Source organism: Chinchilla lanigera, unplaced genomic scaffold, assembly GCF_000276665.1.
Source record: "Chinchilla lanigera isolate Chin_1 unplaced genomic scaffold, ChiLan1.0 scaffold00109, whole genome shotgun sequence".
Taxonomy (NCBI): Eukaryota; Metazoa; Chordata; class Mammalia; order Rodentia; family Chinchillidae; genus Chinchilla; species Chinchilla lanigera.
This window is the reverse complement of record NW_004955510.1, coordinates 288,039-355,440: the sequence shown is the minus strand read 5'-3', so window position 1 is coordinate 355,440 and position 67,402 is coordinate 288,039. Positions and strand designations below refer to the sequence as shown.

At 43.5% G+C, this 67,402-nt stretch overlaps 3 protein-coding genes across 3 annotated transcripts in view; 2 read left to right on the top strand and 1 right to left on the bottom strand.

The window, feature by feature from the left end:
- Positions 1 to 6,800: 6,800 nt before the first annotated feature.
- Positions 6,801 to 18,155, bottom strand: Dydc2 (DPY30 domain containing 2). The gene is made up of 5 exons (XM_013506330.1): positions 18,076 to 18,155; positions 13,840 to 13,939; positions 11,556 to 11,711; positions 11,088 to 11,210; positions 6,801 to 7,381 (listed from the first exon to the last, which is right to left on the bottom strand). The coding sequence occupies exons 3-5, from the start codon at positions 11,700 to 11,702 to the stop codon at positions 7,262 to 7,264; spliced, it is 390 nt and encodes a 129-aa protein (XP_013361784.1). The 5' UTR covers positions 11,703 to 11,711; positions 13,840 to 13,939; positions 18,076 to 18,155; the 3' UTR covers positions 6,801 to 7,261.
- Positions 18,156 to 18,172: 17 nt separating this feature from the next.
- Dydc1 (DPY30 domain containing 1) lies at positions 18,173 to 35,906 on the top strand. Its single transcript, XM_005407870.2, has 8 exons — positions 18,173 to 18,284; positions 24,831 to 24,998; positions 25,544 to 25,645; positions 29,285 to 29,377; positions 31,810 to 31,866; positions 32,413 to 32,517; positions 33,484 to 33,537; positions 35,826 to 35,906. Exons 2-7 carry the CDS (start codon positions 24,852 to 24,854, stop codon positions 33,526 to 33,528), a joined length of 549 nt encoding a protein of 182 aa, XP_005407927.1. The 5' UTR covers positions 18,173 to 18,284; positions 24,831 to 24,851; the 3' UTR covers positions 33,529 to 33,537; positions 35,826 to 35,906.
- Positions 35,907 to 54,449: 18,543 nt separating this feature from the next.
- Mat1a (methionine adenosyltransferase I, alpha) overlaps positions 54,450 to 67,402 on the top strand; it is a 17,132-nt gene continuing 4,179 nt past the window's right edge. The window contains exons 1-7 of the mRNA XM_005407869.2: positions 54,450 to 54,536; positions 54,620 to 54,944; positions 58,216 to 58,293; positions 59,623 to 59,745; positions 62,092 to 62,204; positions 62,745 to 62,888; positions 67,174 to 67,392. Of these exons, the coding sequence (XP_005407926.1) occupies positions 54,851 to 54,944; positions 58,216 to 58,293; positions 59,623 to 59,745; positions 62,092 to 62,204; positions 62,745 to 62,888; positions 67,174 to 67,392 (771 nt within the window). The 5' untranslated portion in view covers positions 54,450 to 54,536; positions 54,620 to 54,850. The remainder of the gene's footprint in view (positions 54,537 to 54,619; positions 54,945 to 58,215; positions 58,294 to 59,622; positions 59,746 to 62,091; positions 62,205 to 62,744; positions 62,889 to 67,173; positions 67,393 to 67,402) is intronic.

The following is a 67,402-nucleotide window of genomic DNA, read 5'->3' as shown; positions in this document are numbered from 1 at the left end:
GTTCCTTGCCTTTGTTCTTCTATTTACTTGTATGTTTCTTCTTCAGACTTTTTGAGCAGTTCCTTCATTATTATTGTTATTTCATTTTTTGCCTGAGAGATTATTTCTGATCTCATCTCTTCTATGGCCTTACTGGGTTGTTTCTTCACTTCCATTGCAATTATTTCAGCTAATTCAGGCATGTGTTTACCAAGTTCCCCTTTGTCAATGTCTCCTGGACTTGTTCTGAGTGGGGTGGAGTTCTGGGATTGTGTTTTATTCCTTTGTTTTGTCATGTTTGCTACGGGATTCAAAAAGCTCAGTTTCCCTCTTCAGTAGCTCCACAGCAAAGGTCAGTAATGTCCCTAGTTTTCCTCTTGGTCAGGTTTACCCTTGAGTGACCTCTGAGAAATGCTACTTAGTCTCGGGTTTTCTGGCAGTTGTTGATTTGTGTCTAGTTATCCCCAGTCTCAGACAGGGGCACTGGTGTCAGCTGATGGCCGACCATCTGATCCAGAGTCCCCTTGCAGTTCAGGGCACGTGCATGGCCCATACTCAGGTTGCACTGGTGTGACAATCCTGGTCCAGTGGACTTATATCAACAGGCAATTCAGCATACAGACAAAATCCAGACACAAACTGCAGGATCTACAGTTTGTGAACCACCTGTCTCCAGTCAGTTCAGGTCACATACAGGAACCAGATGCAGGCCGGATGGGTAGCAATCACAGACTTTCCATGCCTTCGACCCCCTAGGGCATCGCGATGACAGTAAAGCCCGGACTTGAACCATGAGACCAGCAGCTGTTGGATCACTTGCTCACTCGGTGAGGGGCGCACACTGGGAGGGGTAAACGTGCCACCCCCCTAGCCAGAGAAGTCCCTGGGGCTTCTGAGTGAGGACCTCCTGTCTGCCGCAGGTGCCCGGAGGGCAGAGACTCAGTCTGTAATGGCGGTGGTGTCCTGGGTCGCCTGCTCTGCCCTCAGGAAGTAGATGGGAAATACCTGTCTCTCTCTGTGAGTTTCAGCTGGGAACCATGGTGGTGTGAGTAAAGCACGGACTCGAACAGTGAGACCAGCTGCTCTTGGAGCACTTGCTCACTCAGTGCTGGGTGCACGCAGCTAGTCTCCTGTCTTTCAGTGGCTGCCTCTTGCAACTGTGAGTGGCCTCCTCTCTGCCACTGGCCTCCTCTCTGTCACTGGCCTCCTACCTGTGACCGAACTCCTCTCTCCCACTGGTCTCTCTGTGACTGCCCATTTATCTATCACAGGCCTCCTCTCTGTGACTGGCCTCCTCTGCACCTAGCCTCCTCTCTGTCATTGGCCTCCCTTCTGTCACTGGCCTCTTCTCTGTGACTGACCTCCTCTCTGTCACTGGTCTCCTTTCTATGACTGACCTTCTTTTTGTCTCTGGCCTCCTCTCTGTTACTGGCCTCCTCTCTGTGACTGGCCTCCTCTCTGTGACTAACGTCCTCTCTGTTTTTAGCCTCCTTTCTGCTACAGGTCTCCTCTCTATCACTGGCCTCCTACCTGTGACTGAAGTCCTCTCTGTACCTGTACTCCTCTGTATGACTGTTCTTCTCTCTGTCAGTGGCCTCCTTTTGGGCCTGACCTCTCTCTGTGAATGCTTTCCTATCTGTTACTGGTACTGCACTGTGACTGCCCTCCTCTTTGTTACTGTACATCCTGTCTGTCACTGTCCTCCTCTCTGTGACTGACCTCCTGACACTGGCTTTCTCTCTGTGCCTGACCTCTCTCTTTGAATGGTCTCCTGGGTGAGTGGTCTCTTTTTGACTGGCTTCCTCTCTGTGTCTGGCCTCCTCTCTGTCACTGGCCTCTTCTCTGTGACTGACCTCCTTTCTGTTATTGGACTCCTCTCTGTCACTGGCCAACTCTCTGTTACTGACCTCCTCTCTCTCACTGGCATCCTTTCTCTGACTGATCTCTCGCTGTGAATGCTCCCCTATCAGTGACTGGTCTTCTCTCTGTGACTGGCCCCCTCCCTGTGATAGGCCTTCTCTGTTACTGCCCATCCTGTCTGTCACTAGCTTCGTCTCTCTGACTGGCCTCCTCTCTTTCACTGGTCTCCTCTCTGTGACTGGTGTCCTCTCTGTGACTGGTCTCCTTTTTCTGACTGGCCCCTTTCTGTTATTAGTCTCCTTTCTTTGTCTTGTCTTAAGCCATTCTCTGGCCAGCTTGGGATGGCATTTTGCTTTTCCCCAAAGCCTACTGTATGAGTAATCAGCTACATACCTTTCTTGTGTGTGGATGTAACACCCTCTCTAGTAAAGTCCAAGTCTGAAGCCATTCAGATGTATTCCTTTAATGTATCTCTGACCTAAGGTTTAATCTTTTCTCCTAATAGCCCACTAGGTCTAATTTTTTAAAAGAAAATATTCTTGAAACTCAGGCAGAAAATAAAGCAATTATTGTTTCCATTACCATAGTAATCCCCTGAAGAATCATTTGTGCAAATTATAGCATTTCATTATCTTGCTCAACAAATATTTTCCTCCCAACAGTGCATTTTTCACAAAAGCAAAATGATCACTTATAAAATAAGCTATAAAGTAACCCACGTTAGAAAGTGGGTAACATAATGTCTAGCACACTAGCCTTCAAAGGGAAGCAATTTTGTCCCCAAGTAAAATGACCAACTGTCCTGGCTTTCCCAGGACTTTTCTGGATTTTAACTCTGAATGTTTTTCCTCGAAACCTGAGTGCCAGGTAAACTGGAATATTGGTCACCCTACCACAGGGTACTTTTCATTTAGTAATGTCAGGAGATATTTCTGGTTGTTTCTACTCAGGTGTATGTTTGTGTGTGTGTGTTGTCAGCATTTAAGGAGCAGAGTCTCTGGATGCTACTAAACATCTTACGATAGATGAGAAAGCCCATTACAATAAAGAAGTTCCAAAATGTTGGTAGTACCAAGGCTGAGAAATACTGCTCTAGTTCTTTGCTACTTAAGCAAGGTCTGTGGATGCTGTAGCTGTGTGGGCACCAAGAACAGTGGTACAAATGCAGAGTTTCAGGCCCCAAACCAGATCCAGTGAATGAGAATTGGCCATGTAGCTGCCCAACTCCCCAGGAGAGTGGAGCACACAGAACAGCTTGAGAACCACTGTTCCAGGACCTTTGCTGTTCACACTCTCTGAGGGGCAGCACACACTCAGGGGATTCCACAGGCTCAAAGGACACCAGTTAATAGCTAACACAGGTTTCTCACTGAGACAGTGTCAGCATTCAACCACCAGTAACCTCTCTTTCAGGCTAATCATTCTATCCCAGGTCTTCAAACAACCTTGATCTCTGACAAGGATCACACAATGCCTCAGGGTCATCTTTTGCTCTCCTGGACTCTGGAGGGAATTTTCTTCTCCTAAGGGGTCCTGGTTCATCTAGGGGAGAACAAGATTGTGAGACTTACAGTAGGCAGTGGGGCTGTAAAGCTGAGCACTCAGGAAGGAGCAACAGGACACTAGAGGTCAAGAAAATGTTTCTCTCCTACACACACACACACACACACACACACACACGTAACTATAACCATAGGTTCTCCAGCAGAATCCTACACAATCAGGAATTAAAGACAGTGAAAGAAATAATTGAGCAAAAATACAAATTCTTGCATTTTAGCTTAGTACTCTTTTATGGGGGGAGGTTGAATTAGGGTTTTGATACTCAGTTCAGGGTAGCCTTGAACTCACCATGTAGCCCAGGTCTTGAACTCATGGCACGTCTCCTGCTTCAGCCTCTTGAGTGCTGGGATTATAGGTATGTGCCACAACACCCAGGTATTAGGCTGATACTATTCTTTTTCTTTCTTTCTTTCTTTTTGGGGTCATACTGATGATTCACGCTAAGGCCTTCACTGAGTTATACTGCTTCATCCCCACCCCTTCTTATATTTTTATTTTATTTTAAAAAGAACAAAAACAAAATAACAAAGACATAAGCAAAACAACAGAAAAACAATAAAAATGATACAGAATTTCTAAACAAGGTGATAGGAAATTAACAATGGTTGTTGTATTACATATTGTTATCTTTAAAGTGATTACTCAGATACCCAGATATAGGCATGCAAGATTAATCAAACAATTAGCTGTTCTTTTCAATAAACCAATAGAAATTAGTAGTACAATTATCTTAGCTATCTTGTATATACATATTTTCCCCTTCCTTGTTTCTTTCTTTCTTTTTTTTTTTTGGTTTTTCTCCGGTACCGGGAACCAAACTCACGACCTTGCGCTTGCCAGGCAGGCGCTTTTGCCGCTGAGCTAAATCCCCAGCGCCCCTTCCTTGTTTCTTTTCTCTGATCCCAGTTGTTATTCCACTTGAGCAGTTTCTTTCCCTTTCACATTATCTATTGTACCTTTCAGGTTTTATTTACTCCTTCAGGTTCTTAAACTATGGAGATAATACGATGTTTATATTTTATTTTGAGACAGGGTCTCATTAAATTGCTAAATTGCCCTGGGAGGGAACAAACCTGTGGTCCTCTTGCCTCAGCCTCCCAGAGTGCTGGGATTAGAGGCATGCGTCACCACACACAGCTATTATCCCTCTCTGTTTCTCTCTCCTCCCCTCGCCTCCCCTTTCTCCCTCTCTCTCTCTTCCCTTTCCCTTCTCCCCTCTACTCTCTTCCTTTGCCCTCTCTCTCCTTTTCTCTCTTCTCCTCCCCTTCTTCCTTTCCCCGCCCGCTTCTGTCTTGCTATGCAGCCCAGGCTGCCCTTGAACTCCAGGGCTCAAGTGACCACCTGCCTTAGTGTCCTCAGTAGCTGAGATTACAGGTGTGTGCCACTATGTGTGGCTTAACACTCTTATTTAATTCTTCATGTTTATGAACATTAATGTTAGTTATTCTCAGTTCAGTTTTTAACTCGTTTTTTAAGTTCATGGACAACTACATGACAATTCAACAATATATAATCCAGAATTACAAAGTCAATGAAATACGTAAGTAGAAACAGCCTCATTTATTTAAGAATCATACAGGCAGAGAGTTGCTTGGATCGACGGTGTTTATTTCAATAGCATCCAAGAGAGCAGAGGGCAGATGCTGCAGCAGGCCTGACCCTTGGGGTGACTGAGCTGCCAGAGCAGCCCCTATACCCACCCTCCCTTGCTGTAAGTCTCCGCTTCAGCCTCTCCCTCTGTCATGGTAGGGAAGGGAGCCACCATGGGCCAGCTGAGATCCTGGCATGCAGAGTCCTGACAGTGCCTTTCAGCTGATGCCTATTTAAGTGGTGCATCAGCATATAGAAAGGGAATGAGATGTGGAAAGAGGAAGTGTGTGGGGCAAAGGCGTGATAAATCTGGGCATTCGAAGGTTACTCTGTGTGGCTGACATGCAGGGTCAGGGCAGGAGGTGAGTAAACACACTAGAAAGGTTGGCAGGACTCCCGTCAAGAAGGGCTTTGTGTGCTGTTCCAAGAAGTTCAGCCTTAGTCATGAGTGAGCAGTGACATGCAGAGGGAGGATCCCACATACCAACCAAGGGATCTTGTCTTTCTTCGATGTTACACATGAGGACACTGGCCACTGTCTGGAGACTTTTGCTGATCTGTGAATTCAGAGGTGTTCTTAATTTGGGCATTCAGTTAAAAAGAAGTGGCATGAGCTTGAGAAGTTTGTCTTTGTTCTGAAAGCTCACAAGGTGGGGATGTTTTGCAGTGAAACTGTTCCTGTGCTTATGGGGAAATTTTTCTTTCCCATCCTCTGTCTTTGCAGTCTGTAGCTCTATGTTTCACTTCCTGCCAGTGGCCTGGTGTGGCAAACTCTGTTTCTCCTAGTGTATGTATCACTTTGCACTGTTCCATAGGTGGTTCCCTCCTGGAGTCTCCCATCCTTGCCCAGAGGGACATTCCTCCACCGCATGGTTCTCATCCACTCTGGCCACTGAATGCCTCCCAGTTCCTTGAGTGCTCTTTTGTATTATTTCTCTGATGCAGCTTATCACTTTCTGAAGAGTTGTATATACAGTAGGAAGATGGCCCTTGAAGCTCTCACCTTCTCTTAAACATCTTGTTTATAATGGCTTCCTGCTGGGTATGTGTAGAACTGTTCTATTCATAGGTGCCACATACTCAGCATGTCCACACATGCTCTTCTTCGTCTTTTACTGCAAGAAAAATCACCCTGCCCCATGGTACTCAAGCTAGAAAGCTGGCCACTATCTTGGATTTCCCACACTTGTAGTATCCTCACCTCATGGGTGACCAACTTCCTTTCAGTTCCCTTTTCCACACATTCCACACATCACACAAGGGCACACAGTGTGGTGGTCAAATGCAGATTCCGGCATTCTATGTGGTCCATACATAGCACGGAATATGATTCAGCCTTAAAAAAAAAAAAGAAATCCTGGCACATGATACAATGTGGATGAACCTTGAGGACATTATACTAAATGAAGTAAGTCACAAAAAGATAAATACTGTATGATTCCACTTATATGAGGTACTCAGAACAGTCAGTATCATAGAAACAGAAAAGCAGAATGGTAGTTTCTAGGGTATAGGCAGAGGGTGAAATGGGAGTTATTACTTAATGGGTCTGAAATTTTAACTTTGCAATATGAAAAGTTTTGGCAGTGATTGGTGATGATTGACAACTACATAATTGCACTTAATATACTGAACTGTAAATTCAAAAATGGTAGAAAGTACATTTTATGTTATGTATGTTTTATCACAGTAAAACATAAAAATAGTGGTAACATGCAATGAAAAAAAATACCTATTATTAGTGACACAGGAAGTCTCCAGGACATGTGCAAATATCCCAAGAGACCTGATTACAAAAAGCAGCTAAGTTAAGACATGAGCTCAGGGAAGCATTTTACTGTATAATCTAAAAAAACAAAATAATTAAACAAGAGGAAAAAACAAGTCTTATCAGTTTTGTCACTTGATTTGATCCTTATTGTGAGATGACTTTATCCTCTAACTTGTGCAAATTTTCTCATGATTTAGGGGTTTCCTGGCTAGCAGACCAGTCCTTGGGTTGGAGAGAACCTTCAGACACCTCTTTCATCATCCCTCAAGTCTTGATTTAAGCGAGAGCTCCTCTTGCTGGTCATTTTCTTGGCTTGCAGGGTTAAGAGAATGGTCCTTTGCATTCTCTCCATTCTGATCCTCTAAGGAGGGGATTTGGAGTGAGGAGGTGTTTCATGAACAGTTTCAAGAGGAAACAAACATCTTCTCAAAGTTTATTTCTTGTGGAGTGTCAACACTCTGCTGAAGTTTGGCCAGCTGACTCTGTAGTAGGGCTCCACTAAGGTACTTCTGTAATCATATCAGAAGTACCTGGCAAGGATTCTTGCTCCAGGGCCTCCTTCTCAGAAAGGTCTGTGTCCTCCTGCATGAACATGGCCTTCTCTGTATAAATCTGTTCCTAAACAGAAAAGAAAAGCAAAGAAGTTGGTAGTAGTTATTCAGGAATGAATAGAACACAATACTGCTAGTTTTATGCCAAAGACTAAGAACAAAACTAAAACAGACATGCTGATAAACCATGAAACCAAACATGCTAGGACCAAAGTGATTCACCAACAATTTAACTTCCTGACAGAACAAACTCAACATCTTCTAAGGTAGAATAGCATAATCCAGACCCCTAACAAATTATCATCTACAGTGTTCAGTATACAAGCAAAAATTATAAGACATGTGAAAAAGTAGGAAAATTTGAGTCATAAGCTAGAGAAAAGTTACTCAACAGAAAGAGACCTGGAAATAACACAGGCAGGGTTGGTGGATAAGGACTTGAAACATCCATAAAATATTTTCAAAAATTTAAGAGGGAAAAATGGGAAAGCCCTGCAGGGCACTGCCTACATTATCTGAAACACCTTGCTAGTTTCCCAGTGCTGAGTAGAAGCAGCAAACACTTGACTGATGTATGCATCTGTTGGGTGCTTGCTATACTCCAGGGAAGGAGCAGTGGTGAGAATGAGGAAAAATAGAAAAGAGACAAAAAGCTGGGGTCAGGCGGAGGTCCTCTCTCTCCTGAGTGGAGAAGGGGACCTGCCTAAGAACAGTGGAGCATTTATTTATACCCTTGAGAGGTTTGTTAATTTCTGCTTCCCTGCCCAGCAATCAGTTAACAAGCTACAACAGCTTGTTTATTTATGTGCTTCGAGGAATTCCCATGTTCTTGGGCTGGCTTTATTCTGCATGTGCAATTACCTTCCAGCTTCAGCTGCTCCCAACAGACTAATGCTCTGAAAATATATTGTAAAACATTTGTGTGATTCAGATCTCCATAAACAGTAAGGAATTGCTCTTTGCCTTAGAAATAAAATTATGATTTACTTACTCAAAGCTTCCCTAATTAATGAACAGAAATCATTACAAGACAGTCTTTGCCAGCTCTCTTATAGGCTGGACTCAAATGCTACCTCCTCTGTAAAGCCCTTAATGATTTCTATAGTTGAACACGATTCCAACCACACCTAGCATGCTGTTTCTTTTTCCTTTCCCTCCCCTTCCCTCTCCTTCCCTTCCCTTTTTCTTCTTTTCTTACTTTCTTTTTTTTCTCTCTCTCTTTCCCTCCCTCCCTCCCTCTCTCTTTCCCATTTTGAGACAGGGTCTCACTCTGCAGATCAGGCTAGCCTTGGACTGACGCTGTAGCCCAGGCTGGCCTCGAACTCACAGTGATCCTCCTGCCTCAGCCTCCAGAGTTCTGGGATTACATCTGTGTGCTACCACACCTGGCTTGTTCCTGTCCATTAGACATGACCACTAGACTAGTAATATTCAATGTGGGGCACTTATAAACTTGCTAAGGTGAAAGCAAAGAAAAACTTTGCAAAGCATGGGGTATGTGCAAAGAAACTGATGCCACACATCTGAAACCAGGCCTGGGCCTGTTTGAAGCCAGGTATATGAGTACTAGAGACAAAATGTAAAACTGATCAATAACAAGGAATTGTTTGTAATTCATCTTGCATAAACCAAAAACTAGAACCTAGAATCTTGTATGATTTTGATAGCTCTACCTCTTTGCCATTTACCTAGCTCTTTCAAATTTACTTGGAAAATAACTCACACGTTAACGATGTGGCTCTGTCTTTCAACGATGTGGCAGTCTATTCGGTTTTAACTCTTGAGTTCTCTTTGTTTATTTCCTCCTAACACATGGAATCAATTTCCACAACCACAGCTTGCACGTGATTATTGTGTAATATTAAGAACTCGAGCATATTTTAGGTAAAATACTGGCTTTAATTTTGTTGTCCTTTACACTGGCCTTTGCCTCACACTGGCAAAAGAATGACATACCTAGCCAGGCATGATGGGACCCACTGCCTATAATCCTAGGACTTTGGAAGGCTGGGGCAGAAGGATCATGGGATGTAGTGAGGGCCCTAGTTTTAATCCCCAGCACATAAGAAAGAAAGAGAGAAAGAAAGAAAGAAAGAAAGAAAGAAAGAAAGAAAGAAAGAAAGAAAGAGAAGGTATACCTTTTACTTATCTAACATTTCTTTTCTTTCTTTGTTTTTTGTTTGTTTTGCTTCATTTTGTTTGAATTCCTGGGGACTGAATGTAGGACCTGCACACTGACCTACATCCTCAGGGCTTTTTGTTGAGACAGCATCTTGCGAAGTAACTAAGGTGCCATAGCTGGGTTCAAACTTGCAATCCCACCTCTACAGCCTCCCAGACTGTCTCTCCGAAGCCCATATTTCCCTCCAGCTGTTGGAGTTACAGGAGCACATGCACTAGCACTCCCAGTTCATCTGTCTTACTATGGAATTTGCTACAGGGTGCAGTAGCTTCTCAGTGCAACACAAAAGAATAATATAAAATACTTGAGCAAAGTTTGCTTTAATAAAGCAAATTAAGACGAGGTTGGGAGTTTTTGAGTCTTTCCATACTTGCACACTTTTATTAACAACGACAGAGATGATTAGAGAGGGCAGCAAGGTGGTATAAGGTTTGTTTAATGACCTTCACTTTAGCCTTCCCCAAACAACTGCTCAAAGAGTGGATCCCAAGGAAGAGTTCCCTATGACCACTGCCAAAAAATAGTCTAAACCATCTTTCTCTTGATTTCACATTTTTGTAACATATTCAGCCTTAAAAAATATATCTATAGCTTATGAGGATATTGAGTATAATAGTATAAGTGTAACTGAGCTTAATATTTCTGTTTTCAAAATTGGCTTTGGAAACTAGCAAAACTTAGTGAATTGATAGAACTGCATTCAAGATTTTAACACACGGAATACAGTGACAGTGAAGAAGAAATCAGATACCAAGCCCAACACTCTAATTAAGTGATTTTTCTAATTAGGGATCATGTACTTTGTAGAAAGCATAAAATGGAAAAAGACTTTTTTTTAGGAGATTGTAGAAAAGATCATGGGAGATAAACGATGTGCTTGTCAGATGGCTGAATGCTGAGTTTTTTCCAACTATTCTGAGTTAATATTAAACCCCTGAGTTTATATTCATTGTTACAACAGCATACAGGAGGCATCTGAGGCTTGATATATAAGTAAACAGGATATAATAATTAATAGATATTAAATAAAGATGTATATTTGAAGTTAAACTAATAACAACTATACTTAGTTTCCGAAAAATACTGAATAGTTGTTGAAAAGGGCTCAAAGAACCTTATATTAAAAAACATTTACCCTAGGTGAACAAATTTAAAAAAAATCTGGCCCAAGGGTGGTGGTGTACCCCTTAATCTTAGCTACTTGGGAAGCTGAGGCAGGAGGACTGCAAGTTAGAAGTCAGCATGACCTTGCTCAAAAATAAAACAAACTCAACCAACCAACCAAACAAATGAAGAGAAGTTTGCTGGAGATGTAGCTTAGTAGTACAGTGTCTCTGGGTTCAATCCCCTGTACTGAAAAAAAAAATCTGAATTTTTAAGCCAGTATCATCAGCGGTGTTTCCTGAAATCTAAAATGAACCTATCTTCTAATGCGTCCCTTTTTTCATTCATAAGAATTGTAAGATTGGTTTTGATATAAATGTGTGACTATGGAGGGAAAATGGGCAAAGGGAACCTCAGTGTGCTATGCCCAGACTGTCCTGTGGATGGTCTGAGTCGATCACTGGCCCTGGTGAGTCTGGCCTCTTACCTTGTGACATTCTGCACATTGCTGTTGGATTTGATACTCTTCTTGTTTCATCATTTCCATGATTTCCTTTTCCTTCAGGCTACGATGATACTCCTCTTGCAGCTGGATCTTCTCTTGCCTATTCTGGGGTGATGCCACAGTCGAATCCAGTCAGCACAGAAAAGCCTTAGAAACAGTCCCTTCCCAGCGCTGGGGACAGATCTGGTACCCTTAAGCCTACTTAACTTCCTCCTGTAGCTAGTATTAGTCTAGTGGGAGTCCACACCCACCAACTCTACCGCCCGCTGCATTTGCTCTGCTTTTAGCCCTCACACTGTCCACATTCCAGAGATAGTTGGGCCCTAAACCATCCCTGCGAAGTGGATGAACCACACAACTCCACGAGCCAGCTCCAGGCTCTTATCTTGGATTTCAAGTTACGCCATGGAAGCTGAGCCCTCACTAAGCAGACCCAGCTCACAAACATACCTTTTGTTTGCCTGCTGAAATTTTTCTGTAGTGATAAAGCCAGTGAGCCAGGTACTCTATTGGGTCACTGGGCTGAACCTGTGCCACCTCTGCCAGTGCCTGGGACAGGCTATTTCCAAAGCACCTTTTCAAGTAATCAGTTTCCATCTTGGGGACCTAGGAAATAGCAAAACAGAGAGAGTATTTCACAAATGTAATCGATTTTTAAAATAGATGCATTATAACCAACTTTGATTTATTCTCGCATAAATATGAATGTCTCTAGATTCCATCTACATTACCTAGCATCCCATTAGTATGACTAAAAATGAGATAATCAACTGAGAAGGAGGAAGCATTTGCTTGGTTCATGGTTTCAGTCCATGGTTGCTTGGACCAGTTCCTTTGGCCTGTTGGGAAGCAAAACATCATGGTAGGGAACCCACAGAGGGCAGAGGAGCTGATGTCATGTGGCTATGAAGCAGAGAAAGGAACAGGCCAGGGTCCCACAATCTCCTTCAAGGGTACAAGCACAGTGACCTAGCTTTCATTCACTAGGTCTCACCTCTTAAAGGTTCAGCCAGCTCCCAATAGTGTCATAGTCAGGGGACGAAGTGTTTAGCACATGACCTTTGGGAAACATTCAAGATCCAAACCATAACATTCCACCTCAGCTCCCAAAGGCTCACAATGTAACATACATTCAGTCCAACTTCAAGAGTCCCCAAACAGTGTTAGCACTGCTCAAAAGTCAAAGTTGTAAGTGTCCTCTGAGAATCAGGGCAAATGTGAACTGTGAGACCCTATAACAATCAAAAGACCATGTATTGTGGTTTAAATCTAAAGTATGCCTCAAAAGTCTCACATGCTTGGAGGGTGATCAGGTCATGAGGTGCTAAATTTATTTGTGGACTCACCCATTGATGAATTCATAGCTGAATGTGTTATGAGGAAGTGGGGCCTGGCTGGAGGTGGTCCCTAGGGGCCTTGCTTTGAGTGGTATATTCTGGCCCTTCACCCCTCTCCTCTCTCTCTGCTTCCTGGTTGTCATGGATTGAGCACCTTTTCCTCTGCTGTGCCCCTCTGCCATCCTGTTTCTGCCTTGGACCCTGTTGGCCATGTGTGAGCCAAAATAAACCTTTCCTCCTTCAAGTTGTGGGTTTTGGGTCTCATGTCTCAGCAACAGAAAAGTGACTAAGAGACCAAGTTACATTCTAAGATTCAATGGTACAGGGTAATCATTCACGTTCTAAAAAGGAGTAAGAAGATATTAAGGAGAAATTAGGCCAAGGAAAACTGAAACCCAGCAGGAAAAACATTAAACCCTGGAGCTTTATGTCCAATATTTGGGCACACAGTGGCATAATTAAGCTCCAAAAAGCTTGGGCAACTCTATGGCCTTGCTGGCTGCAATGCACATGACCTAATGGCCTCTCTTTTGGGCTGGCTCTGCTTACCACATTCTACATCTCTAGCTTCTCTTAACTTCCTTGGGCCTCCACTATAGCTTCAACTATACTCTCACAGGTTCACACATTGCCCTATACGGGCTGCTCACAGGGACTCCAATTTTGCCACACATTTTGGTCTCTCAGGCATTCCTTTCATAATGAAAGTCTTCATGACCCTACAACTCTTGCACTCTACATGCCTATAAAACCTCCAGCTCAGGCAGTAGCTGGGCCTACCTGGAGCATGGCTGCAGCGATCTCTGAGTGCCTATGTTTCCCTGTGTTTCCCTACATGGATGAGCATAGGGAAACAAATTTCAGTAAAATAATTTCCTAGGTAGCCCTGTAATAGCAGACCACTTCAGGGTTTGACCCTGCTACAGAAGGGGGTGGTCTTACTGATTCCTGAGGTACCCCCAAAGCATCTTTCTTATTCTCCCCATGTAAAGTACTTGATTTTTTAAAGAGGCATTAAATTCTTTAGTGACCATTCTCCTTGGTCACAACTTTATTCAGACTCCTTTTATGGAAAAACTGCAAGCTTTTCAAATATTTCTGTTTTGCTTTTTGCTCCTCATTCTTAGTATAAATCTGGCTAAAATCAGCCATCAGTATGACCACTGTCTGAATGTTTTGCTGCTGAGAAGTAACCTCTGCCAAATAAAACTAGCTCATCATCTTTAAATGCTGGCTAATATAAAGTCTCAGGGATTCAGACAAAATGCAGACCAGTTGTTTGTCAGAATGCCTGGTCTCTAATCTAATTCCCAATAATTTCATTCCCATCTGAAATCTCACAAGTCTGGGACTTGCTCTTTCCATTCCTATCAGCATTCTGGTCTTCGGAGCCTTACCAGAATTTCTCAACAAGTTCTGCTTATGTCATTCGAAGTGCTTCTAGCTTCCTTCTCCAAATGTTTCTAAGTTCCTCCTGAAAATCAGTTCCAAAGGCACCTGAAACATATCATGAAGGATAATCACAACAATTACCCTACTTCTTGGCATCAATTTTGTTACTAACCTTTCTATCACTGACAAATCAACTTCAAAGTGCAAAGACTTGCTTTTGGTTCATAGCTTCAGGGCTTTCAGCCCATGATTGGTTCCACTGTGATGAAGACTCCAGTATGGTGCTATATGTGGTGGAGCAAAGCTGCTCATCATATGGTAGCCACGAAGCAAAGAGAAATAGGAAGGGGTCAGGGTCCCACACAACCCTTCAAGAACACATCCCCAATGACTTAGAGTCCTTCCATTTAAAGGTCTCACCACCTCCCAGTGCTGCCACAGACACACCTTTTGCCACATGGCCTTTCGGAGACTTTAAGCTCCACACCATAACATTATCCTTGTCAAAAGAACAAATGAATACATACTTCCCAATCATGCTTATATTCAAATGAACTTTTTTCTAAAGCTCTTCAGTTAGATTAGGTCAGACAATAGATCTCAGGGGTCACCAGTTAGAGGAGCTTGGGTTAGAGGTGGCTAAAGCTTTTACCTTACCCACACATTTCTAACCTTGAGTAGGAAGAAAATGACAGAGTAGGTGTGGCTCTAAACATCCATCTGAGGACTACTGTGAGGTTGGAAACTACAGTCTATGACATAGATAACATTTTATCAGGGACCATGGAAACGCTCTGGGGAGGAAAGAAAAGGAAAATGCTTTGCCCTGTAGCCACTGCTAACACAATATTTTACTCTAGCGCTTAAGCAAGAACCTACTTAAAATGTGTTGGTGCCCCCAGATTTACTATTAATCAAATTTCAAGAGAAAGAGGTAATGTAGCCCAAATTAGGACATTAAGTTGGGCGTAACAGGAAGGCAGAGTACTAGGAACACAGACTCTAAGATCAACCAAATTCCAGTCCTGGTAAGCTGCCACATATAGCTGTGTGATCTTTACCAAGTTGCTCAGTCTCTCTGAGCCTTGGTTTACACATACGAGGACTAACTCATCAGATGAAGAAAAATTAGACTATGTGCCTCATAATAATTAGATGATTAGTGGAGATAATAAACAGCTGGAACTCATCAATGGATGACTCTGCTGATTAGTATAACATCCCATGATTATTACAAACACATGAGACTGCTGAGAGACATTTCAGATCTAAACTGTAACAACCGCAGTGGCCTTTGTGTGAGGACATGGTTCGCTAGAATTTTGTGGTAGTTCTTGTTTCCATGCATACATGGAAGAGAGTCCCCTATGATCAGCTTAAAACTTTATTGTTGGACTGTTAGGAGTTGGCATGAGTGACTCTACTTTGATTATGACAACTTTCACAGATTATAACTCATAGAACACAATACTTATCCATAAATGCATATGAAAACAAGTAAGTAGACAAATGGGGGAAAAGGTATAGTTCATGGAGTCTCAGTTTCTTCCTAGATAAAAAGGAAGCTAAAATACAAAAGTTTGACAGTGGCAAAGTCAGGCAAACACTATCTTAGCCAAGTGATCAAATTAGACATCACCAATAAAGGAACAAGGTGACATCACATGCTTCCTGATGGAATTTCCTGCTTATGGAATATAACACCTTTCTGTCCAAATGCAAAATTAACATCAAACAAAGCCAACTTGAGAAAGTCTGCAACTCATTTGTACTCTTCCAACTGTCAAGATCATGAGAAAGAAAGATGAAAGGAGACTAAGCAGCCTACTATGGCTTGTACCTAGATGTCCTACACCCACACCCCAAGCTTCATGGGGTCATGGAGGTTTTCGAAGGGGGCTGGATTTAGGATGTGTTGTTGAAATTAAAGGTGTGGATAATGGAAGGCCTACCCTGGGTGTGGTTGTTACCACTCAAAAGGCTGGAAGCCTGGATAGGATAAAAGGGAAAGGCAGGATGGTTGCTGCTGCTCCTGTTTGCTGCCTTCTGCCTGCCACACCAGGAACTGTTTTTATCTGTGATGCCCCTGAGCTAAATAAACCTTTCCTTTTTTAACTTTGGGTCAGGCCGTGAGTGGTGGCACATGCCTGTAGTCCCAGCACTCGGGAGGCTGAGGCAGGAGAATCGTTGCCAGTTCGAGACCAGCCTGGGGTACAAAGTGGGCTCATGGCTGGCCTGAACTGCACAGCAAGACCCTGTCTCAAAAAGGCAAAACAACAACAACAACAACAAAACCCCTTTGGGTCAGGTATTTTGTCTCAGCAACAAGAAAGTAACCAAGATACAGCCACAAAAATACATTTAACGCCTATAATCCCAGCACTTGGGAGGCTGAGGTAGGAGGATCATTGCGAGTTTGAGACCAGCCTGAGCTACAAAGTAAGCTCAAGGCCAGTTTGAATTGCATAGAGAGAACCTGCCTCAAAAAGAAAAAAAAAAATACATTTAATACATGATCCTAGATTAGAAAAAAAAGAATTGTATAAAGAATATTGTTGGTAAAATTAGATAGATTAAATGCAAATTGTAAGTTACACAATGGAACTTATGAAGAGTAACTTCATTGATTTTAAATAAATCTAATTGAGTAAGAGAATGTCCTTGCTCTAGGGCTAAATAACGGCTTCCAAAGATGTCCATGCCATAATATCGGAGACCCATGGACATGTTATTGTATGTAGCAAAAGGGACTGTGAAGATGTGATCAAATTAAGGACACTGAGATGAGATGTGGGTTATGCGAGCAGTACAGTGTAATCAAAAGGGTCTTTATAAGAGGTACACCTTAAGGTAAAGCAGGGAAGACAATGTGGTGACGGATCAGAGGGGAAGAGGTGTGTGATTCAAAGCCATGAGCCAAAGGTCACATCTAGAAGCAGAAAAGGGCAAGGAAGTGGTCTGCAGTAGGCATAGGCCCTGCCTTATGAGATGCATTTTGGATTTCTGACCTCTGGAATGCACTAGTGTTTCAAGCACTACATTTCCCCGGTAGGGGTGGAGGGTGGGGATTTAGGTGGGCAATATCTCTGTCCATGTAGCCCTATGGCCTACAATGACCTGGATAAAAAAGCATTTATTTATTTACTTATTTCTCTTCACTACTGGGAAATGAGCCCACAGGCTTCACACTGAGCTATGTCTCTAGCCCTTTTTACTTTTTTTTTTTTTTTTTTTTTTTTTTTTGAGACAGGGTTTCAGTAAATTGCTAAATCTCCCCCGCTGGGCTCAAACTGGAAATCCTTCTGCTTCAACCTCCCAGAGTGCTGGGATTACAGTCCTGGACTGTTTAACCTTCAGTCTTCCACATCCATTTTGCTCCTTGTCACCTGACCCTCCGGAAGGGCAGATTCTCAGGTTCCATCACAGATCTAAACTGGCATTTTAGCACAATGCCCAAGTGACCAGAAAGTGCAGATCGACTTTGCCGTTATCTCCATAGACCTATACTTGCCGAGGGCGGAATGGCCAGTTTCGCAGCTCCAGGACTTGCCCCTTCGCTGACCCCTGCTGCTTAGGTGTGAGCAGGAAGCACCTTCTCTAAAGCGGCCTTCCGCTGTAAGATCTCCTTCGGAGCAAGAGCTCAGTGCCGGCGGAGAGGCGGGGTCAAAGCGAGGGCTCTATCACCTGCCGCTCCCCACCACCTCGGGCGCTAGAGGGCGCGGGAGCGGGGTACACCAGAGCTCCCAAGCTCCCCGAGGGTCTGCTCACGCCGGGCCGCCGCGGTCTGGACCTTGCGCGCAGCAAGCAGGGCGCTAAGCCCGGGGGGTTTCTGGGAACCCCGTACCCCCGGGGCGCTCGGCTCGCACCTCCAGATCAGTGAGGCTCGGCTTCCTCCCCGCAGCTGTGCCCTCCCGGACTCAGGACTCTGCCGCATTCCCTGAGGCCTCTCCCGCAGGGCACCGCGGTGCCTGTCAGCCGGCACGACCCGGGCGGGACCTGCACCGGGAGCCGCCCAGCACTTGCGGGGCCTCGGAGGAGGGTGGGGCGCCAGGTGGGCTCTGAGAGCCAGGCAGAGCTCGGCGGCCCCGCGCGGGGCTCCCGCCCGTCCCGTCCCGTCCCGGCCCGTCCCGGCCCAGCCAGCCGCCCCCCGCGGGCTCCTGCTCAGCTCCGCGCCTTCGGGACCCTACGCCACAGCCCCCACCGGCTCCACGCCGCCCCTGCCCCGGGCAGGCCCAGCTCACCCGCGCAGGGCCTCAGCCACGAGCCCCGACCCCGCCTCCCAGCGCGCGCCGCCGTTGCCTAGCACCGGGACGCGGCTGTCAGTGCGGCGGGGGAGCTGCGCATGCTCTTGCGCGCACTAGAAGGAACCAACGTCTCTCAGCGCTGAGCCCATCGCTGGACTGGGCTACCCAGGCGAAGGCGGCTTACACAGCCCGACCTTGAGAGTCACGTAGGTCCCGGGGAGGCCGAGGGGGGACTGGTTCCCCTTCGTGGCCACTCCCCACTTCTCTCACCGCGCTCTCCCCCTTTCCTCTCTCAGCACCCTTGGGGGCCAGGGGTGGGGAGACCATTCCGAGCCCAGCCAGGAAAACCCTAAACTAGGGATGCTGTGCGGCAGACCACTGCCACTGGCGTCTGTGATTCTAGCGACTCAGGAGGTTGAGGCGGGGAATCCTGGGTTTGAGGCCGCCTGAGCAATTTAGGATTAGGTTTATAGCTCAGGGTTGGAGCACACCTGGGTTTGATCGCTAGTACCTCAAAAACTGCGTGCCTAATTTTGCATTTCGGATAAAGGGGTTACCTTTTAGTACACAAAAGAAGGCAAAGGTATTCATTGTTTCTCTGAAATGTAAATTTAACTGAACACGCTGTATTTTATTTGCTAAACCTGGCAACTCCATTCTAGTTCCCTTGTGGCAGCTCGTTCAGGGCAAGGCAGCTGGGACTGTGGGCAGGAGCTTTGCTCTAGGGAGCTAAGGTGACTGTTGGTGTCCTTGGAAAACAGTGCTTGTCTGTAATCTCAGCACTTTAGGAGGCTAAGGCAGAAGGATCACAAGTAGGAGCATGGCCTAGGCAATTTAGAAAGTTAGCAAGACTCTGTCTCAAAATAAAAGACAGTCTGGAGATGGCAGCGTGAAGGCCCTGAGTTCAGTCTGTAGTACAAAACCACCACCACCACAGTAGGAAGGGTAAGTATTGTCAATGTTTCATGGACAGGAGATGTTAATAAGATGGCTGACGAGCTTCATCCATGACCCACTGATAATCCCAAACTGTTATGGCTTGTATTTAGAAGTCCCCCCAAAACCTCATGTGGTTGTAGGTGGGGCTTTTTTTAGAGGTGGTTGGGTCTAAAGTTGATTGATTCGTGGTGCAATGCTAGGATTAATGGTGCTACGATTAAGGGTGTAAAGGGTCTTACACCCTTACGATATAAGGCACAGAAAGAGCTGTGGTCATCCCTTATTGCTTTGCTATCCTCTGCTCACCATGAATTCTTTTTCCCCTGAGATTCCACCCTGGCTTGAAGCTAGCTGATTATGGACTGAAACCTGTACAAACTGTGAACTAAATAAACCTTTCCTCCCTTAACTTTGGGCCTCACGTATTTTGTTTCAGCAATGAGAAAAGCAACTAAGACAGAATTTGGTACCAGAGAAGTGGGGTTGTTGCTGTGACTGTACCTGACTAGATGTTTTATGAGCCTTTGGGGAGGGTTTGTGGGAAGGGGAAGAGTTGGGAAAGATTTGGAAATGCTGGCTGAAAAAATAGAGCTGGGACACTTGAGACTGTACTTGGGAGATTCTAGTCAGAGCTCAGAAAACCTGAAGGCTGATAGAAATCCTGCAAGTAAAGACCAGAGTTAGGAGGTTTGTACTGGAAAGAAGAATTGCATTGGCTATTGGAGTCCAGATGATGTGTATTATGACTTAGCAGAAAGTTTGTCTGCATTTTGCTTATGTTCAGAGACTTTGCCTGAGACTGAGATTAAGGGTGGTGTCCTAATTAATCTGGCAGAAAAAATTCCAAGGTAGCCTAATGTTGCAGTAGTGGCATGGGTACTGGTAGGGTTTTTTAGCCAGATTTATGTTGTGAATCAAGAGCAAAGAGCCCAACAGAATGATTTAAAACAGAATGATTTAAAAGTTTGGCCAGAAAGGAAGCACCAGTAAAGCTATGGACTGCAAAGATAGAGCGGAGGAAATCTTGCTTGCCTAGAAGGAACAGGAGAATAGAAAAGATAGCCTGAGGGCATCACAAGAAGCAGCAGGACTCTACCCTTCACAGCCTCAAAATTGCAAAAGTGAATGACTGCTTTGAGAAGAGAGCCCAGAGCACCATGTTCCAGAATGCCAGTGGCCTAGGGAAGTTGTTCCTAGGGATTTGGTTCATAGGCATTGGCTCCCTATAGCTAAGAGGGAAGGAAGCCTGGCTACTGCTCCAGCTGGCAGTAGACCTTGGTATCATCCACATGGTACTGGTTTTAGGTCCATGTAGAATGCAAGAGGTGTTGGGTCAGGAAGGCTTCCTTTCAGATTTCAGACACAGGTCCTGGAGACCAGGTAGTGTGCCCCTGAGAGGGCAGTGTATGGAGCTGTGAGTGTGAGGCTGAAGATGTAGTGGAGACCCCAGAATGTTGCATAAACCAGGAATGTGGATCATCCAAGGAAAGCTGCAAGGAATGAGCAAATCCAGCAAAAGACAGAAGCCATGGGAGCCACAACCACCACAAGTGCCACAGGGGCAGACCCATCCAAGCACTTTGGAGTTCACAACTTGCCACAGGTTGATGGGCATGCTGGAAGTGGAACTGTGGGATTTAATGTTTGCCTTGCTGGATTACGGTCTTGCTTTGTTTCCATTACTTGCTCCCTGTTTGTAACTTTTGGAATGGAAATGTCTATCTTGTGAATGTTGGAAGTGTTTACTTTTCTTTTCATATGTACAGGGGCTTGCAGCTAAGAATTTGCCTTAAATCTCAGAGGAGCCTTTGAACTTTAGGACTTCGGTGGCTTGTGGAGGTGGACTAAATGTCTTTTGGGTAAAGGAAAGTATACAGGTCTTTGGAGAGTCCTGGGTGGAATGTTATGGTTTGTATCTACATGTTCCCCAAAAGCCTCATGCTGTTATAGGCAAGGCTTTTTCAGAGGTGGCTGCATCTAGAATGTTTGACACTGGAATTGATTCATAGTGTAATGCTAGGATCAAGGGCACTAGGATTAAGGGTGTGAGTGCTACCTGCCCTAAAGGTGGGTAACCTGTATATATAAGGGACAGAAAGAGCTGCTAAGGTCTCTTGTTACTTTTACTGTCTTCTGCCCACCATGAACTGTTTCTCCTCTGTGATGGCCCTTTGCTATGCCATCCTGCCTTAGAGCCAGCCAATAATGTACTAAAACCTTTATAAACGTGAACTGAATAAATCTTTCCTCCTTTATCTTTGGGTATCGGGTATTTTGTCTCAGCAATGAGAAAAGTAGCAAAGACAGAAACAGACATCAAGTACTCTCAAATCTGAGACAAATACCACATTGCTGGACATTCAGGCCAGAGGTTTTCCCTGGGGGCCCACTGTTCCTTTCTCAACTTTTATCCCCTGGAGCAGCAGCAGAAATTGCTTCCTTTTTTATGTTACTCACTTCAAATGACAGTGAGATGTCTTTGTAGGAGCTTTGTCTTTAGAAGATGTCCCAAGGCAAACAATTCTAAAGCCAGTGGCAAGAATACTTTTCTCTCTGTGTGCTTGGGGTACCAGTGCCAACTTGACAGGAAGTTAGTTCATTTGTTCTGGTTTGTACTCAGATCTTGGAGTCTTTAGGATACTTTATGTGTAGGCACATACACTTTCATTTTCCCACTGCTGACACCATAGGGAAGGTGGCATAAATGAGTTCCACATCATGTTCTTTTACCTGCACCCTGTGCTAGCAACCACTCTCATATTAGAGAATGTCTGAATTCCCTTTATATGTGCACTGGAGTCTGGGTGGTGTATCTCACTAATCCTTTCTTCATGAACCTCCAGCTGCTGCCCCATTTGACTGTAGTAAATAGCAGTGCAGATTACCACATGCACATATTATTTCATATGATTGCAAGTACACTTTTGAGAGTTTAAGAAGTCAGATTTGTGGATCAAAGGGAAAATATGCATGGGATTTCTAGATTTTGCCAAATGCCCTTCCAAAGAGGTTCTACCATGTGATTGTCCTCTCACCATCACATGGTGAAGAGCAACATGGGGGCCTAGGTACAAACCTCAGCATATTGGTGTTTCTGAAATTCTAAGTGAAATGCTAGGTACATTTGTCTCAGGACTTGTCCAGACCCTGGCATCCTGTCCCTTGTAGCTGCTGAAGCTCCTCCTCCTTTATGCCTTCTAAATTTTGTGTCTTTACCCTGTGGACAAGAATTTCCTGACTTGGTTAGATCCTGCAATTATCTGCTCTTCATAGCACTTATTTCAATTTTAATTTTACATTTATTGATTTGAATATGTGATTAATGTCTGTCTTCCCTTTTCACTGGAAGCTTTATGAAGGCAGAAATTGTCTGCTTTTATTTGAGTTCTGGTTGCTATAACAAGTTATTAAAGACTGTGTGGCTTTGACATGGGTTTACTTCTCACAGTTTTGGGGCTGGAAAAGCTGAGGTATTGGCATGTGTTATAGAGAGCCTTTCCCAGTCCTTGTCATGGCCCAGAAGGTTTATATTTGTAATCCCATGAAAAGTTACTGGAATTCTAGTGACTTAATTCCAATCTACCACTTCCAGTGCAACCCATGGCAAGAATAAAGGTACTAAAGCATTTTTGTAGTTATGGGGAGCCAAGGGGTCCTAAGTCCAGCCATGATGATGGCTACCCGGAACAAAGTCCTTGACCCACGGCCAAACCCAGGTTTTATTCATTCATGAAGAAGGTAGTGGCTTGAGGATGAGTGAGTTTTATTCATTCATGAAGAAGGGAGTGGCTTGAGGATGAGTGACTGTGAGAACCGTGGGAAGTAGGTGAGTGTCATGGGCTGGCTAGGTAGGAGGCCTGAAATCACCTTTGCCATATGCAGAGAGAAGGACATGCAGTAATCTGCGTAACATAATTGAGATAGTATCTAATATTTTGAGGTTGGTGCTTCAGCTCTGATGTGTAATATTTGAAGCCCCAGGTAGTCATAGCCTCTACTTTGAAGGCTCAATCCCAGCTGACAGCGTGGAGGATTGGTTCACACATCCTGCCTCATCCTGGCTCATTCATGGGAACAACGGGAGGTCTGGGGAAACATGCCTGCCATCTCCAAAGACTACCATCAGCACCTAAGCGATATGCATTGCTTAAAGGCAACTGAAGGGATAAGGAAAGGGTTTGAGCCAGCTCTGTACATGTCAATACATGGAAATAGGGTTAGGCTCAGCCAAAATGGAGGCAATTGCTCCTCTTTCAAGGAGAGTCACCTACGTGGTCCTCCACAATGTGTGGTATCTGTTAAGAGCCCACTTCCTAGTTTTTACATGGCTGAGGTAGTGGAAAAAAAATAGGGGGAACCTCTTCCTCTCTTCTTATAAGGGCACTAATCCCATTCATGAAGGCTCCATCCTCATGACCTAATTATCTCCCAATGGCCCTACTGCCTAATGCTGCTGTCACAGTGGGAGTTAGGACATTAACCTATGAATGGGGGTGGCACAAGCATTCAGTCAGTGAGAGTTTTGCATTCCTAGTACCTATCTACTGTAGTAGCTTATATAGCTACTCAGTGTATTTCTGTTGAGTAATTAAAACATTGCATCAGAAGCTCAGAAGAGTCTGGATTTCATAAAATATTAAGGGTAATTTGGAAGTGATCAACTGTGTTTTCAAAGAACACGAGATAAAGTTGTTACATTTTTTTCAAAAAGCTGGTCTAAGATTGTTGTTGTTTGTCTTTATAACTGCAAAAGGCAAGGGTGTTAACTGGGAAAGTGCAGAAACTCACTCACCTGCCACTATGGAGAGACATCTGTGTTAGTACAGTGATGGAAACACTCCTCAAGAATATAGAAGAGATAGTATCCGTAAGGGAAAACAGGCACGGGTGCGTGCACATGTGCACAAATACACACACACACACACACACATACATGCACGCACGCATGCATATGCACACACTTCTCAACCAGCAGGATCTGGACTGTGTGAGGTGTTTAGAGGACACACTACCCTGAGGTACCTGGAGAAACTCGGGGAAGGAGAAATGGTCTCTGTATGGCAGGGGAGGAGAACTTTCCAAGTAGAAGGTGAGGGTGGGATCATCATGATGTGTGAGAATGACAGAGTTGGCCCAGTGCAAGGTGGATCAGCAGAATGGTGGGCTGTTCTGTGGGATGGGAGTGCCACAGTGTGCTGGGGACAGGGGAGATTGCTGCAGGTGAATCCAAAAGGAACTGGGAGCTGGATCCTGAGCAGCCTCACAGGTTGTCTGTAGCAGCTGAATTTTTATTCTTTGACCTTGGAAATGCATAGATTTATAAAAAGAGGTGGTTTGTAAACAGGGCTTACATGCTTAGGAGGAAGATCTCAGTAGAGTCCTTAAGCCAGGGCTCTGGATCGAGAGAGGCATCCAAACCCGGTCTGCTTCATCTGCCAGCTGTGTGTCCTGGTTTGTTCCTTCAGAAATCAGGCTCTTTGCCTGCAATTGCTTGTGGGCACAGCAGGGACCATGGTGCCTATTTCTTCAGGTGTGCTGTGAGGGTGAAATGACATACGTGTTGCTTGGCACAAAGTCATATTGCAGTTATCTAGCACCCCTTTCTCTCTTGGACTGGACCTGAGAGTCCTTCTGGAGTTTGAAACTATTTTAACTTTTAAACTTCCAAGAGGCCCTATTGGAAACTGAAGATTCCTGGGCCAGCTTACTTGTGCCATGGCTGGTGATGCTTTGTTTGTCTCAATGGACGTTACTCTTATTGTGCCTAAATTAAAAACCTCCTGAACTAATGCAAAATGGTTATTTTTTTAAAGGGTTTTATTTAAAAGTTAGAAATGGAATCGGCCTATCTTCAAAAGCAGTTGGGGACGTGCCTAACTCAGGGTCTTGCAGAAGTGGCAAGAGTTCACCCCATGGATCCAATAGAATATTTAGCTCTGTGGATTTACAAGTATAAGGAAAATGCAACTATGGAACAGCTGGTAAGTATAGTTTCCTTGTAGGAAATCCAAAGAAAATAATGGTTTAACACATTTGCCTTGTTCTATATCCTTTCTGTTAGAACAATAATGTTTGTTGTACAAAAACTTAGACAACATAAAAAGTAGAAAGGTGAAAAAAACCCAAAGAAGACTATTTAGATATTTTAGAAATTTTCTTCTGTGTGGTCTTTTTCCTACACATTTGTAACATTTCTTTTCACATGCTCATTAGTCATACTCAAAGTATACTTTTTTTGGTACCAAGAATCGAACTGAGGACCTTGCGCTTGCCAGGCAGGCACCATGCCACTGAGCTATATACCCCTGGCTCAAAGTATACTTCTAATTTTGTGCTTGTTTTTTTTCAGATAAAATGCATATCTTCCCAAACAATTGTGTAATTTCAAATGGATAGACTAATTTGCATAAATTATAGCTTATCATTTGCTTTTCCTGTTACTGGTGATTAAGATGCTTTTAAGGTTGCTTTCACAGATGGTTTGGTCTCTGATGGGTCATGCAGTATTGTTTTTGAACAACACTAGAGACAGGAGGAAATGGCTCAGCTGGAGCATGAACGAGCAGTGGCGCTGGCGGAGCAGGAATTGTTGGAGAGGCTCAGAGCGGAGGAGCTCTTGTTTCAGCAGGTGAGGCATGGAAGGGAGGGTTCAGGGGACCCTGGAATTAGCCTTGCCAGCCTCAGGGCATGCAGCCCAGATGCTGAAAACGCCCTAGCTCTGGTCACGTGGGTATGGCTCTGTCCTCTCCTCATCTTCATCTACATGTGCCGAAGCACTGTGTTGGGGTAAGAAGAAAACCCGAGTGTCCTGTGACAGAGGCCCCAGGGAGAGGGTGTTCATGCAGAGACAAGCTCACCCAGTGGTGAGGGTGTTGCGGGAGGGAGCAGGGGAGATGGTGAGGGAGCAGAAGGAAGACTGAGTGGAAAAAGAGCTGTTTCTGTTTCTTAAAAGAGGTAGCCTATTGAGATTTTCTGTGAAATATGGCTTTCATGGCTTAGGAGGATCATTTTAATAGTCAGTAGGTTGGGGCTCTACTGAAATCAATGGATCTAAACCTTATCTCCTTTGGATGGGCTTGAGGAATGGGTGACATTGGGAAATAAAGAGGATGATTCGTAGAGTCAGCTTTTCACAAGCACAGAGGAAATGAGGTCTGGACACAGGTTAGGAACATGGAAGGTGGCAGGGTCTTTGTTTGGTTGTAACTGAGAGATGGAAGAGAGGATGGCTTAGGTACCTGTGAAAGCGTAGGTCTCATGGCACAAACTCATTGCAGTCTTCTTTAGGAATCGGGGACCCTGATATCCACAAGATTGAGGGGTGAGGTAGGAAGGATGAGGAAAGTGGTGAAGATTTTCAGTGGTGGCTTTGGGGAGTGGAAGGGAGAATTGACCAAGGCATTTTAGGTTGAACATCTGCAACTCGAAAAATCTCTAAATCCAAAATGCTCCACAGTCTTAAAATTCTTACGTGTCGGCACAAATCAAGTAGAATGTTCCATATAATTAAACTTTATTTCATATGCAAAATTATTAAAAATAAAGTATAAATTGCCTTCAGGTTAAGTGTATAAAGAATATGTGAAACACACTGGACTTTACTCTTGTGCCAAATTTCATGTTTAAACTCAGTTCCCATCCCTGGGAAACCTCATCATCTACATGAAATATCTCCTCTCCTCCCAGTTTCAAAATCTGAAGTACTTCTGGTCCCAAGCATTTTGGATAAGGGATACTCAGCTTGAAGCAACTGAAGATAAGGCACTCATAATCGTTTGTCTGGTTGTGTGATTGTGTGTTTTTTCCCCTACATAGACCTAGGTATCTGAGAGAAAACGTGCTTGAGGCAGGCCAGACCTTTTGACCAGAGTAAAGAACTGGGCAGCAGGACTGGGCAGCTGAAGGTGTTCATAGGGAAAGAATCAGAGGGATAGGTTCTGCCGTTTATATTGGATAAGGGACAGTTCCTTAATTTACTTAATTTATAGAGACTTAGTAACTTAGTTGATAGAGAATTTCTGACTTAAATGGAGGTCACTGTTATAGTTCTACCATAGCATAGCGTCTCCATTCAAGCCTACACATTTATAAAAAGGAAAGAAGCCTACTATTTGGAGGTATGGAAAAAAAGAAAGATATAGACCTAGCACATAGTGGCTATGATTAATATACTATCATTGAGACTGAGGTGGAAAATTCTAGGTACTAAGGTGCCTAGGATGGATAAGGCTGTTGAAAACTTGGCTGCTATTTAGTCTTTACTGTCAGTTAGTTATTTGGCTCATTCTCCAGGGAAGTTGGTGCATGTTGAGTTGGGTGTCAGACTGTCAGCTAGACAGGCAAGGTATCTCCTGCTGCAACCTTGAGTGAGATCCATCCTGCCTCTTACAACTCCTCCAGCTCAAACCTGTCCCCTGTCTATTAGAAAAAAAATTCTCAGCAACTCTCTTTCTTCAGAGCAATTACATCCCAATGGGAAGACTCTTAACTCTCTTTGCTCCATTAACTTTTATTTTACTTAGATAAAATTTGGCAGTACTAGAAATGAAAGCTGGACATAGTGGGCATTTCTCTAGCCTTATCCTGTTGTCTAGTATAATTAATTTGTGCATTGCACTCAAGGCATTGTATTGAGAGGTGGAATATAGAATACTGTCCTGAAGAAGATTTTATGGTCAGTTCAGGAAGTGGGTTGGCAGAAAGAGATAGAAGAAGAAAGAGGTAAAGAGATCAGCAGAGAAGGGCTGAGGTGGGAGTGAAGCTGGGACACAGGGAAAAGCGATCTCTCAGTGCCTCCCGTCTGCAAGCTGGAGGCCGAGACAGTGGCTCCCCCATGTTTCTGTCACTTCTAACTCAGGGGTGACTGTCCAAATAAATCGCTGAGCAGCACTGGGTCCAGCAGCTAAGGGAAATTTGTCTTTTTCCGAACGGACTGTGGCTGTTGCTCGCGATGTCTACTCTTTCTCCACCTGTTCTCATGGAAAGGTTCCTAATGCAACCAAAGTTATTTTTATTTCTAGACACATGTTCCTGGCCACTGCAATCAAATGTTTTAATCAAACTCCCCAGTGGCAGATGCCTTGCCTTATTTAGGTGAAAAATGAGTTACCTGCAAACTTACATTTGTTGCCATCTTATTTTCATTTTTAACTTTTGTGGAGAAATTTTGCTGTGATGAGATAATTCTGTTTTAAGTTTGCTAATTTCCTGACCTATACATTTATGTGAGTTGATGGTATTGAGATAAATGCTTAGAGTAGTAATGTTAATGCTTACTATCTATCTATCTATTTATATGTATGTATATTTTTTTTTTTAGCAGAGAGGCATTGTGTACTAAAAACTATATTTTGCCATTTTATTTGATAATAAAAATAATTCTCATTCCATTGTGCCTTAAAAGTAGGACACTTGAAGTTCATTCTTTTCTTTGCCATGAAGTACAGTATATAATTTTTTAAAAAGTCACAGTATGGTGACACTGTGACACTACCAAGACTATTGAGTTACAGTATTGTCCTGTGACTTACAGGGTGCTGAGCAGCCCTGTCATGCGACGAGTGCCACCTATAGTCTGTTGCAGCTGCTACACTGCTGTTGCAGGGCAAAACCCTCACAAAACATTTAATTAAATGAACATGACTGTGTTCCAATTAAACTTTATTGGCAGATGCTGAAATGTGAATTTCATACCATTAGATGCACCATGAAATATTATCCTTTTGATTTTCTTCAGTCGTTTTAAAAATGTGAAAACCATTCTTAGCTCACGAACTGAACAAAGCAGAAAGGGATCAGATTTGGCCCACAGGATGTATTACTGACCCTATTCTAATGTGACAACTGTGTGGAGTTGGGACCAAATATATTGCCATCTACCCGTGGTTTCAGATAGGAGTCTCAAATTTTTTCTCACCCACTGTTTTGCATCCAAGGATTGGTTATCTGAAGACCCATCTATGCTTAAAGAGATTTTACCTGAATACACTGCAGTCTCATTTGTCGTTTCAAGGAAAACAGAGAAAATGACTTGATTTTGTACAGACTGTGCTTTCTACAATTAGCAATTAAGGATGCTTCCTTTTTATTTTATACTTTAAGAAATATTTGTAGAAGCCTAAGTGTTATGTGGCAGTGACCATTTATTTAAGTTTCTGAAATTTAGGTGAGTATCAGTAAAATGGTCATGGGGCATTTAGAAGCAGCAGAATTAATCCCTCCCAATTAATCTGTCTGCAATATGGCATATATATTTCTGAATATTCAGGAGCAGCTGGCATTGCAGCTGGAGCTGGAAATGCAAGAAAGAGAGAGACAGAGAATAGAAGAGCTTGAGCGAGCACATGAACAATTAGACCAGGTAATTTGCTTTTATGTCTGCTTGTTTAAAACCTTTTAGAATTCTCAAAGTTTTTTCTGGTTATCATAGTAGAAAGACCATTTGATTCATAGTCTACAGGTCTGCCACATATTAGCTGTGTGACTTAAACAAGTTTTTTTTTGTTTTGTTTTGTTTTTCTCTCGTACCGGGAACCGAACTCACGACCTTGCGCTTGCCAGGCAGGCGCTTTGCCGCTGAGCTAAATCCCCAGCCCCTTAAACAAGTTTTGTAACATTTTCAGTCCCAGCTACCTGTTTCAGAGATAAGGATAGCAGTGAGGATCAATCATTGGATTGCTGTGAGGACCAAGTGCAAATCACACAAGTGAAACTGCTTTGTGAGCAGGAAAGTTCTCCAGTTGGGACTCTGTCAGCATTTTAGTCATGAGCTAGCTTTTCCTCATTATGGTTGCAGGTTAAATTCTTTGTGATATTGAGGGTGTTTTGATCTTTGAAACACCACTCTGTCTCTTTTCTTCATGTTAGGTAATAACAGTTCACATTTTCAAAAGGCATTTTCATATCTTTTATTAAACTATGCAGTGACTTAATACAAGAAAAGCTGTATTCACTGATTATGTCTATGTGGTGTCCCATTTCCACTTGACCAACATTTCCTGAAGCTGAAGCGTGTGTATGATACATGCCAAACTCCTGGCTGACTGAGGTGACACTGCTGTCTCTCACTCCCCTCTTTCTCTCCTTATGTGTCCCATAATCAAGTGGAGACTAGAAACAGGTTTTATAGAATATGTTTGTTGTGTTTATTAAGGACTTGGATGAGAGCAGAGTTATTCAAAGTAAGTTTTAAAAAGTGAGCTGAATAAAAAGATGGAACTTTAAAGCATAAATTCAAATACTTTTACATAGTTTTAAAAACACAGATGCTGACTTCCTGTTAGTCTGTGTAGCAGTAGCACCTGGATGTGTACATGTGCACACATGTATGTAAGCATGTATTGCATTTTAGCTGTGTCAGTGATTAAAAAATGAAAGAATGTAAAGATCAAAATAAGATTTTTTTTCCCCCCCGCTGAGGTGATTTGACAGCTCTATTTGAGTGTTTGAAAGTTGCTGTCCCAGTTCTGTGACTCCACAGGGTCATACCTGGGACATTTTACTTTCTTCAGCCTGAGTGACCAGAAGCACAGTAACTTCCAGCTACCTCCCCGCTGGGCTGTCACCCTCCCCCGCCCCCACCGCAGTATCCCAGCCTCACCCCTTGCTCAGAGACCAGTGCATTCATGTCCTTTGCCCTGGCTGCCTTTGTGGCTGTAGATGCACAATTTGAACTACCATTCTCAAAGGAAAGGGATTGGAAGAGCCCTGAATCGAAGAAGGCACATAACTCCTGAACTACTGAACTGTGCAGCAGGAGGCAGGGACACTGGGACCTTCCAGACCGTGGCGGCAGGAGAGCTCGATGCTGTGGGCCCGGCCTCTGCTGTTCTCTGATTGTTTGCTTGGGTCTCTCCTGAAGGTCTGTGTGCACACAGCACTGAGCAACATGGTCCTTAATGGTCCCGAGCTTCATGCTATGGCTCCGAACATCCTAGAGGAATGGATTACTTTTTTTTGGTTTCAGTTAAGACAAGAATTTTGAGGAAGGATTCTGACTGGCTTAGTCTGTGTTATCTATCTCTAGGACTGGGAATTGTGATCAAGGAAGAACAGAGAAAAGGTATGCATAAGGGTGCAGGATAAGAAGTTCCCAGGAGAATGGAGTAGACTTTGGAAAATAGTAGCAGGCGCATCCCCATAGGCAGGATGACCCTGTGTATGGCCATGAGATCATTAGTCTTGCAACTGAGTCTGCTCAGCACCTGCTAGGTTACCTGCTGCCTGAGAATGAAATGTTGCCTGTTACAGCAAGGGTTGGCTGAGTTCAAGCACATTTCCCCTTCAGAAAGAGGCCTCCTCTGCTGGGCTGTAATAGCATTCAGAACACCCCTGACAGTGTTGCTAAGAGAAGGCTGTGGCATCAGATGGTAACTCTCACAAAATTAATTCCTTCAGAAACTTTTAATTAATTTCCTTCAGAAATATTTACTACTTTATGTGCATAAAATTCTAGTTAACTGCAACTTCTCTGTAAAATCTCATTGGTTATAAGTTTGTATTAGAACTTTTATTTTGTCCCCTGTCATATTCCCTAATAATTTTACTTCAACTTTAATATTTCAGTCTGTTTTACTTTTTAAAAATTATTTAATTATAAACAAAATCCAGTTATCTTCTACTAGTATGGAGTATTAAACTATGATCTGCAATTTTGGGTTAAGTGTATTCAGATCACTCCTTAAAGTGTACAGCATTTTTGCTGTTAATCAAAACATTCCTTAAAAATAAACTGCTTACAAATTAAACTTGGAGTGAAAATGAAGTATAGTTATTTTCTTTTATATGCTCTAGGAGATGAGAATGAATATGGAGAATATAGCCAAGGATGAAGATGCTTTGCATTCAGAGGTGAGAAGAAAAAGATATTCTTTTTTTTTTTTTTGGTTTTTCTCCGGTACCGGGAACCAAACTCACGACCTTGCGCTTGCCAGGCAGGCGCTTTTGCTGCTGAGCTAAATCCCCAGCCCCCGAAAAAGATATTCTGTTATGTGAAATAAATGAGGATCCTAGAATATAAAGCTTAATTTTTATGCATCAGTAGACAAAGTTTTAATAAGAGTATGGTCAAAGCAATTGTCCAAGTGTATGTTTCGGGGTAGGCAAAATCTTAAAATGGGTAAAAACTGATTCAGTGTTTGTATTTTTAGAAGCTAGAGTGTGCTGAGCTATTGGCCACAGAATTACTTGCAAATCATACAGTTTAAGTTTCTGAATGTATTTTTAAAATAAATTTCATCACTTACTACTACAAATCTCTGTTCATTTACAGATATTAATTAATTCCATTGACAGTTTTGAATTTTGCTGTTTCCAGATATTATATCAAAATTGAAAGAAAAGTAATTTATTAACTTTGAAGTCATATACAAGTAAAAATGAATTCTGTGATTGTAGGAAGGGGCCCAAGAGGCAGGCAAAACACTAGCAGAAATTAGTGACCGATATGGGGCGCCTAACTTGAGCAGAGTGGAAGAAGTTGATGAACCAATGATACTTGATGTAAGTATCAAAATACTTTGTAAAAAAAGATTTTTTTTTTTTTTTTACTTTGTGAAAGCTGAGTATATAAGAGGCCAAAGTTGGTTGGGAAATGAATCTTTTCTTCAGAGGGAGAAAACCAGTTTTGTTGGCTCTAAGTATAACATCATTGTGCATGCTGCCCTCTCCTGAAGTGGTCACTGGCAAATCTGCATCCTCATCTCTTTCTGTCTGTCTCTGTACCTACATCTGTATCATCTGTATCTGTGTGTTTTGGAGTTAGATTGAAAATATCAAGATGTCCTCAAAATACCAAAATGTCTTCCCTGTAAAATAATTTTGTGAAATACAAATTTTGAGGGTACCATATTGTTTCTCAATACCAAACCCTGAAACCACATATATCCCATACCCCAATGAGAGTACGTGCTTGTACAGTGTATAAGTACATTTTTTTACCATGAACTTCATGTTTTTGGTGTGCTGGGCACTGGACCAGATGTAGTTATGAATAAGACACATAGTTTGACCTTGTGAAGTTTACTGTCCAAGGGAGAAACAGACAATCTGACCAACCTTTCATATTCATGGTAAGAACGACAAGGTATTTTATTGTCCAAACAAGTGTGGTTTTGAGAAAGAGAGGGGGAGCTATTAATAACTACGCCAGATTAGCAGGTATGGACCGGCACCATCATGGCAGAAGGGCACATTGGGTCCCTTTAATCCCTGTGTACTAAGATGGGATAGGAACACAGTTGAAAAGCTATGATCAAATAAGGCTCTGGAAGAACATTGGTGAGTTGTTATTGGGGCGGGGTGGGAGGCTGAGGAAATGCTCCTGGCAGAAACACCGAGCAGTATGAAGACCCAGTAGAAGAGAGTTTAGAGTCAGGAGGAGACATGTGAAGGATGAGCGGTGAGGCAGGGAGAGCTCAGGAAAAGGACTTTTAATTCGTACTCAGACATTTAAACTTGGTCTTGCAGGCAGCGGAGACTGATAAGATGGGAACTGAGAACAGAAAGACCTGACTATACAAGGTATGCTCAGAAAATATGGTGAATGTTCTAATTGAAAACATTGTTATATAAGACACATTGTTGTGAATCTCCCTTCAGAATCCTCCCCCTTGTTTCAAAGCACATCCCATCATTCTTGCCACTTTCTGAAGCACTTCTGGAAGTCCTCTTTCATGAATGTCATGAGTAGTGGTATTGTGGCTGCTTCAATGTCCTGAACTGATTGAAAACATTTAGCTTTCATGGTCATTTTGACTTTAAGAAACAACCACAAGCTGCATGGTACCAGATCTAGTGAATAAGATGGGTAAGGACACAGCCTAACATTTGTATGAGCTGCCTCTCCTCAGGATGGCACTTGGTGGCTGCATTCACTGTACTTTGATGAAGAAGACTTTCAGAACTACTTCAGAAAGTGGCAAGACCAGTGAGATAAATGTGTTCCGTGTGAGAGGGGATATTTTCAGAGGATTAATGGCCATATATCTTTAACTGTAATTTTTAAAAATTTAAATTTTAACCATATGGTTTGATTACACTGCCTAGTGTAGGGAAAAGAATAGGGACATAGGCGTAAGGAGGCCAGGTAGGAGCTTTGGTAGAAATCTGAAGTAACCTAGATGAACAAAACATTGGGGGTCTGATGTGAAGGATGTTTTCAAGAGCTGTTCAGGACCTGGCTGGAAGGACTCTGTGGATACATTTTTATTAAATATCTGGGAAGACTTTACACTGCAGGAGGTAGTAAGTCACCAGGAACAAAACATCTTCCAGTGGGGGCCATGAGCCAGTAGGAAAGTGCTCTGAGGGTTAGGCAAAGAGACCCGAACCTGTCTGGGCAAGTCTTCCTGTGGAAGTGAAGTTCAAGGACAGCCTGAGATGAGCCCTGTTATGGTTGATACATTGTCAACTGGGGGCTAGAGGCTTGGCTGAGTGACTCAGCAGTTCTGCATCCTGGGATGAAAAGGACCAGCCCTTCCTGCTCTGGGATGTTGTCCATTGTATCAGTGTGAGAAGTTTAGAAGAGTAATTAAGTGACTGAGCCGGGCCGGGTCCTTACTTTGTATCATCCTGAGCCTGTGCAGGAGGAGGGTGTGGAGATTATGTGAGTGCTGCCTGGCCGCTGGGTGGGGGTAGCCTGCTTACAATATAAGGGAGGGAAAGAGGCTTGTTACCACCCCCGCCCCTTTTGCTCTTGTTGCTTTTGCTGTCTTGTGCTGCCTTGAAGTGTTGCCCCGTGCGCTGCCACCCTGCCTTTGAGCCCGCTGATTATAGGCTGAAACCTCCACAAAGTGTGAGCTAAACAAACCTTTCCTTCCTTAACTCTGGGCATTGGGCATTTTGTCTCACCAACAAGAGAAAAGGAACCAAGACAAGCCCAGAGGATGGAGGAGGGCAGGCTGCTGCCAAGGGGGGAAGTGGTGCAGTACTGTGCCTGGTTCATATGGAGCCAGGAGGATGGTGAGATTAGATTTGGGGAGGGCAGGTCATGGGGGGCGGTTGTGGTCATGTTGGGGAGTTTGGACTTCAGCACAGTGGGAATTCCTGAAAGGCTTTAGGGGTTCAATCTGTGTTTTCCTAAGATGGAGGAGAATTAGAGTGGTGCAGATGTGAACAAGGGACTACTGTAGTCGTCAGATGGCAGATGCGCAGGGTTAGACGGTGGAGATCAGACCTGAGTGCTTGAGATTGACCCTGTGGAAAAGAGCGAGGTAGCATCAAGAATGAAACCAAACTCCTTCCTGGGGCAACAGTGCTACTGTTTGGTGGGTGATGAACATAGGAAGAGGAAGGAGAGCATTTGGACACAGGGCTTCACCTATGGAGAGGCCAAATTCCAGGTAATTCTGAGATGTGCAGGACCAAGTGGCAGAAGAGCACGGGATGATTGGTGTGGGTCTAGAGGATGGGAAAGAGGCCCTGGCAGGAAGTTTGAATTCAGCAGCTGGGGGCATCTGTGCTAATGAGTGAGGGGAGTGAGCTGGGCACCTAGGAAAGCAGGAAGGGAAGGTCAGTGGGCTCAGGGAGAAGCCACTAGAACCCACACCTGAAGGGTGGCCACAGGAAGAGGACCCCCACAAGAGGGATGTGAAGGGAAGAGAAAATGAAGGGAGGGATGGGATAGTAAATACCTTACAAACGTAATTGGTGACTTTATTCTCTTTGGATATTCTTAGACATCACCTGAAACTCAAAAAGTTTATTTACATAGTCACATAGAAATTACTTGCACTCTTATTTTTGTTGACTTGTAGCCATTCACAGTTTTCATTGTATTAAGGTATATTTACTTTTTATTTTGCCTTTAGGTTGCACTAAACATTGACCAGTATTTGTAGGATCAACCAACCTAAGATCAATAAATTTCTCTGCTTGTTTCAACTTTCAAATCACAACCTCTGGTTTGTATTTTTTCCCTCCAATTTTGAACTCTACTTCCCCTCCCCTTTTAAAGAAGACTGTATAGGGGTTTAGAAGTAACTTTAAATATTGTTTGGATCCCAAACACAAGGTTATTTATATGACTTCATCAGGCAAAAAGAAGAAAGAGTTTCTGAAGCAACCAGTGGAGGCAAGAGATGAGCTCAAAGAATGTGTGCATCAGTGCAGAACATGATGGCCCAGGAGGAGGCTCACTGGGCTGCTAGGGTGGAGGGAGCCACCTTCCTGACCTGCCTTAGAAGGGGCGATTCCTTCTAGGAGTTGTTTCAGGGCTTCTGCATCTTCTGGAAGGTGATGCGCTGGGGTACCTGTGCTCTGCACTTCCGTGATGTGACTTTGATGGGGAAGGAGTGTTCTCTGCTGTCCTCCTGCAGAGCTTCCTCATGCTTGGCTCATTGTCCTCCCTCAAGAGCAGATATAGGAACTCACCTCTCTGCCAAGCTGGGTGTCCAGCTCCTGCCTTTCTCTTTGGGGTTATGACACCCAGTGATGTTGTAGGGAGTGGCCACACAGAGTAAGTTGAATGGGAACCAAAGAAAGTCTCGGGGTACTGAGTGGCATCATTTCTTCCATGTTAATCTGGGGCCAAGTGCTGGACAGGGGTTGAAGGGCAGATTTCACTAGATGTGGGTTCTGTACTCTCAGATTCTTGAACATTTCAGGTACATCCTGTGTCCTCTGGAGAACTTCACTTCACTTCTTTCTAAATCCGAGTCCATGGTATGAATCTTTTCTGTTTTAGAGCACCAAAAACAACAAAAGCTAAGGATTATTTAAAAAGCATCTAGAAGCAGAAGCTTTTGAAAACCAAATTAAACAAAAAATACAGGTATTAGTGCATTGAATCAAATTTTTTCTGATTGTGTTTTAAATCGTAGCAATTTATGCTACCACTAGATGTCACAAAGATTCAAGTTTTAAAAAATTCTTGAGGTAGTCATTTTGAAAGATTTGTTCTTACACAGAAATAAAGTTTCTAGTATTCATAAGGATGAGGAACTGCTGCTGCTCCTTGACTTTTGATGGCATGATAACCTCATAAACCCACAGTAAGTTGAAAAAAATCATAAGTTGAAAATGTACTTAATACAGTTAATCTGAAGAGCATCATAACTCATCCCAGTCTACTGTAAACATGGTGAGAATACTTAACATTTGTCCACAGTTAGAAAAATCATATAATGTAACACAAAGCTCCAGTGATACTAATGTTGTGGTTTACCTCTAAAATGTCCTCCAGAATTCTCATGTGTGTGGGAGATGACTGGGTCATGGGGCCACTGTGCTCATCTGGATCATAGCTGAATGTGCTGTTAGGAGGCAGACCTTGTCTGTATCACTTTCTCACTGCGAGATGTCACATCCAACACCCGTAGCTTACAGGAGGAAAGGTTTATTTGGGCTCAACATTCGTAGAGTTTCAGTCCATGGTTGGCTGGCTCCGAGACAGGGCAGCATGGTAGAGGGGCCTGGCAGGGGAGTGCTGCCCACACAATGGCTGTGGGGAAGCAGAGAGTGAAGGGAGGAGCCTGGAAAGGAAATAATGTAGGTCCCAGCCCCAGTGGCCAGCTCTTCTGACAAGGTTCAGCTTCCTAGGAACAAGTCATTTGTAAAGCTCCATAATCCAGTCACTTTCCAAAAACTCCACCTGTGAAGCTCTTGAGAGACATCTAGCTATAAACCATAACATGTTACCCCTGGCCCCGCAAAGACTCATGTGTATCCCTTTATGCAAAATGGACTTAGTTCATCTCTAAGAGTTGCCAGAGTCCTAAGTGTCAACATTGCTGAAAAATTCAAGTCCAAAGTCTGTTCTGAGACTTAAACTTTTAGCTGTGATCCTTGTAAAGTCAAAAGGAAGTTAAAAAAAAAAATAACCACTTCCAACATATGGTAGCACAGGGCATCAGATCAAAGTAAGACAAAAACCCAGCAGAGCAAACGAACTCTTGTCCAGCACCAGGGGTGAGTCGTGATAAGACGTAAACTCCAAATGGTTTGAGTGGCCCTTCCCCGAAGACCTTACCAGTGGTTGTAGCCCTCATGGCTTCTCTCTTGGGCTGGTTTTGCTCTCCTTGGCTTCCCTCTTGGGCTTGCTTTGTCTTTTCTCAGAAAGTTACCAAGACAACCAGTCTTCAAACGATGATGTCATCCAGGCTTTCTTGCTAGGGTAATAACAAGTGGGAAGTGAATGCTTGCTCACAGTCTTGAATGCTCTAAGGTTCTCTGGGCAGTAGATAAGAAAGGCTTTATTTTCAGTGTGCAACATTTCTACCCCGGAGTAGCATCACACAATCTTTGAATGCCTTGGATCCTGCATTGTCTTGGGGAATGTATTTGTGCTATGTCATATGTTTCCATAATATATGGTGATTTCTTCACCATTAAGCTTTTTGTTTATAATACTTCTCACCCACAATTACCATATGCATCTCTTCCTTAATAAAAGCTTTGGCACCTTATGCTTTAAGATAGTTGAGATATTTATGTTCAAAGCCCTAATTCACATGTGTGATGGTCAATGTTGGCATGTGGCTTCCATACCAGGCAATTTGCTTCAGTCCCTCTCCAGAGTAACTGCCTTCCTTTTCTTTCACCAGAAGCAGGAGACACAGATGGGCGTTTTGTAGATAAGGGTGTGGGTGAAAACAGAAAACACAGTATCCAGAGTCAACACAGGGTGCTATAGAGGGCTGGTTGTTTCCCCTCATGATGGAGTGGCAGCTCTCTGACTCTGCCCACTGTCAAGAAAGTGACTGCACATTACTAGCCAAGGAAAAGATCAAAATTCAAATGTGGAGAATGGTTATTACTCGTATTTACCACTTTTCCACCTTCATGAAATCAAAAAATTCTGGGCAAGCTGTTGTAAGTCAGGGGCCATCTATACTTCTTTTAACTTTTAAAAGTACTATGAAATAGTTCAAATATGCAGGACAGTGCAAAGAACATATACAATGTCTTTATCCCAACTCAGAGTTACCAGATGTTACTCCTCTGCCCTCAGTTGATGTTTTCTCCGAATTTCCCCTTCATCCAGTCTCCTTTCTTGCCCACAGAGACCGTGATCTCAGTACAGGGATCCACTTCTTAGCCCCATATCCTTAATGCTTTCATCCAGGTCTCTATTTATTTATCAATAATCAAGACAGTTTCTTTTGGATGAGATTTTAACTTAATGTTAAGTGGTATCATACTATACTTGTTATTCTGCAGTTTGCTTTTTTCATTCATTCATTCTCTTTTCCAGATTTGTGCTTGTTGATGCGTGTATGTCTACACCACTGCTTTTATTTTGTAGTATTGGAAGTTGAATCCAGGGCCTCACATATACTAGGCAAGCACCCTACTAATGAGCTACATGGCCATCCCTTACTCATTTAACTGCTGTATAATGTGTGATTGTACCCACTCTGATGCTGGCTTTTACTGCTTTATTTTTATACATTTTTATTTAAATATTTTGTAAGCTTTTATTTTTATGCATGTATATGCAAATGTATGCTCTTGAGGAAGTCAAACTGTTCCCATACTGTTCCCTGACCAAGTCTTTCTTACCACCCTTCCTAGAGAATGCATCAAGGACCACAATCCTGGTATCCTGGTACAGTCTACTATCTGAGCAAGCAAAAAGTTTCTCTATTATCTCTGAAAGTTAGTATTATCATAATGTGCTGGAGCACTCCTAAAACCCACTCTAAGTCAAGTCAGTAGGTCTGGGCTGGGGCTGCAGAGTATGGGCTTCTAACGAGCTCTCGGATCTGCTGTTATAGCTCATCAGCAGCCACACTCTGGAAAGTGCTGCCCTGATAGACAAGGCACACTTGTGGAAGCCCGGGCACAGGTGGTTTCCATTCTGAAGCTACTAGCTAGCGCTAAACTGCTTACCAAAGCAGTGCTGTGAGTTCACACTCCTACCAGCCACGCACAGGAGTGCCGGTCGTGGTGTAGTCTGACACTTGGTAATATTACACTACAGCATTTCTTACCCACGACAGGAGTGAAATTGTGGTAGCCCCTTTGGTGTTTAATTTGCATGTTCTTTGATTACTAGTGAGGTTATACCTCTTTTTGTGTTTAGTGGATGATGAATTTGTTCTGGGAATTGCATGTTTGGATTATTTGCTTACAGTTATTATTGATTTGTTTTGCTCTTTCTTATTGACTTTATTGATTCCTTTGTGTTGGGAAATTGCTTGAGTGGTGTACTGCCCTTTAACTTAGTCTGTGGCATTTATTATTTAGCAACATTTTAAAGTTTTATTTTATTTAATTCAATTTTGGTGGCACACACCTGTAATCCTAACACTCAGGAGGCTGAAGAGGGAGGACTGCCGTGAGTTCGAGGCCAGCCTGGGCTACAAAGTGAGTTCAAGGGCAGCCTGAACTACATAGCAAGACCTTGTCTCAAAAACACTCACCAACACCAACAAACCAACAAAAAAAGGGAGATTCTAAATTTAAAAAAAGAAGTCATTTTTCATTCATGTTTTGTGCTCTTTTGTCTTTTGTTTCATCTGTCAATATTAATTCTAAGGTGGGTGGTTTGATGTAAGGACTATCTTTTCAAGTTAATCCTCTTCAAATATAGTAAAGAATCATATTGACAATTTAAAAGTGGTGTAAACCATACCTTTACCAGTTATATTGAATAAAAATTTTAGTTCATTACTTATACATTGGTGATAGTGCTACAATGATATTTTAAGTGCTGAAAATGAACCTATTGCAATTTAAAGATCTTAACCTTTTTTTGGCCTTGCCATTATCTTTGTTCCTTTAATCTGCTGGTTAAACATTTCTTCAAGGAGGAAGGGAAAGAGCTTAGGAATTGGGAACTCTCAAGTACAAGTTAGCTGAGGAGAACTCATCAGGGATGTGTGTATGAATGACTTTCAGGACCACCAGGCTGACAGTGGTTGGCAGGTGTGATTTTATGAGTTACAAGAATGTTGACCGGTCCACAGTGTCTCCTGTGTGGCCACCCTGGCTGAAGGGGCATCCTAGATATTTTTCTTTTTCTGTCTTTTTGAGACACAGTCTCGTTATGCAGTTCAGGCTGGCCTTGAGCTCACTTTGTAGCCCAGGCTGGTGTCGAACTTGCAGCGATCCTCCTGCCTCAGCCTCCCGAGTGCTGGGATTACAGGCATGCACCATCATGCCTAGCCCCATCCTAGATATTTATTTGCATAAAGCAAACACTTACAATGAGCCAGGCAAGTGGCTGGGGATTTAGCTCAGCGGCAAAAGCGCCTGCCTGGCAAGCGCAAGGTCGTGAGTTCGGTTCCCGGTACCGGAGAAAAACCAAAAAAAAAAAAAAAACCAATGAGCCAGGCAAGGTAGGGAAGATAATTTGCATTATCTTGATTGCTTTGCAGCTCAGATATTGTCCCAAATTTTATAAACGCAGACACAGAAGCTCATTGGACATGGAATGGGCAGGAAAGGAGGTGTTTGGTAGATGCTGGGGCTACTGGAGAGATCTGAGGGGAGAGCTGCAATGCTAACTAAGGAGGTGAGGGCAGCTTGTGATGGAAAGGTGGGTGATGGGCACAGTGCTAGGTGCGGCCTTGGTTCATGCTGAGTGGCTCGTGCTGTGGGTTGTGAGCCCTGTCTGAGCATGGTCTACTGCTTTTTCTTGTTTATGATGCCTAATGAATGATTCACTGGTCACAGTACTTCAGAACAAATGCTCCTTATGAATCAAGAGCCAGTGGAAGCAGACCATACTAAGTATTTGCTTCATTGTCCAAAGATTTGGGTATAGTTTTAGAATATTCAAAGTCAAGCTTTCTGCACATGAAGGTGTGAAAACTTTTTTTTCCTCCTAAAACTTGGTAATAAAAAGCATTAGAGTATTTGGCAGCAGGTCCATAAATAACCATAATTTGTTGGCAGCTACTTCTTATTAATCTTGAATGGGCAAAAAATGGAAGTGGCTTTAGTAGGCCATACAGTGTGTAGAAAGAAGACTGTACTTGGAATCAGAAGAGCTGAGTTTGAGTTTGGTGCTCCCTAACCAGACAACCCGAAATAGAGCATCTGATCTGTGGTCCTTAGCTTTCTCTGTCATTAAATGGGAGCAAGACTTCCTGCCTCAGAGTCAAGGTGAGATTTGAGTGGGGTGACCCTTGAATGAATGACTTGTACACTGTGAGAGGCTCTCAGTATGGAAAGTTGGAATCAGGGAAGGAACAGTAGTGGGAAGCTGTCTTCCATGTAGAAATTTAAAACTCTGGGGCTGGGGATTTAGCTCAGTGGCACAGTGCCTGTCTGGCAAGCCCAAAGTCATGAGTTTGATTCCTGGTTCTGAAAAAAAAAAAAAGAAAGAAATTTAAAACTATGCTCCCAATCAACAAATGAGATGATTGCAGAAGCATTTCTACACATGAAACCTTTTTCTGGCCACGTTTTGTGTAGTTTTGGAATGAAAACTGGAGTGGCAGAGATAGGTTGGACTAAATTATCTAAGTATTTTGGATTTTTACTTCACTTAAAATAATTAGATTCCAACAATATTATCATTTATTATCAGAATATTTTCTATGCAAAATAAAGGAAAAGGAAAACTAAAGTAGCTTTAGTTTCTCAAAAGAAAACTAAAATCAGGTTACTTCATGGCTGTTATTTTCTTTCTCTACAATTTTTGTCCTTAGACGTGTTCTAACTCCCTGTTTTGTGGTTTGAGATGGGGATTCATTTAGTGAAGGAGCTGTGTTCTGGGGGAAATCTGACTGGGCTCTCCGTCAGAGCCTTTGGTGGAGTTGCACAACCTTAGGTGGGTGCCTGGCTCCCAGCAAGTAGAGTGTGGACCAAAGTCAAACAGGGCTCTGTCAACCTGCAAACCTCCCAGGTGTCCTCTCTGTGCTGTTGAGTTTATGATGAGTTCACTTAGAGAAGGGCATAATGTTTTTTATTTTTATAAATTTCATAAAGTCAGTTGAGATCATCTTCAGTTTTGAAAATAAAACTGATTTACACTGAGTGGCTATGGTCATCATGATTTTATTTCAGAGTGGAAGCTTTGTGTGCATATGTAGGTTTAGAGATGTCAAAAGGTGCCTAGTTGAATTTTAAAACATTTTAGCTGTGCTCTAAATGGAAAAGTTTAGAGTTTAGAGGTGATTGCTAATTCCCTACAATCATGCTAAATTGCCTAGCTTAGACTCTAATTAATGATCTTCCTGCCTCAACCTCCCAGAGTGGTGGGATTACAGGTGTGCACCACCACGTCTGGCCATGCATAATATATTTAATATATTTATTCCTATGAATTGGCTCAGTGTTTTTTCTACCTTAAAAATCTTAGTGGAGCTACTCGTAGCTGGATAGAGAAGGCCACAGAAGCACTCACAATTCATGACACCCTGTCTCACAATTGGGTTTATACAGTCCTCCTTCCTCCCTTCCACTGAGGTTACCTTAGGTTGGGAGATGAACTAGCCAATCATATCCTCTTCTTCTATTCCATGCAACTTCATGTTTTCTCCTCTGAAGTTACTGGCTAATTCTAAACACACCCATGATGGTTCAGTTTTCACTTCAGCTCTATACTGATCATGAGGAATGTACCTGCTTATGTAAGATGAGTACTGTTTACCTAGTGATACCTATAACCTTCAGAATATTGCTTGTTTAAGATAGAGTCTTATTTTTTTAAAGTTCCTTGTAGAAATTGCTCTTTTAATCAGGGCTTTGGATTACTTTTATGTTTTGTATCTGTAGAGGAATGTTTACTTTGGATTCTTTTGGAAACTTATTTAATACATCCTTACCACCTGTTGAGTAAGATGTTAATGTGCACATAAGACGGAGCACTAGTATTTGCTTGGTTGGGACCTAGCCTAGGTCAGGAGGAGGAACTCCCTTCCCCTAGTCCACTAGCTCACTCTGGGACTGCCCAGTGTAACCTGAAAATGCACAATACTTGTGTTCATTGTCATTATTCATTCTGGACTCCCATGTTTACTCATGCCAGAGACTTGAAAGTCACCTCTGGATCCTCTTTTACTTCATCCAATCATGTGTCAGCTGCTGCTTTTGTTTTCTGCCTGTGCCATTCCTCTCTAGGATGGCCTTGTCTGGTTGTTCCTTCTATTCCTTCAAGTAACAGCAGCTAGCAGTATGGTTTCTGTAGACATCTATATCTGATTTTATGCTCCATGAATGCTCCTGTTTTGCTCAGATCTGTTTATTGTTGTTGTTATTATTATTATTATTATTATTATTATTATTATTATTGTCATTGAGATGAAGTGTTCTATTGTGAGTGATATTTTCTTCTTAATTTCTTTTTCAGTGGGTCCACTATTAGTGTACAGGAATGCTATTGATTTTTTGTGTTCATTTTGCATCCTGCTATATTAATGAATTTGATTATTAATTCTAAGAGTCTTTTAGTAGATTTTTTGGGGTCTTCTGTTTAGAGGATCATGTCAACTGCAAATAATTATAGGACTTCTTTCTTTTCTATACATATCTTTTTTCTTCTTTTTCTTTCCTAATTGCTTTTGCTAATGTTTTGTGAACTATGCTGAACAGCAGCACTGATAGTCAACATCTTTGTCTTGTTCCTGATTTTAGAAGGAAACCTTTCAGTTGTTCCCTATTTAATATGACCAGGGCAGTAAGTTTGTCATAAATGGCTTTTATCAGATTGAGATAAGGTCCTTCTAAACCTATTTTCTTCAGCGTTTTTGTCATGAAAGGATGTTGGGTTTTTGTCAAAGGCTTTTGCTGTTTCTATTGAGATTATTGTGTGGTTTTTGTCCTTCTGTTAATGTGATGTATTACATTTATTGATTTGCATATGTTGAGCCATCCTTTCCACATCCTTGGGATGAGGTCCACTTGGTCATAATGTAGATTCTTTTTGATGATTCTTTGCATTCTGTTTGCCAGTGTCTTGTTGAGGATTTTTTTTCATCTATCTTTATTAAAGAGATTGGTCTATAGTTCCTTTTATTTATTTATTTTTTGGTTGGATTCTTGTCTAGTTTTGGGCTCAGGGTAATGATAACCTTCAGGAATTGCTTTGGGAGTACTATTTCCCTTTCAATTTCCTTGAGAAACTTAAGGCATATTGGTGTTAAACTTCCTTGAAGTTTTTGTACAAATCAGCAGTGATTCCTTTCTGGACTTGGGCTTTTCTTAGTTGTAGGGAGTTTTAGGTTACTGTTTTGATTTCATTGCCGTATTCAGAGTTTTAATATCTTCTTGGTTCAGTTTTGATAATTCATATGTAATCTAGGAGCCTATCCATTTCTTTTGAGTTTTCTGATTTATTGGCATACAGGTTTGCAAAGTAGTTGTTAATTATCTTTTTATTTCAACAGTATCCCTTGTGATTTAAACCTTTTCATTTCTAATTGCATTGATTTGAATCTTTTTTCTCCTTTTTTAGTTAGATTGCCTAAGGGTTTGTCTATTTTGTTTATTCTCTTGAAGAACCAACTCTGGATTCATTAATTCCTTGTGTTGTTGTGTTCTCAATTTCATTGATTTTTGCTCTGATCTTTATAATTCCTCCCACATACTAGCTTTGGGTTATTTTTGCCTTTCTAAGTCATTGAGGTGCATCATTAGGTTATTTATTTAAAGTTTCTCTTCTTTTATGATGTGGAAAGTAACAGCTATAAATTTCTCCCTTAGGACTACTTTTGTTGTGTCCCAAAAGTTCTGATTTTTTTAAATTTTTTTATTTTAGAGAGAGTAGTAAATGAGAAACAAACAAAGAAATAGAACAGCAGCATACGAGTATCACAAACATAAATAAATCAGAGTAAGAACATTCAAAGTGATACAGAGTCTCAGGACAAAATAATATGAATCAACAGTGGTTGTTACATTACATATTACTATCCTCAACTACATTGCTCAGATTACCAGATGTAAGAATGAAAGATTGCCCAAACCATTATAGGGAATAACAGAATAATTCTTTGATAAAACAGTAGAGATAATACAGAGTTTCACTAGACAAGATGGTAGGAGTTCACCATTGTAATTCGATTGCATATTGTTACCTTCAAATCAATTGCTCAGACCACCAGACGCATGCACATTCGATCGGAACATAAGCATTAACTGTCATTTCAATACACCATCAGACATCAGCAATACAGTTATCTCAGCTATTCATATATGTATTTATATTTTGTGTTCCTTCTTTCTTTCTTTTTTTTTTTTTTTGGTTTTTCTTCAGTACCGGGAACCAAACTCACGACCTTGCGCTTGCCAGGCAGGCGCTTTTGCCACTGAGCTAGATCCCCAGCCCCCTTCTTTCTTTTTTCTTCTTTCCCTCATCCCAGTTGTTCCTTCCTTTGAAGTTCTGATATTTTGTCTGGCCTCATAATTTAATTCTAGAAATTGTCTTGCTTCTTCCACAATTTCTTCTGGGACTCATTGTTTACTTAAGAATGTAATATTTATAGGTAAATCCTGGAAGCAGCCTGCATACCCATCAATAGACTATTGGATGAAGAAAAAGTGGCACTTATATATAATGGAATACTGCTTGGCTATAAAGAATGACACATTTGAGGCATTTGTAGGAAAATAGATGCACTGGAAAATATAATGTTGAATGAAATGAACCAGACACACAAGCTTAAGTACCATATGGTATCTCTCATTTGAGTGAGGCAAAGTACAAAGATAATGATAAAGAATGGATGGAAGGGGACAAGGGGTGGATCTCTTGTAATAGAAAAGTGACCCAAGTGGGAAAGGGTGAGGAGTAAGGAAGAGGGGAAGTGAAAATAAGAAGAATAAAGAAATTCCATGTATAGGAACCTAATGACCCCAATTAATGTAAACACTTTATGCCACAACATGAGCTAAGGCAAATAATACCAAGAAGTATGCAAAATGGAATAGGGGATCCAGAGGAGGATGGGGAAAGGTAAAGGGATTAAAAAAAAAAAAAAGAAACAAGGTGTAATATGTACATATAACCACTCCACAAGATGATGGTAAGCTGCATGAATTGCAAACATTACTAATAAAATAAAAAATATGAATTAAAGAAAGTGTATTGTTTAATTTCCATGCATTTGAATATGTTCTATCTTTTGTCATTGATTTCTAGTATTCTTGTGCTATAATCTGATAATATACATGCATAATTTTAATTATTTTACATTTACTTAAGCTTGCTTTATTGGCTAGTCTGTGGTCTCTTTTGGAAAAGGTTTCATGTGCTTCTGAGAAGAATGTGTATTCTGTTATTGGGTGGAACAATCTACATATCTATTAAGTCCATTCGTTCAAAGGTTTTGTTCAACTCTGATATTTCTCTGTTGATTTTTTTGTCCAGTTGATCAGTTTATTTGTGATAGCGTGGTACTAAGGTCCCCCCATTGTAATTGTGGTTATACTTGTTTGGTCTTTTATGTCCAGTAGTTCTTGCTTTATAAAGTTGGGTGAATTATTGTTTGATGCAAATATGTTAACAATTGTTATCTCTTCCTGTTGCGTTGTACCACTTAACCAATACACAGTGATTTTTTTTTTTTTTTTTTTTTGCCTCTTTTGATCAGTTTTGGCTTAAAGTTCACTTTTTCTGAATACAGGACAAGCTATACCTACTTTTATTGGAGGGAGTTCCCATTGCATAGAATATTGTTTTCCATCTTTGATTTTTGGTCTATATGTTTCTTTCTGGGTTAAATGTATTTCTTGTATACCAGATACCATTGGATTTTGTTTCTTTATCCATTATACTAGTCTATACTTGTCTGTGTCTTTTGACTGGGGAATTGAGACCATTCACATTGAGAGTTATTACCAATATGTACTATTATTAGCAATTTCTTTCACTACCTTATTTTCTTATTGGTGATTCTCTATTTTTCCTTTCTAATTAAGCACTCACCCTATCTGGGGTATTCATTCTATTAGCTTCAGTGTCTCTTTCTAGGGTATCTGTGAGATTTTTTTTGGAGTGGTTAGATTGGTGGTCATAAATTTCTATATCTGCTCTTTATCATGAAAGTATCTCATTTCTCCATCAATTTTGAAAGATATTTTTGTAGGCTATATCAGCTTGGGTTAGAGACTGTTTCCTTTTAGTGTCTGAAATACTTCCCTCTAAGATCTCCTAGCTTTTAAGGTTTGTGTTGAAAAGTCTATTATAATTCTGATGGGTTTTCTTTCATAAGTGATTCATTGCTTTTCTTTAACTACTTTAACTGCTTTAATTGCTCTTTGACTGCTTTTCTCCTGTTGAACTTCCAGGATTTTGACTATAATGTGTTGTGGAGAGGTTCTTTTCAGATTTTGACTATTTGGGATTTAATATGCCTAACATCTCTATATTAAATTCTCTTCCCTTATTTGGAAAGTTTTCAGCTATTATTTCTGTAAATAGGTTTTTAGGACATTTGTGCTACCTTCTGATTTTTCACTAATTCCAATTAATTAGTATTATTGCATCACATAGGAGCTATTGGATCACTTTTCCATGTTCTCTTGTTTTTAAGGTGTTTTTCATTAATTGGTCACTACAAAAGCCCTGCATTTAAGTTCTGACACTGTGTCCTTACATTGGTCATTTCTGCTGCCCATACTTCCAAAAGAATTTTTAATCTCCTAAATTTTCTTGAGCCTTTTTATAGATTCTGATTTTTTTCTATGCTGGTCATATATGCTTTGCATCATTTTGTTTAGTTCTTCTATCCTTTTATTAGTATCTTTTCTAGAACCACTGATTATTTTATTTATTTTGCTCAAATTTATTATTTATATCTTTGATGGACTTGCCAAATGCTTATTGATCTGTTTTGTTAGTTACTCCAATAAAATTTTGAATAATTCAGGTGTGTGACTTTGGGTTTTCTCCCCCTTTTGTGCTGCATAGATCAACTTCGGGCAAGTTGAGAGGTTTTATAGGTGTTTTGTTGGCTTGTCTTCTTATGTTCCTATTATTTGTTGTTGTTGTGTTGAGGCTTGCAAGTTGTTTGTGGTGGAAAGCTTTGTTACTCGTATGGAGCCCTCTTTAATTAATGTCTGCTTTTCAGTAGTGTCCTCTGGGCATGGCCAACTATTGGCCTTTGCCTCTGACCCCATTCAACCATCTCTTTTTAATTGAACTGGGAGGTTGCTGTTTATTTGGTCCAGCAGCCAGTTTCCAGGAGTGGTCCACAATATTGTTAATGACACCAATATAATCTAAATTTTGGCATCCCAAGATTAGTAGTAACAGCTATGTTAACTTGGCTATAGTTATAAAATCAACACTGATTATAGTGTCAAATAAAAACTGAATACTGAAAAGCCCTAAGGACCAGTAAAATGCCATAGAGAACCTTATAATTAACCATATAATTATAGTCTGATCACTAAGAAAAACCAAATATTGACCTATTGTTGACCTACAGTAAATAGTTACTAAATGGAACAACTTTACTTCTACTAATGATACTGATAACACAGTATTCAATAGCAATAGTATAGTTAACTAGTTAGCTGGAGATTCATAAAGCTTAGTAGTTATACTAATAAAGGTAGAATAGATGGGGAACTGCAAATACAAAAAGTAAAATTTAAAAAATTAGTCAATGGGATATGAGAAGGAGGAGAGAAAAGTGAGATAGTTGCTCTTACTGAGGAGTAAGTAGAAACTAATAGTGATAGCAGTTCTAGAAAAGAGTGAACAAAAAAGTGGAAAAAAGATAAACAGAGTAAAAACAGGAGCTAAAGAAAGATAAGAAGGAAGAGAAAATGTTGAAAGGGGAAGAGAAAATGTTGAAAGGGGAAAAGAGAAAAAGATAAAAGAAGCAAAAAGGGGGAGAGGGAAAAAAAAACGCCCACCCCCAAAAAATTCAGTGAAGGAAAAACAAAAATAATACAAAATAGAAAAATCAAAAAAATATTGAGTCAAAGAAAAAATTCCTATGTTACTGAATGAAAGATTTCTTTCCAAGATCTTCAGTCTTGGGATCCATCCAGTCCAATTTTCTATGACTAGTTTTAGGGCCTAATGGGTTTTTGAGGTGCCTTTCCAGTCCCAGAGGCCCCTCTGTCCATCCCCTTAGATTGTTACCCTCTAAGCCAGGGTGTCCCTGCTCCCACTGGTAGATGGGGAATATGGTCAGCCCTCTGGTCTCTGCTGGCTGTAGTCCTCAGGGTGGGGTTCAAATGGGCTGCTGGATTTATGTCCACACTTGTAAGGTCTGGTTGTGCCCTTCTCTCCTTGGTGTTATCCTCCTCTAGGATTAGGTCTGCCATCTCCTGCCATGGGGAAGCAAAATGTAATGCTGGGTTGGAGTTGTTGGGTGGCCCTGCTTTTGGCTCAGGGGTGCTGCACATCTGGTGAGGGCCTGCTTGCTCGTGTGGGCCAAAGGTGCTACTCTTCCTGTGTGGGTCTCTTATTTTTCTGACTTTCTTAAATGAAAAGTAGAAGATGTCATATTTTTCACTTCTCTCCAAGGGCGTTGACCTCACCCACCATCAGGTCAGTCAGCTGATCTGTCCTCTGTGGCCAGTGGAGAGGGGGAGCAGCATGGGGGAGAGCTGGCCAGGAGTTGGTACGTGGTTGCTGCTAGGGTGCAGAATCCACTGAGCACCACTGGATCTTCTGGTTTTTTAAAACCTGAATACTATATTGTCATAGTTTATCATATCTTTGTGTTGATGCTGTGGTTTGTGTTTTACTACTGAATGATGTTCCAGAGTGAGATTGTTTGTAGGAGATGGCTTCGGCTTTCACTATATAAATATTGTTTGTGTGCCTTAGCTGAAGGCTCGTTACCATGCCAGGGATGAGTCAGCAGATATTTTTAAATGCTTCATGTGTGTATCATGGTACCAGCCCCTGCAGGGTTTGTACAGGGGGCAGCCTAGTTGGTGCCCAAGTCAAACTTGAGATGACATGGATGGATACAGAGGGCACACAGAAATGGAGGGAGAGATTTCCAAGCCACCAATGAAAGGAATGAACAGGCTCTGTGGAAAATTGAAATTATTACAGATAATTAGGAATTTAAACAACTTCTCAGAATTTCAAGCCCACAACATTTGGCAGTGTCTATTTGGGGGAAGGAGAAAAGCCATATAGCTTTGGAGAGTGACAGTGCCTAGCTGGATTTGCCTTATATTTTATGATCATATCAGTTTCTCTTCTTGAAGTTACTGCCAGAATTAAGGGAGGAGTCTTAACCTTTCATTTTGCTCTTGGAAGTCTTACTCCTTTGACTTAGCAGGCATCAATCTGTCAGACTGGAACTTTCACCTCACTGCCACTCTTCAGGGCCCCCACCTCCCTGCTGGTTCTCAGCTTTTTCCCTGCCCGCCTGGAGCTGCCACAAGCTCTTCTTCTTTGGCTCTTGGCTGATCCCCACCTGACCCCACCTGATTGATGCCCTCCAGGGCTTCCCTGTCTCTCTGCTCCCACTCTGAATCCCAGTCATTCCTTTGGTTCCTAGTTTGGGTCTTGGTCTTTCTGTAAAGCCTCTCCATTTGTCTTTCTTCCCTCTCAGAATAGCTGTTGTACAACCTTATGTGGACTTTTCACCTACTGAAGGTCATACAGTATATTGTGGGAATTACCTAAACTTAAAAAAAAAAACAGACAATGCAAGTCAATTTTATCTTTTATAAATTATTTAGGTTCCAGGGTGGCATATATGGGAAAAGTATGTGCTTAAACTGAATAAGATGAAGTAGATCTTAAAAATATTCCCTGCAATTATGCCATTTAAGTGAGAGGAGCTTCCGGTGGACTTTAGATCGTCTCACCTAAGCACTGCATGCTGCCTGTCCGTATCTGGAGTTTGAGGTCATTGGAGCTGCCCAGTCATCTCCTTGTGGCATGGCCATCAGGCAGGCAGTGCAGGTGTCAGTGAAAGTCACTGTCCAGCTGGACAGTTGGGGGGGGCCTCACAGTGCTATCTAGGATCAGCTGCCCTCAAACTCCTTCCTTAACTGGGCAGCTTATTGGGGCTGGTCCTCCCTTTCCAACTCAAAAAACTCAGTAGGGGTAAATCAGGTAAAGTGAGATCTACTTTCAAAGCCAAGTGTCTTCAGAGGCTGGAGTGAGGTTCAAAGTTGAAGGTTGCTGCGTGGAAGTGAAATGAACTGTGGGTCGTTGACAGGGTGAGCTTAGGTAATCAGTGAGGTTGCGGGCAGCGCTAGGACAATCCTTGGCAAGCGGGAACAGGACAGTCTGCGCATGCGGAAGATTGCATTTGTGTTTAGATGGGGGATCAACAATGTGAAGTCCTTGTGAGTTCAGCTTCCAAAGTAATTATATCTTTGTCACAATCTGCCAATTCTTTCTGAAAGGGATGGTTTGCAGTTATTCTAACTTTTGGCTGGATAACTATTTTTAAAAATCTGGTAAAATTCATCACAGAAATGGACTCTTTTGGCTAGTTTAGTATTGCCAGAACCTTTCATTCTAACTTTTGTGAAAACATGCCTCTCATAAGTATCTTCACTGCAGAGTTATTGTGATATTGAATAATTGGAAAATTAAAAAAATATTCAACCACTGGTGAATTAATTGTTAAATAATCTACAGTTCATCCTTATTGTGGGATATGATACAGGTTCCAAAAAAATGAGGTCTGTGTGTATATGAAGATGTAAAGAAAAGGACTATGATAAATTGTGGGGGAAAAATCATGATACAAATTTGTGTGTGAGTGTGTGCATGATGATTTCATTTTGCTCAGAAAAACCATGTATATGTGCATAGACTGCTTAATAATATTTGCTACTATTTATTAAATGTTTATTATTTGATAATAGTATGTTCAATACTTATGATACCTAAATGACCTAATGTAGTTCTCATAAAAATGCTATGAGATAGATTGTTATTTAATATAAACTTTATAGCTCAGAAGGCTGCAGGCTGGAGAGGTTAGGAGGCCTGGCCCAAGCTGCAGGAAGTTGGAGGCAAAGCCAGGGCTCTGGCCTTTGCTTCCCACTGTCCACTTATAACTCCATCCCACCTGTACTGCTTCCTAACATCTGTCTTGAAAAGATCATGCAGCATCTCAGTATTGATGTGCTAGGTAACTCATGAGGAACTCATGTATGTGACAGCACCAAACTGTGCTCTCCAAACTCTTCATCACTCTGAGCTGGTGGCCTGACTGCAGAAGCCTCTGGCACATATTTCTGAAAGCGCCACTTGTCCGTGCAGGGCATCTCCACAGAGTGGCTGTCATACAGTTGCAACTGCTAGGGTAGAGTTCAAATTAAACATTAGCTCATATTGTCTCTGGAAAACTAATGTTCCCAAAAGACATTTACAAAGGGACAGCAATGTTGAAATTCTAGGTACAAACAGGAAAGGTCTTGGTGCCAACAATGACCAGCCTGTGTGTCTAGAATCCCAGCTAGATTTCTCATGTGTCCATTCCTCCCCAGTGGCCTTTTTCTCTCTGAACTTTCAGCGGTGTTGTGCCTAAGTGATTGAACCCATTCTGTTAAATGCCTTTAATGAATATGTTTGTGTAAAATCCTTCATGTTATCCTACGGGCAGTCCCTTCAGTATGGTTTTGATTACCTGAAGAGATTGGGCTGCTACTGAAGACCAATTACTAAAATTCAGAATTTGGAGCGCTAGTGCCAGAAACATTGAAATGCTTCTAGAATAAGTACAGAGGAGGTTTTGGCCACCAGAATTGCAAGTCTGGGCTACTGTCTCCTGCCTTTGTTTCCCACTGTCCAACCTATGATATATGTTGTTTTAGGTGGTTACTTTTTATGGCACTCTAGAGGGAACTGGTTTCACTACCTGTCCTCATTCTCTGCAGCCTCAGTCCTCTGTTGTCCCCTGCATATGAGGATGCAGGTCGATCCCAGAGCATGAGAGAATGAGCAGATAGATGGTATCATTTAGTCTATGAACTAAAAATATCATCTAGTCTAGTATATTTTTGGTCAAGGCAAAAATAATGAAGGGTCATGTGAACAAGGTATTTATCTAGTGTATAGAACTGAATATATGGACATGTAATTTATTATCTGCCAGCTGTGGAAACTGGACTCTAATAATTTCTCTGTAATGAATTTGTCTTTCAGAAGTCCATCTCCAACAACAATAAAAACCCATTGTTCTATATTACTTGCCCAGGCACTTTTTTTTTTTAACACCTTGCTTGTTAATTTGCTTCCAGTGCCTTAGAGAAGTTGACAGTTTAGATGATTTCTGTTAGCAGAAAAGTGTGGACTCAAAGGCTTTGCCTCCGAAATGCGTCTGTTGTACGGCTGCTTCAGGGTGCAGGTGTGCCTGTGGGCCTGCGGAGGGAGAGGGGGCGAGCCCACTCTGGACCAGAGGCAGGGGGAGGGGCAATCACCCACAGGGCCACCCAGTGTTGCAATCTTAGCCTGAACCATGTCCTCTGGGAGTTTCTTGCTGCCCATTTGTACCTCTGAGTAACCACAGACCCTCTGCCTTCTAAAGTGAGATGAAGGCACTGGAAAAATATGTAGATTAGCTGGAGAACTGCAGGGAAAATTCAACAAAACTTCGCTTCTGCAGAAGCCCTGCAGCCTTCTTCACCTTCACTGGCCAGGTACTTCAGGCTTGGGACATGAGAACTGAGGACTAAAATTCCTCAAGGTAAGAAGACTCCCCTACAAGGAAATGGACTCCTCCAATGTCCTCACATGATTACTCAGGTACTTTCACTTTTCCATATATAGGAGTCACTCAGGAACAAGCTCTGACCAGCGGAGGGAGTGACACATCCACCTCCATCTGCACCGTCCCATCTCACCCATCTTCACCTTGCTGTCAGTGCACCCAGACAGTAGGCAGGAGCCGTCCCCGTGCCTCTGCCAGAGATAAGCCTGTTGGGTTGGTAGAGAAAACCTCGGGCGAAGCCGCAGCATTGAAATTGTTACCTGCGAAAGTGAGCGGAGAAGTGAGAGACAATGAATGGACCTGTGGATGGCTTATGTGACCATTCTCTAAGTGAAGAAGGAGCCTTCATGTTCACTTCCGAGTCTGTAGGAGAGGGACATCCGGGTAAGTGAGTTGTCCTAGCCTCACTGCAAATCCATCCTCCCCAGCCTGGACCCAGGGAGTCACTTACCAGCAGTTCTGAGAGTGTTGAGTGTTAGTTGCCATAGGGATCTCTGGAAAGACAACATGAACAGTAGCTCATTATGAAGCTGAGGGTCCATGCAGCTGCCCATCACTAGAATTTCGGAACAGCAGGGCTGAGACAGAACAAACAATAAGCATCAGGTACATACCAAATGTCCCATCAGATCTTAACATGTTGTTTTTATTTTGACAGAACTTTTTATCTGTAATCACTGAGCAATTTAAGTCAACAGAGAATGTTCCCCAAATAAGATCAGCGGTTGCTAAATTCTAGGTGTGAAGCCCGTATGGTATAGAATGATTGGTGCTGAGTCGGATCTCTGGGTGCTGGGCTCTCAGGTGTATTACCTAGGAGAAAAGCCTATGACTTCCTGGAGAGGAAAAGGAATTGGAGCATTGTTTTGCTCCCTGAAAGGCAGGAAGGCTCTGATGTGGAACATGAGAGAGGATTCCTTGGTGACAGGCTCATGCCCAGATACTCAGAGCTTCAAGTTGTGGGATTGAGAGGCTGTTGAGCCTTGGAGTGTGTCAGCATCATCCAGAGGGCCTGGTGTGGCAGCGTGCCAGACCTCTCTCAATAGGTCTGGTAGAGGCTCAAGAAATTGTGTTTTTAACAAGTTCCCAGGACATGCTTCTGCTGCTGGTGTGGAAACCACACTTTTAGGACCACTATACGAGCAGAATCTTGAGGACTAAGCGCAGAGTTGTGTGTTCAAGAACTTCTTCAAATTTAGCTGAGAACTTAAAGTGTGTGGTAACTCATCACCAAGTCCCCCTTTTCCCATCTTCCTTGTGCTCATTCTTTCCCCCAAAGATTTAACTTTGATAACTTGTAACATGGCTGTGGTCATCTCAATGCACTGCTTCTTCTGCATGTGTTATCCAGTGGTCCTCAACTGGGGGCAATTTTGTCCCTCTCTCCTTCAGAGCATTTTGTAATATCTAGAGATAATTTTTGGTTGTCATAGTACTGGGGAAAAGAGGGAAGGTGCTCCTGGAACCGGCTGGATAGAGGCCCAAACATGCTGCTAAACTTTCCCTTTACAATGTGCAAGACAGCCTCATGATAAAGTATTATATGGCTCAAAGTTTCAATAATGCAGCTGTTGAAAAATGTTGAATTAGATCACTTTGTACAAGACTTACTTAATTCGATGTAAATAGCCTCTTTCACTGTGCATAAATCTGTAGATAAACTTTGTAGGTTTCCTGTACTTAACCTTGGATGCATAACTGTGTCTGATATGCTCTGGTCATCTCAGTGGGTTATGAGGGTGACATGTAGGTTAGGAGAAAGGTTGTTACCTGGAGGAAGTGAGTTCTTTGGTAGAGTAGCTAGTGGCCCTAAGCATGGCACACTGTACCCAGCAGTAATGTGCTCAGTGAACAGAGGATGACAATTCCAACCAATCCATGGATTGTTTTGGTTCCTAACACTTCATCAAGTTGTCTGATTCTGCTTTCATTTGCCAGCATAAATTAACTGTCCAAGTAAGTCGATTTCTTTTAAGGCTTACTGACTTCTGCTTTTCATTCCATGCCCATCAGAAAGGTAAAACTTGTTTCTTTTTTGAATTTGAAAAAAAACTGACCCATGGCTGTCTTGAGGCTACTGAATAATGCTGATAGAAATTTTAGAGCCTGACAAACCCTCAGAAAGGACCTCCTCAGGCATTATCTTATCTGAGGTACTGTCCTATGACATTGCTACCCTCTGGCTTTGTCTGTATAGCTGTTGCATTTGCACTGGGTCCTTTAAGTAAGCAGAGACACCCACAGTCAGCCTGTGAATAACTTTTAGGAACTCTAATGGGCAGGTCTGAGGTGTTCATCATCTACTCATTTCAGGGTATGACAGCTGTGGGCAGTCTTGCTGGGTGTGTACAAAATCTATGCACTCAGATAAACCTAGATTTATAGCCAGGATCTGCCACTGGCAGGAGTGTGGACAGAAAATCCCAGGCATAGATTTAGTAGTAGTTTCTGAAGGAGAAATTAGAAAGTTAACCTTTGATGGCAGATAAGACAAACATGGGTGCCATATATCTTTGGCATATATATAAAACTCCGTTGCTTTTGAGAGTTGAATTGCTTGATTATGGATCTGGAGTCTTAAAAATGTATTAGCCTATTAAGAGTACCCATAAGTATTTTGAACATAGTATGGGATGTAATGTGTATAATAGAGGTCATATTTATTTCTTTACTTGTGATTATTCACCTTGCAAAAATCAAAACAAGAGTGGAATTTTCCACAGTGGTGTTTAGTGATCTATGTGTTAGACCACATGTAGTCTTCAAGGCAAAGAGTAGCAATAAGATGGTCTAGCTCAGGGTGAGGCTTTGTCATGTCTATCTTGATTGCAGAGGAAAAACTCAGCTATTGTGCTTTCTGGTCTTCAGTGGCCATAGGAGGCTGTGGGAGATGCTTATGAGAATGTTCTTCAAAAGAGCAATGATGTTAGGAGTGTTGTTGGGAGAATTCTTGGGCTTTTTCCTTTGTGTTTTTGGTAGTGGGGATTGAACATAGCACCCTACCACTGAGCTATTTCCCCAACCCTTTATTTATCTTGATACAGCATGCTAGGTTGCAAAATTGCCCAAGGTGATGTAATTCCCCTGCTTTAGCCTCCTGTAGCTAAGATTTTAGGTGTGAGCCACCACCACCTGGTCTTGTAGGGTTCTTTGTAAGCAGTGCTATGTCCTTGGGTGTAGTATTTTGTGTGATGCAAAGCAGAGCACTTATTTGTTCCCTTTGATTTTATATCACAACCCCTAATATCACTGATGCTATTAAGGACTCTATTTCTATTTCTAGGAAATTTCTAGATGTTAGCGTGAAAAAGAATATGCTGCTGAAGAATGAGAGACATTTTAGTTAAGGAAGTGTGTGTGCATGCATGTGTGTGCGTGTGTGCGTGTGTGCGCACTGCCCTAGAGTCTTAGAAGAGCTGATTTTAAAGCACATTTCTTCTTCTAGAGAATTCTATAATTTACATAATATATGTCTTCAAAATGAGGTAGGAATGAAAAGAAATAGAAATTTCAAAATATTTCTAATTGCTTATGTTGAGCAATGTATCCTCTTAGGCTAGTAGAATTGATTTGCAAACTGACAGAATATTTAATCATTTCACATTTGTTACACTCATTCCCTGTGTGATTCACACCCATGTTCATTCTTATCCAGATAAGATCTGTGACCAGATCAGCGATGCAGTTCTGGATGCTCACCTTAAGCAAGACCCCAATGCCAAGGTGGCCTGTGGTAAGTGACCCATCCCCTCCTGCCAGACAGCTGGGTGGGCTGGGTGAGACATGCATAGTGGGCCTGAGGCTGCAGAGTGATAAAAGTCCACGTGCTCCAGGCTGCAGCATGGTCTTCGTGATGTGGTCTTTCCATGTTGCATCAGGGAAGAAAACCACTTCTGACCATGAAAAAAATTGGTAATCATCTTCAGCGGGAAGATGGCCTTTAGCATTAACTATCTTAGCCTCAGTAAAGAGCAGAGGGTTGGATCACTGCAAGGCCTTCCTGATACTTGATGTTTATTAGGGGTGGAGTGGTCTTTCAAAGTTCTGAGATCAGTGCTCCAGATGAGATGAAAGACAGTGGAACTACAGAGCTGCTGAGAGGGCCATGAGCAGCATTCTGCTGTAAGAGCCTTTGATGGTTGTGCCCTGTCTGGCTCTTTCTCTACTTTTCTGTCCTACCGGGTGGTATGGTTCAAACATTACAGTGATTTACAGGGGGAGCCTTCTCTATCAATTGCCCATAACAACAGCAGCAACTTTCTGAAGGCACATTACTGTCAGATCCTGCCTTGTCTCTTGGAGGCTCATGCATGCTGAAGATCTTTGCTGTTACTTGTGGAATAAGTTTTTCACACTTTGCCAATATTTTGAAGCCTGAGGCGCAGCATCAGAGCCAAGGACTCTGGAGGCTGGATAGCTCAGGTCCAGCCGCTCACTTCACTGAGGAGATCACAGTGCTAATGGATCAAGGCCTTGGCCAAGGCATGGGCCAGTGCATGGGACAACCCTGCTGTCCTGACCATCAACACTGTGTCCTGCCCACTACACAGGAGCCATCCCTCCATCTCTGGTGGCATCCTACCCCCTGTGTCAAATGCTTCAGGGACCCATGGCTCTCAGATGGTAGAGCACACCCTGATATCTTTGTAAACAGCTGGAGGTAAAGACGGTCTGTCTTGGTCTTTTGATCCAACTCCCTATAGCTCACAGTGGGATTTTAGCAACATGTGGGAAGGGGGCAGGTGACCGGTGTTCATTGTAACAGCCACCTACAACCATGGTCTCTTTTAATCCACACAACAGAATAGATGTGGAAACTTAGAATTAGGTTAAATAAATTGTCCAAGATCATACCAATAGTAAGTATAAAATTGAAGTGTGGCTTATTCTCCTCAAAGCACCTTTCTGCAGGCAGCATCTGGTGATGCTCAGTGATGGGTGCTGGGCTTATTCTTTTTGTTGGCGTTGTTATTTTCTTTCTTGAATCTGTTGCTCATGAGACATCTCCCACTTCTGTCTGCTGGCACGTGACTGCTGATCTGTCCCCCGCCTTCTCTTGCAGAGACGGTGTGCAAGACGGGAATGGTGCTGCTGTGTGGGGAGATTACCTCCATGGCCATGGTGGATTACCAGCGCGTGGTGCGGGATGCCATCAAACACATTGGCTATGATGACTCTGCGAAGGGTGAGGGCCAGAATGCTTGCTGGTTTCTGCAGAGAGAGCCTCCCTACTGCTGGGCTGAACCTGAACCTTAGTTTTAGAGGAGTACAAATCTTACTTAGAGAAGTATCACTGGTAGAACCTTGTGTCAGGCTCCAGGGTCCTAAGGCTTAGACAAGAGTGTTACAGCTGACTGGGTAGGACAGTAGCAGGGTGACTGCCCACAGTTTCTGTGGTAGATGAGTCTCATTGTTGCCCTGCCGTCTCGGTGCTGGAAAGGAAAGCAGCATTGAATGAAGGGAGCTGCCTCTGTTAGGAACATCCCCTCAGGCAGGCACGGACATTGGTCTTTTGATGAGCACCATCTCCTTTATTCATTCTAGAAATTCTGGTGTATTTCTTACACAGATGAGGAAATCGAGGCTTGGCGAGGTAAACAGTTATAGGTGGCAATCAGTGAAAGGCCACCAGGTTGGAGAATCCACTGCTGGCACAGAGAAAGGTGATGCAGTCCAGTTCTGGGACTGAGAACAGTAGAGACAGACTGACCCAAGTCATCCCTGCCAGACATGTGGGTGCCAAAGCCCAGAGGAGGGGCCCAGCCTGGCAGGGGCTGAGGAGAAGCACAGCTCCAACAGGCAGGTCAGAGCTAGGACCAACATAGGGCCTTAATGCATATTTCATTGTCCAAGCCAGGGAACAGCACAGGCTGGAGGGGTTTTCACTGATGCCAGGGGACTAGAACTAGAGCCCTGAGGACAGCACCATTCCATGCGAGCATCAGAGCCTTATTTTTACGCTGGCTTTCTGGACCCAGTTCTTAAAGATTCCACAATGAACTCAGACAATTCCAATTTTTAAAGAAAAGTTGCCCTTTCGGTCATTGCTAGTTCTCTCTTCACTCCCCAGAGTCCCAGGATGGCTAGGATGCTACCTCGCAGGCCCAGAGCTCTCTGCTGTAGTCACTGGATGTCCTGTCCTTTCCAAGCTCTGCCCCTCTCCCTTTGGTGCCTGAATTGTTTCTCCCAATCCCTTGGAGTCCTGCTTGGTTTTTAGTGCTGGCAAAATTCATTATACAGACAGGAAGTGATTAGGCAAGGTGCAAAATGTCTAATCCCCAATAGGAGAACACTTTGACAGCTTTCTAAAGATTGCTCATTGGTTTGCACATTAAAAACATTCACTGCAGAGCAGGGGAGAGAAAAGGCAAGGGTGGCCTGGTGCTTCTGGGGTGGGGGAACAGCAGACCTCAGGTGGTGAGCAATGGTGAGTCTGTGATGTAGTGTAGGGTGAGGGGCTGGACTGTAGGAGGAAACACAAGGTGCATTTCTTGAGAGCCAGGGGCTGTGGTATGTAGGAGGAGAGCCAGCATTCCAGGCAGACAGACTTACTGAGGGGAACAGTGTTGCTTAGGGTAACCCTGGAGCTCGTGTTGTACAGTACAGCTTCAATATTTTTATCCTTTGGTAGTAGATCCCACCTGAAGCTTGCATATAAACTTCAGGTTACATGTAGTTTATATGGTAGGGCTGGTAGGGCTCAGGGAGAAGGTCAGGACGCTCATGATGGGGTGTCTGGTGTTTGGCTTCCAGCAGCGTAACTCAGCGTGGCTGTGAGGACCAGCTTCCTCATGGCATTCCCTGGACAGGTCCAGTGCCCACTGTGCCGAGAGGCCTGGCTCTCCAAGCCTGGGCCTCAGTGTGGCACACAGGGACCTTCGCTTTCCCATTTGCTGTAGGCCCTGGGCATATCTTGGGGTCTCAGCACCCCAATTCTGTTGAGATGGTTCATGTATGCTGTATTTGTTCATGTATTTAACCCCTGGGCTTCTGAACAGCAGCACTGGAAGGCTCCTTGATTTTCACTCAGTTCAGTGATTTTCAAACTTGGTTCTGAGGAGCTCCTCCAGGACAGCTGAAGACACAGGGCTATGGATCATCTACGTGCTCGTCACCAGTGCAGCTTCTGTGATACCTGGTTTTTATGTCACAATTTCAAGTAGTTAATTCTTTTTAAATATGTTTTTTATTAGTACATGTTAATTTTACAAAATACTGGGTTTTAGAATGATATTTTTATAGGTGCACATAACATATTTTGATCTTGTGAGATACATCTTTTCAACCAAGGTATAACTGAACACAGTAAAATGCACCAGAAAGAATTTTCTTTGACTAAAGAGTTCAGCAGGATGGTGTGGGAAGGAGACATGACTTGCGTGCTGTCCTAGGCCTTAGCTATGGGCCTAGACAGACCCCAGCTGGTCAGAGACCACCTAACCTGACACTAAATACTGTACAAGGGACAGAGTTGTCCACCCTGCCAGTCTGACACTTGTCCCGACTCCAACATGCTGTCCCCTCCGCCTAGGCTTCGACTTCAAGACCTGCAACGTGCTCGTGGCTTTGGAGCAGCAGTCCCCGGATATTGCCCAGTGTGTCCATCTAGACAGAAAGGAAGAGGATTTTGGTGCGGGAGACCAGGTATCTCAGCAACGTGGGAACTTCTTGGGACATCACTCCAGTGTAGTCAGGTTGTAACCTGCATGGAGGAGCTGGGGGGATGGTGGTGTACTTCTATAATCCCAGCTCTCTGGGAAGCTAAGGCAAGAGGATTGCAAGTTCAAACCTACCCTGTCTCAAAATAAAAAATTAAAAAAGGGCTGGGGATATAGCTCAGTGTAAAGGCTCTTCATTCAATACCGTCTCAGTCCTGCCATTTCACACTATTAGGCAGACTTGCCACCCACACGTGAGCTGGAGGAGCACACCTGGAGTGAGGTGGTTTTTCTGCTTTAGGGCAGTGATCTTGGGGCAGTTTGTGGAAGGCTGTGTTGCTAATGCCTAAGGGAGCTTGTCTTCCCCTCCTAGAGTGTGCGGGTTAGGGAGGGTGTTTTCCCTTTCAGACACACCCAGTACAAAGTCTTCTATGTAGGAGGCATCAAATGCATGTTGAAATTGTAGATTTGGGGAAAGCTGTCATCCTGGTGATAGGAGCTCAGTCTGCCCCATATGTGGTTGTAGGGCTTGATGTTCGGCTATGCCACTGACGAGACGGAGGAGTGCATGCCACTCACTATTGTCCTGGCACACAAACTCAATGCCCGCATGGCGGAGTTGCGGCGCACTGGTGCTCTCCCCTGGCTGAGGCCCGACTCCAAGACCCAGGTAGGTGGCCTCCACACCTCTTGCAGAGCTCCTGGAACTTCAGCCATCATGTCCTCTTCACTCTTGACATTTTTAAGATCAAAATATTCAGTCTGCGCATTCAACAACTTGTCTATTTGAAAAGGTTGTTCATTTGAAAACTTCCATTGTAAATCCACATCCCCCCCACCACATTTTAATACAGAATTTCAAAACCACAGTAAGCTTGCAAGAGCGGTTCTGGGTCCTGTTTTGCCTCATTGTCATCTGTAGACTCTGCTGACTCCCAGTTTGCACTGCGGCCTTGCTCCTCCACAGGTTTCAGGCATTTAGGTCCCTGCCTTTCCACACGCATGGTCTCCACATCTCCAACAGGCCATCTAGCTGTCCAGCTCACTACAGCCCTTTTGTGCATCTTTCTTTCTCATAGCAAAGCTTGACCTTTGCTGGGTCTAGTCCCAGCCCAGTGGACCCTGACCTCTCTGCTCCCTGTACTGTTGAAATCCTCCTGATGCCTCTATTTGAAAGGCGGCCATGAAGGCTGGGGTGGCGCAGGCACGGCACACGTGGACCTGTGTCATTGGCCTTAACTCTGTGTCCCTTCCTGCTGAACCTGGTGACTGCAATGGCTTCATTCCCAGCCACCTCCTGCTCTGGCTCCTCTTTCACCTTCCCCTGCTTGACACCCCGCATCCTGGCACCTCTTCCTGCATGCACTCAAGCCCTCCCATCATGCTCTGGGTCCCATCTTCCTGCAGCACACACAGCTCCCGGCTCCCCCAGCCCTGTCACTTGAAGTTACTTGCCCGTTCTCAGTGCCCACACACGTGTGTGCTGAGGAGCTGGCTTTGTGAGCTCCGTCACCCCTGCTGTGCTGAAGGGCTGGGTCACAGCCCCTCCTGTTGCCAAGCCCTGCTCAGTGCCATCTTTGTCTCCACCCTGCCTGGGCCCCAAATTTCCTTGCTGAGCTCCCCTCTCATTCCAGGTCAGCCTGGCCAGAATGCTGCCCTCCCAGAGGTTCTCCCTGCTAGAAATCTCCTGTCAACTTCCTACAGGCTTCACTTTTAATTTCTTAAGACAGTCTAGTGTTCTTCCAAGTTTCTGTTTCCTGTGGGAAGAGAGAGGAGCCCCGTTTCATTCCGGCACTCAAAGCCTTCTGTGGTCTCCCTGCTTCACCTTCCTTAGCCAGTGCACCTCCATCCCACCCCATCTTGTCTCACTGGGCATCACTGGGCTCAGGTGCCCTTGTTTCTTGGTGCTTCATATGTGTGCCTTGCTGGTCTTCTGTGGGTCCTTGCTTGTCTAACAGGGGCTAGCCAAGTGTAGGTATCTTTGTGGGTACCACCCCTGGCTGCCAGAAGACAGCATCTTCTCTTTTTCCTGCACTTGGAATGAACACACAAGGTTTTGGGTCTCACTGTGGTGTGTGTGGCTCTGTCCTGCTCCCCGCTGCGCAGTGTCCTTGTCCCAAGTGTGAGTCCCTGCACAGAGCAGAGACTGCTGCAGATCAGCTGCAGCTGGGACTAGGGCGTGTGCTTATGGCCTGAAGAGACCCCTACTTGGGGCTTTCTGTGCTACCTAGGTGACTGCAGGTGGGAAGCAGGACCCTAGCACCACTGGGTATTGTTTTAGGTTGTGAGGCAGGGGAGCTAATGTTTGCAAAGAGTGATAGTACACAAGGAAAGGGGCACAACCTGACCATCTGGAATGCTGCTGGGATTTAAAACAGTGGAGATTCTCAGAAAATTGGGTCCCAGAATAGTTGTAGAGGAAATGGTGGAGCCCACTAAGCGCCCTCAGGTGAGAGTGAACCAGGGAGAATCCACCTGTCAGATCAGTTCACCAGAGAGGAAAGGCCTCCTTCTTTGTGCTCAGGTAAGAAACAGCAAGCATCCCAGTCAAAGCCAGGTGTGGTGGTATGTGCCTGGAACACCAGCACTCTGGGAGGCTGACACAGGAGGATCTCAAGTTCACGCACAGCCTGGGCAACTTAGTGTCTTAGCCACAGCCTGCCTCAAAATAAATTTAAAAGAAAAGTTTAGGGATGTATCTCAGTGTAAAGGCCCTGGGTTTAATCCTTATACTACAAAAAAAAAGTTCCAGTCTAGGGCATGGAGAGAAGGAGGAGAGATAGGCTGCCATGGATGCCAGAGGTCTGCCTGTCTCCCTGCCACAGGTGGTTTCTGCCAGCTCTAGCCGGAGAGCACGCAAGTTGCCAGTGAGCTCCATACAGCCCCTGGGGCACGGCACGGCCTGGGTCCCTCCCTGCACAGGCTGGGTGCAGGGCCACTGTGTGGAGCAGCCTTGTACCTCCTTCCTACACCCTGTTGTGAAGGATTCTCAGCACCGTGCAGTGTTGACTGTGAACAGAATGAATCTTTCCACCTGAACAAACTCTTGCTGCTGATACTGAGAACTGGGAGGCAGGATGGTGGCTATTTTTGTCTCCAGTCCGAGCTATGTTTTCCATGGTGTATTTTTCCCCATATCTTGCTGACGCCATGAGATAAGAGCCTTTGCTGCACCCACCCAGCTCTGTCTTTCTGTACAGGCACTCCTGGGGTGGGGGTTGGAGCGCGAGTGCTCTGCTCCTTGAGCCTGCCTGGGGTCTGCTTCCTGGGAACCCTGGTCCCAGCCCTACTCCAGTGTTTGAGGCTTCATCTGTGTCCCTGTGCCTCTGCCGTCTCCTAGGGTCAGGCGTCAGGGGCCTGGGCTCTCATGCCTTCTTCTGAATCCTACCCTTTTGCTCTTGGGACCAGACAGGACCCAGAGCAGGAGTCATCCAGTACAGACCCAGCAAGGCAGAGACCATGGAGGCACTTCCTGCAGCCCCGTGCCCTGAAGAAGTCCTCGGACAGGAATAGCCCTCTGCCATTGGCCATAGCATGATCCTGCAGGCACCTGGAGCCTGCTGTGGTGGGAACGCACTGCTTTGGGCAGCGTCAGGTCTGTGGTCCAGCACCTGACTCTGGGTCTCCAGTGGCAACCTTCTGCTAGACAAATCCTGCCTGTTGGGCAACAAAGCTACAGGGCAGACCCCAGCCCTGCTGTGTGATCTTCAAATATTTTCAGTCTGGAACCTGAACTTTCTTTCTGTAGAATGGGCTGGTTACAGATTCTCATCTTCAGCATGGCTTCTAGGACACAGTGCACTCTCCACCAATGCTTGTTTCTCCTCCTGCCTTCCTTGCTGTCCTTCCCATCATCTTCCCATGCACTCTGCAAACCCAGATAGCCCAGATTGCTTTCCTTTGTCACCAAGGCAGGTCAGTCTGTGACATCAGACCAATGTGCCTGGTGACGTGTCAGTAGAAGGCAGGGTCTCTGGTGAAGCATTTTATCTGTGCTGTAGTAGAAACGTGGGTTTTGCATTGGGCTGAGCAGGGATTGGCTACTTGCCTCTCCCCAGTTGGTTGTGTGACACCAGACAGGTTTTCCTTCCCCTTGCTTTGTTCTTCTGTTGTGAAGTGGGGAGAACAGTACTTCCTGGGTGGGGATATCTGATGGATTAACATAACACCCAGGACAGGAGCAGCACTGGCCTGTGGAGGTGGGAGTCTGTGTTAGAGCCACTCCTGTGACCTGACCTGCTAGGACCTCACAGGTGGTCCTTCCCCCCAGGGGCCCTGTACTCACCCTTTCTTTTGGCAAAACACTTAGTCCAGAGCTGGTCTGGAGATAGCTGCTCTCTCTTATTTCAGCCACTCCAGCTGGGGTCCCTCTTACCCTGTCCCTACAGAGGCAAGTCCACTGCCCCAGACACTGCCAGGGATCCCCCACTGTGGGAGCAGGGCTCCCCCATGGGGCTACTCACCTCTGTCTCAGAGGCTCTGATAATAAATGTCCCCCATCAAAGCCTTCTGTCAAGTTTCATAGCCATGGCCAAAGTGCTTCTGTCTCTGCCGGTGACATGTGGCCCATGGGTTCCTGTTGTCATTGGCAGGAGCAAGGATACTTTGGTCAGAGACTGTGGAGAGTCAGAAGAGAGATTTGGGGAAGGGGACATTTGTGGGCACCCAGCAGCCTCTGGAACAGCAGGGGAGGGGCCTGGGGGGTCCCAGTCGAGAGGAAGCTCATCTCGAAGTGGTACCCATTGGAGTCACACATAGAGCAGCTTTGCCCTATGCCAGTCACCTCACAGCGCCGGGCAACTTTTCAAATGTAAAAATGTGTCACGGTAGCTCTCTGAAACTCTCTGAGGACAGGTGGCTTCACTTCCCCAGGGGTCCTGCCGACCTCTGGGCTCTGTGCCTAGCAGTGATGTGCAACAGCCTCACAATACCTTGCCTTCCCTTTGAATACCCAGGTGACAGTTCAGTACACACAGAAAAGTGGCGCTGTGATTCCTGTGCGTGTCCACACCATCGTCATCTCTGTGCAGCACGATGAGGACGTTGCACTGGAGGACATGCGCAGGGCTCTGAAGGAGCAGGTGATCAGGGCCGTGGTGCCTGCCAAGTATCTGGATGAAGACACCATTTACCACCTGCAGCCCAGTGGGCGCTTTGTCATTGGTGGGCCCCAGGTGTGTGCGG

What these genes read in the sequence shown, in the direction of transcription:
- Dydc1 (XM_005407870.2), top strand. Translation starts at nt 24,852, where the DNA reads ATGGAATCGGCCTATCTTCAAAAGCAGTTGGGGACGTGCCTAACTCAG. An exon ending in ATGCAACTATGGAACAGCTG is followed by an intron (nt 24,999 to 25,543) that starts GTAAGTATAGTT and finishes GAACAACACTAG; the next exon opens with AGACAGGAGGAAATGGCTCA. An exon ending in AAGATGCTTTGCATTCAGAG is followed by an intron (nt 31,867 to 32,412) that starts GTGAGAAGAAAA and finishes CTGTGATTGTAG; the next exon opens with GAAGGGGCCCAAGAGGCAGG.
- Dydc2 (XM_013506330.1), bottom strand. Translation starts at nt 11,702, where the DNA reads ATGGAAACTGATTACTTGAAAAGGTGCTTTGGAAATAGCCTGTCCCAG. An exon ending in TTTCAGCAGGCAAACAAAAG is followed by an intron (nt 11,211 to 11,555) that starts GTATGTTTGTGA and finishes GCATCACCCCAG; the next exon opens with AATAGGCAAGAGAAGATCCA. An exon ending in AATGTGCAGAATGTCACAAG is followed by an intron (nt 7,382 to 11,087) that starts GTAAGAGGCCAG and finishes TTTTCTGTTTAG; the next exon opens with GAACAGATTTATACAGAGAA.